General features: G+C 40.3%; 1 protein-coding gene across 2 annotated transcripts; it reads right to left on the bottom strand.

Moving 5' to 3' along the window:
• Positions 1 to 3,187: 3,187 nt before the first annotated feature.
• Positions 3,188 to 34,225, bottom strand: SGK3 (serum/glucocorticoid regulated kinase family member 3). 2 transcript variants are annotated; one of them, XM_086465029.1, is made up of 17 exons: positions 34,135 to 34,225; positions 29,197 to 29,280; positions 27,138 to 27,210; positions 24,253 to 24,328; positions 18,402 to 18,489; positions 16,504 to 16,506; positions 16,333 to 16,382; positions 14,980 to 15,037; positions 13,663 to 13,746; positions 13,434 to 13,565; positions 11,281 to 11,393; positions 11,022 to 11,058; positions 10,822 to 10,908; positions 8,584 to 8,679; positions 7,595 to 7,750; positions 6,387 to 6,476; positions 3,188 to 4,191 (listed from the first exon to the last, which is right to left on the bottom strand). In XM_086465029.1, exons 1-17 carry the CDS (start codon positions 34,210 to 34,212, stop codon positions 4,021 to 4,023), a joined length of 1,476 nt encoding a protein of 491 aa, XP_086321155.1. In that variant the 5' UTR covers positions 34,213 to 34,225; the 3' UTR covers positions 3,188 to 4,020. The 2 variants fall into 2 exon arrangements, with proteins under 2 accessions (XP_086321155.1, XP_009944739.1); XM_009946437.2 differs by lacking the exon at positions 16,504 to 16,506.
• Positions 34,226 to 54,065: the final 19,840 nt, after the last annotated feature.

Raw genomic sequence — 54,065 nt, 5'->3', positions numbered from 1 at the left:
TCCTTTGTCCTCTCTGTAGATGACCAATATGAAACGCCACTTAAATCTTCAAAAATAGATTTAGCTGCCTAGTAAAGGACAAGACACAGAATTATTGGGCTGACGAGGAAGCGAAGCTCACAGCTTATGAAAGAGCCTCTGTAGGAGTTCACAGAACTGGGTTTGGGAGGACAAGCACAGCAACATCTGAGAGAAGAGCAACTGGATACCAGTGCAACACTAGTGTGGCAGCAGTGTAAACCCTGTCGTCAGAGAACTGTATGCTGTGGGCTGGTAGCAGTGTTTAGTGGCCTGAAGTATCACATTTTAAGGACAAGTTGAAAGATAATTTATAGTAGGGATTTTATTTATTTTTTTTTTAAGTTTCTTCAGGATCACTCCTACATGATTACTGCTCCATCCCTTGAAATCTTCAGCAAGAAGGGATGAAAGAAATGCAGACACACACACACACACAGACTCACTGTTATCACCCAGGAGCCTGTGTTCCCCGGACTAGAAGGAAAGGTCACCAAACACCACTAGGAAGGAGTAAGCTATGGCCCAGGTCATTGTGCACTAAACACAGTCATCGCCTAAGCTTCAAAAAATAGTCTGACCAGTCCCACCGCCGGGGTGGCCATGTCCATCAATATCCCCCCCAACCAGCTAACCCCCCTCAGCTGCGCTCCAGTGTGTGACACGGGCACGATGCCCAAAGCCACTCCCCGGCTGCAAGCTCCCGCCATCAGCACCCCTTCCTCACAAAGCCCAGCGGCGCTCTCTCCGAAGTGTTCTCCAGGCTTCCTACGCCCCCGTCCTCAGCACTGCTGTGCCGGCAGCCATGGGCTGTGAGGGCGACCGGTAAGGAGGCGGTAGCTAGGCCTCGGCAGCCGCGGGAGGGGGCTACCGGTGCCGCTCCCTCAGCCGGCACCCGCCACCGCCCGTTGGCGGGCTCGGGGACAGCCGTGAGCCAGCGGCACCGCGGGGCCTCGGCGGGAAAGGCTCTGGCGCCCCAGCGGGCTTAGCTTCTCGGACACGCCACTACCAGGCCCCGAAGGGTAGCACCAGCACTAAACCAACTCATTTTTCCCCCCGAGCCAAGAACAAACCCAACCCCACCCCTTACCCACAGCCACACAAGCACATTAGCCACCACCTCTTACAGATGGCTGCCCTATTAAGCGCACAGCTCCTGCGGCGTGCACTGCCTTCACTTTACTGCAGCCACAGTCCTAGGCAGGTCACTCTAAAAGGGGTCGTGCACTGACAGCATAGTTAAATACTAAAAGACAACATAGTTGTAAAACCATTTTCTCTCTTTCATTAATAACTACTGCATATTTAACTGCTGGCTTTAGCATGCCAGCTGTCTGCAAACTTACCTCCCAGGACTGCACCTCTGAACTCTTTCTGTTGTATTTCAGTTCATGTTTTTACAACTACCACACCTTTCATTCAGTCCACCTTCCTGTTGTCTCTCTCCCCCTCGCTCCTCCCAGGCCAAAAGACCAGAGAGCACAAAGGCAGAACGGTCCCTTTGCTTCCACAGCGCCAGTAGAGATGGTCTGCTCAAGGGGTTCAGATGCACCTCTCTGGGAGGGGAAGATCAATCTCTTTTTGCTATGGACAGGCAAAATCCCCTGCATTAGTCACATTACGTACCTGCCAGAACAGGGAGTACCACAGGTGGTTCCTGCGTAGGTCATTGGACAAGTGATTAACACATTCACACTTCGCCAAAACGGCAGAGCCTGCTGAAGGAAAAAGCTTAATCAATTAGTAAGCTTCATTCTCAGAAATAACTTCAACTATCACTGCCATATTTTTTTTTTTTGGTAAATAAAAAAGGAAACAACCCCCAAATTTGTGACCAAAAAACAACACAACAAAAACCCAAAACTACTCACCCAGTCAGGCAGCTAGGTATAGACATCTTGGAAATACAAGACAAAGAAACTAAAAGGGGTGCTAGCTCCCACAGCAACAACTTCTGAAGCATCCCCCTTTCCTTCCCAACTCTCTATGGTACTGTACTTCCTTGCCATGAAGAGAAGCTACAGTAGCCCACAATAATTTCAGTATACAGAGTAAATATTCAGTGAGAATGGATACTTCCTTTCTTACCACGAATTTCTGCTTTCCAGTCCATCAGAAAGTTTTTTTTAAAAAAAGGTGGGTGTGTGTGGGGAGCAGGGAGTGTAAGGCTGTTGCTTCCAAAGGACTGTAACTGCAAGAACAGGATTCGTGTAGCTGTTGGTTGTCCTGAACAGCTGCATAGCTATAGCCAAGCCTCTCAAAATTTCACAGAGCAGCACTATGGAAAATGAGCGCCAAGGCACCACTCCGCTGCTACAAATGACACAGTTCCTTCCTCCCTTCCGTGCCAATGTCAATTCTTCCTTCACCTAGCCACTCCTCCCAACACCTCAGTAACAACTGCTCAGTGTCACTGAAGTACTATGCAGGAGACAGTGCTAGAGCCTGGAGATAAGCAAGGGATCCTGTTTTACCTTCCGCTTGTCTGATGTTTTGTTGTTGACACAACATGAATTTCAAAAGAATTATGATTTGATACATTCTTTTCCCTAATCTTTTCAACGTTTAACTGATCTTGACGCAATATAGATAGCATTTCTCTTACCCAGTTCTTATTTTGTCAAAAATGAGATGATTTAGGTATTGAAATTTAGCTATCATTTAACTCTGGCTACTTATCAGTGTCTTACCAGACTTTTCTCAAATCAAGGCATTTTACTGAATGTATTTATGAACAATAAATAAATAAATAAATAAAAGCACAAAGCATTTTTGAAGTAACACACAAAAATAAGTTGTTATTTACAAGTAATATATATAATAAAACTACAACCGTGATATGCCTTTAGACACTGTAACTGCAGTCAACTTTTGCATTGTTTAAAAAAATTTCCTTAAACAGAAATTGTTCAGAATTATCAGTTTGTCCATACATATGTATGCTATGAGAAATACAATAGCTTTTCACATTTTTAAAGTTACCAGCGTAATTTACATTCCCCCCCCAATATCAAGTGAAGATTTAAAAATGGTGCAAACAGGAATGCAAAGACAAGTAGCTATGAAAGTTGAAATACAATCAATTTGGAACATGTTAGTGTTTCAAACTACAAATCCGTGAGAAAAATCCCCAATATTTGGCATGACCCCCTCACCACCCACCCCCAAAAGGTCAAAGCTAGATATCCTTTTAAAGGAACAGTGATTATTGCATATTCTATCTTTGGAAAAGCAGAGTTTTAATGAAAATATTTGTATGTACTTGATATATAGACATATTTATGTCAGGGAGGAAAGAAAAGCAGAACTCATGATCAGTAATGTTATCAAATCAATCCAGTTAATTTGTTCCATCCTTGCTTTGAGTAATCCCCCATACCACAGACAATCCAGTTGAGTGAATGGGTACTTTAGCAAGTGCAAGAGCAACAATCCAGTTTTACATGACCAACTTTCCATTCTGTAGAAGTCCTTTAAGAATCTTGGTCTTAACTTATATTAACCTCTCATTTAAGTGCTGACAGGTAAATTAATATATAATTCAAACTGATATAACAGGGAAAACATTTACTTTTTTTAAACCAGGATATACAAAAGACAATTTGCATAGTTACAATTCAAGCACAAAGTCACTGTAAATAGGTACAAAGCATTTATAAATTTACTAAAATTGCTGCTGTCTGTGTCAGCCAAATCTTAGATAGGTATGAATGTAAACTTGAAGGGACTGAGGAGAAGTCAGTGTTTTTGCTTAAAAAATACGTAGAGAATGTTTTTTAAAGGTTTTAAAAAATATTTTCTGCAGCAGGAACAAACAGTTCAAACCTCAAAGCCAGCCATCCAAAATGCCCAAATTCCTCCTATACAGCACAGAAAGTTTGTTCATAGGTTTCAAACCTACATACAAAACGAGGCACTAGTTTCGCTATTTTGGAATGTGTCCATAACCCTAACATTTCAGTTCACCGCAAGACTTCCAAAGCACTGTTGGCTTCTAGCTACCTAGGAAAACATATCTTCAGAAGGTGGTGCGTAAGAAAATCCAACGAATGCATCATCTGCTTCTAGGACACTGGCATTAACAATGTTGTAATCAGAAGAAACACAAATGGAGTATGGAACCATTTCTTCTGTAAACACCGCATCGAAATTCCCAATATCATCTGGTCCAACCTAGAAAACAGAAAGATCTATCAGTTGTCGTATTAATACTGTGTTTTAAAAACTTGTGCTTGTCTTCTAGATTTCGAATTTAACTCTTGAGGCTACTTTGTTGTTCTTTCCTATTTAAGTACAGGAAATTTAAGGAAGCACACCACAGCATCCCTGAAAAAGGCTATTAGAAGTTTGCTTGTTTCTTCTAGGCTGGAGTTCAGGCCAAAGCCAACACACCTTTATGATCTTATAAACCTAAGAAATATGAAGAACTGTCTCCTTCTTAAATGACTGTTAGGGAGATGCAAAAACTAACACCATCCCCCCAAACCAACCAAACAAAAACCAACCCCAAAAACCAAAAGCCACCAAAATGCACCCCACCCCCCCACAACCAACCTAATCCCAAACCACACCAAATTATCTTTCTCCCTTTTCAATCAATAGTACTTTACGTGTTAAATACTAGCAACAGTACTGCTGTTATGATAGATCAGCTTCCCAGTAACACCTAAGAACTAAAGCATAGTAGTATTTAGTCACAGAGAGAAAAGACAGTTAAGGCTTCTTCACCAAACAGACACAGACTCAACAGAAGGTGATGTTCTGATGTTACTTTAGGAAGGACTTCCTCCCACTGTCCTTCCTGCTTACTCCTGAGTTTTTGGACAAGCAGTCACAGATTGACACAGTTTTAATCTGACGGAGGATAAAGAAAGGCTGCAAATAAGGCTTAATAACTAAAAAAAAAAAAAAAAAAAAGAGGAAATTAGTCCTTTGGAAAGTCTTCAAATTAATAGGTTATCCGTATTTTCTCCTTTGGTCTTCAGACCCCCCAAAATTAATAGTGTGTGGTGGGCTGACCCTGGCTAGGTGTCAGGTGCCCACCAAGGCTGCTCTATCACTCTCCTCCTCCTCAACTGGACAGGGGAGAGAAAAATATAACAGCAGGCTTGTGGGTCGAGATAAGGACAGGGAGATCACTCAGCATTTACCATCACAGGCAAAACAGACTCAACGTCAGAGGAAAAATGTAATTTATTACCAATTAACTGAGAGAGGAGTAACGAGAAATAAAACCAAATCTTAGATCACCTTCCCCCCACCCCTCCTTTCTTTCCTGGGTTTAGCTTTGTTGCCAATTTCTCTCCCTCCTCCCCCTGAGCGGCGCAGGGGGACAGGGAATGGGGGTTGGGGTCAGTTCACCACACTGTTGTTTTCCGCTGCTCCTTCCTCCTCAGAGGAAGGACTCCTCACATGTTTCCCCTGCTCCAATGTGGGGTCCCCCACACGGGAGAAAGTCCTCCATGACTTCTCCAGCGTGAGTCCTTCCCACGGGCTACAGTTCTTCATGAACTGCTCTAGCGTGGGTCTCCTTCATGGTGTGCAGTCCTTCAGGAACCGACTGCTCCAGCATGGGCCCCCCTCACGGGGTCTCTGGCAGCAAACCTGCTCCAGCGTGGGCTTCTCTCTCTCCACGGGCCACAGGTCCTGCCCGGAGCCTGCTCCGGTGCAGGCTTCCCACAGGGTCACAGCTTCCTTCAGGCATCTACCTACTCTGACATGGGGCCCTCCACAGGGTGCAGGCAGTCATCTGCTCCACCGCCCATGGGCTGCAGGGGGACAGCCTGCCTCACCATGGTCTTCACCACAGGCCGCAGGGGAATCACTGCTCTGGTGCCTGAAGCATCTTCCCCCCCCTTCTTCACTGACCTTGGTGTCTGCAGAAACATTTCTCTCATGTTCTCACTCCTCTCTCTCGCTGCAATTACTGGTGTGCATTAACTTTTTTTCCTCTCTTAAATACATTTTTCCCGAGGCTCAACCACCGTCACTGATGGGCTCAGCCTTGGCCAGCGGCGGGTCCATCTTAAAGCCAGCTGTTATTGGCAGTATCTCACATAGGGGAAACTTCTAGCAGCTTCTCACAGAAGCCACCCCTGTAACCCCCTCCGCTACCAAAACCTTGCCATGCAAACCCATTACACAGTGCTTGGACAGAAATGAGCAGAGGAAACAATGGTATGTCAAACTGGGTTTTAAGTAAAAAAAGACTGTTATCATTGCTCAAAAGCATGACTGCTCAAAAGGCCAGTCAGCACTGGGGGGGTTACCATTCTTCACCATTCTGAAACAAACATTCTTTGCAAATAGATGAGCCCTTCAAGGCAGAAATTTGGCAGGTATGAACTAAAACAGCAGCAGGCACCTACCACATTAGGATTAAATGGTGGCGGAATCTTCTTCTGAAGAAGGTCAGTCCAGCTGAGAGATTCAAAAAATGGGTGCTTTTGAATTTCAAGCTGCAGTAAGAAATAAAGATTTTGGCCATTTCAGAAATCCATCCTGTGCCTCATTGTAAATGCTACTTCAGACTGCATGCACATAAAGAAGTCAAGTCCTTCATCAGTTTATTTATTCACACTTTGCTTTGCAATAAAAGCTGTAGCAAAACTTGTTAGCCTGCCTCTACAAACTGGTTTCTTTTGAAGATCATATTTTCTGCTTTTAAGCCTTAAAAATCAACCACAGAGAATGCTTTTTGTTAGTACTTCTGCTCCTGCCTTAAAGTTCTGTTAGTTTTGTGTAAAGTAGGTCATTGTCTGAGAAGCAGCTGCTTCAACAACTCTGCACGATGCTTACCAGTTATGAAGCAGCAAACAGCTATGTTAAACGCTACCATCCTTTCATCTTGCTCCACATTGTGAGAATGATGTTGAAATCAGAAGAAACACAAACTAAGTATGGGACCATTTCTTCCATGACTCTGAGAAAGTATGATGTCATAGCCTAAATGCTCCGTTACAAGGTCAACAGACTACCTAACGTAAAGGCTGCAAACAGAAGACTATGAAGACCTCACAATTCATGGATGGAAGAAGCCCTTTTAGATCATTCCTCATTGCAGAGTTCTGAAGACACCTACACTTTCTCACATCACCTTCTTGTGAACAAAGTTTTTGTTGTTACATTGAGAAAACATTTGCCATGATTTTAAGGCTAAAAGCAAAAAGCTGCTGTTTGCATGGTATCAGCAATCCTCTTTATCTGAAGACTGTTTTTCATGTATGTAGTTAAACTGACATTACCAGAAAACAGCCTTTTCTCTTGATTGTTTCCCAGTTTCACTACAGTGAAATCTACCTTCATACACCTTAGTGACTACTACACCAGGAATTGCTGGCAGGTGAAGCAGCAACCAAGCTCAAAATATTTGTATCCCATGACAATTCTCTCTCCTATCCCGAACAACTTCCAGGGATTGACCACAATGGTGTCTTTAATAAAGAAACAGAAAGGAGGGAAACAGACATAATAGAGCAATTTCTATCTCCAACTATTACAACCTATGCTGTGCACATAAATTTGGTGAATATCCCTTTAAATGAAGTAGGGCTTGTTAAATTAGGACATTACATACAAAATCTTCCCTTGCTCCAAGTCTGCTTTGCCGATCTTTCTCCAAAAGTTCTTCCAGAATAGACCAGGCTGTAAGACTGATTCCTGGGCGCAAAACTAGCGGTTTATGAAGAATATTCTCATACATCTCAGCAACATCACGGCAGTAAAAAGGAGGCTAAAAAATAAAAGTTATACATTAGTTTGAAGCCACACACAACATTTTTGCATGTGTATAATCTGTAAGTTATTTTAAAGAAATACGAACTGCTAGCAGTGAAAAAGAAATCTCTCTTCTTATGCACTGCTAACTTCTAATTCAGTCATCACCATTGCCAGATCTTTACACTTGATAGCCTCCCCACACACCTCCTCTCCTCCTAACATGTTCTCACACTCCTAAGTAGCCACAGATGCCATCCAGCTTCAAAGCTCCCATTGAAGCCTGAAAAGAACATGAGAATGGGAGAACAGATCTATCTCCCATATTTAAGGTCCTACAGGAGGAAATAAAACTCAAGAAAAGTAACAGAACAGATTGTTACACATGACTAGAAGAAGCATAATAAGATTTTTTTGTTCTAATGCTGCATCAAGAAGTAGAAAAGCTAGGAGAAAACCTGGGAGACCTAAGTAAAAAAAAAAAAAAGTCTTACTTATGCTAGTATTTGTCAAAGTTTTACTTATGAGTTGTGGTTTTTTAATTATTATTATCACTGTTGATTCAGTTTACTCTCACATTCCCTCATTCCCCCACATGAATACTTGTCTTCATTGGAGCTGATGTCCAGCAGTTCACTGGAAAGCAAAATTTTAGACATCAAGAGGCAATGTAAAATCCAAAAGAGAAAAACAGGTGCTATGTTAAGTACAAGACACACTGTTCATCCACTTAAAGTGGAGTATTTCAATATTTTACAAAAGTTAGCATCTTTGACCACACTCCAAGGTTACTTCACATCAAGGGGAGGGAAGCAACACCTGCCCTCCCCCCCCCCATTAAGTACATACCAGCCCATAAAGCATTTCATAAAGAACTGCACCAAGGCACCACCAGTCTACTGTGTTGTCGTAGGGCTGCTTTTTAATGACTTCTGGTGCAAGATACTAAAATAAAAAAAATAAGTAAAAATGTATTTTAGAGCATTAGGCTAGCAAGAATAAACCCTAGGTTTTAGTCACATCACAGTAAACACCTTCAGGAGAAGTTGCTTCATAGTAATTGTGAGACTGCTAAGTACTTCTCTGGCTTTCCACAAACCTGGCAATACTTCGCCACCATCTGGTCATTTACCAAGTAGGACAGCTGTTTTCCCAACTGAAACAATACCTCCCATACACTATCGTTTTGCCAAACCACTTTGCCACCTCTATTATGAAACTTATTTTACATTTCAGATAGGTTGCCGCACTGTTGTGGAGGCAAGATCTCTTGGCAAGCTGGCTACTAGAGATGCTTAGTCAACCACTCTAAGTCTGTAGGCTCCCCATCCAGTACATAGAAATGAAAGGAGAAGATATTAATTCTGCCCCAGATCTATCATTATTGAGAAATTGTATGACCTATATTAAGTGTCACTGTAAATCTCGATGAGAGCATGAGTTGTGAGTTGCTAAATCAGAGATTCTTGTCAAGTAGGTATCACTTGTTGTATGATAAACATCCAATACCATCAAACACTGAATGACAACGCTAACTGGTTTCCATCTGCCTTGCAAGAAATCTACTCCACACCTCAGAGCTTACTAACACCACAGCACAAAGTCAGCCACTTCATAACACGAGACTATTCTTTGTGACTATATAACATAAAATTACTATAGCTGGATTGTCATCAACTCAGTCCTCATCTATAGCACACAGAGTTTCTAACCTCTCAAAACAAGAGGATGCTCACTTCTATCATTCTAGTATCCAAATTCTGAAATTTAATTTACAAATAGATGATAGCATTGTCAGACAAGGCACAGGCTGAAACTCACAGTTTAATTAGATCAGTATTTCTCAGACTTTCTGTATGCATGAGTGCCCTATAGTTCATTTGTCTATAGATCACCCTGCAAAAGCATGAAAAGCAGCTGACGTATTTTGAACTCAACTACTTAAGCTTTTTCTAGTCTTTCACAGTCTCCTTTGAGCTTTCTAGGTGCTGGAACTCACCAAGTCATTCAACTAAACATTTAGAAACACTGAGAAGATCATTACACTTTTAGCAGGATCATGAAAGATTTGAACTAAACCTTGGATTATAAAGGCTAATACACAACGACTATCTTTAGTCTTGATATTTTTAAGAACTCATACGAAGCAATAGCATTACCATCCTCTTATGTTGCAATTCACACAGGTCCGAGGTAAGTGCGAAGACTAAGCTTCTGAACATGAGAAAAAATCCCCAGATTTTCTCAAACAGATCCACAGTTACCAGTGCTCTAGACACTGTCCTTTGAACTTTCCAGAATATTCAACAAATATTGTTTCAGCTCACATTTACCACTCAGTTTTATAGGTTCCTACTCTGATCATAACTAAGGTAAGTTGTCACATGTTGCCACCTGACTTTTTTTTTTTTTCCAAAAGTTCAAATGTTTCAGCTGAATACTGTTCCTCACTTATCCTCCACTGCCTCCAAAGGCCTCTTCTGTAATTTAAATCATGTTGTTCAAATTACCAAAGCCACTAATCCTGACATTTCAGTGAATCCCTCGTACGTGTACAAGACTTCCAGATTCTAAGTTTTCCAGTGTAGTTTTTTTTCAGTTAAAAGACAACAGAGTTCAATAAACTCAGTCAGCAAGTTCAAAGTTTCATGCGCACGCAAAATTTGCTCAAGATTCAGATATTAAGTCCCTGTAAACGTACTAAAAATCAGCGGCAGGATATGTTAAATAGATTCATATTGGGAAATCCGTTGCAGCTGTTACACAAGCTAACTGTCCTGTGTCTAGCCAGCGGTTAGAAGACATGGGAGGAAACAATGTTTGAAAGGGTTGGAAAAAGGGAGGAAGGAAGAGATGAGTTATGGGGACGTGGGTAGGAAGTAGGAGACACTGCCTATTAGTAAAAACGTCAAGGAACAGATTTGCAGGAAGCTTGTCTTTGGTTCGGTTTCATGAAAGAGCTTGTTAAAAGAACAGAAATCTCCAACAGTATAAAATGCAATATTTGATCTTCCAGTTCCACAAATATTAGTAATAGTCAACAGTCACTAACTGCTAGCCAAAAAACTATGAAAGTTGTCAACATACTTCTGGTGTCCCACAAAAAGTTGCGGTGGTATCAGAACTTGCAATCCCTTCTTTACAAAGTCCAAAGTCTGTCAACACGACGTGACCCTGTTTAAGAAAGAATGGTATCTTAAAAACAGAACATGCTCAACATGTGGATACACCTAATTGTCAATTTTGCGAGAGAACACACAAAAGCAAAAGTAACATTGCATACTTACTAGTGAATCTAGGAGAATGTTTTCTGGCTTTAAATCCCTATTTAAAAAAAATATTCGTATTAGTTCAAAATACTAACTAACATGGTCACTAACATAAGAGCTTCAGAGGCAAGGACTTTTATTCATCTGAAAGATTCAAGTTTTGGTGAAACTGTTATGTTCAAGTTTCCCCATAAGGTGATTTCACGTAGTGTTTTTTATTTAGTAATTTGTCCCATTTTGAACTTCTGCAGGACAAGGATACATTTCAGGAACTTACCTGTACACAATATTTATGGAGTGTAAGTAGCCCAGTGCACTGGCTATTTCAGCAGCATAAAATCTGGCTCTGTGCTCAGGAAAGGAACGTTCTCTTTGTAAGTGAAAGAACAGCTGTAAATTTGCAAACAGTAAATAAGAACATTAGATACAAAAAAATCAGGTTAATAATGTGTAATTTTAATAATAAAATGTAATTTTATTTAGCTGTCCACCTTTTTTTTTTTAAAAAAAATGTAAAATGAAATAAAATTTGTTTTGCTGCATGACTTTGCTTTCTTCCCTTCTTCTCTTTTGTAGCTCAGAAATGGATAGGTAACTCAAACAGATAAGGACATTCCCCTAAAACCAACACTAGTCAAAAGGAACTAGAGTAAACCACTAAGCTGTGAAGAGAAGTTGGCAAGATTCCATCACACAAGGTCGACTCCTAATAGAATATAACCTGGAGTCAAATAAGTAATCTTCCATTTCTGCATATGCTCGTATTCAAAGTCTTACATGTAATTATTTATAGAATCGTATGCTAAAATCACCTAGATGTAGATCACTTTGGGAGATGTATATTCCAAGCTGATCCACAAATTCTCTCAGCTACAGAGAACTGTCTGGCTTCAAATAGGCAGATATGGAAGTCTAGCCAAAGATTACATCATAAAGATATAGATTAAACTATACTACCCATTCAACTGCTAAAGATCTTAAGAAAACACAGATTTTTTGCTTTCCACCTACCAAGTCTGAGAAAAAATAAAAAGCCATCAGAGTTTTCCAAGCACTTCATTCAAATATGAAAGCTGTTTTGAACTGTATTTTAGTTTGCCTGGAAGAATGCCAAACTAAGTTGTGGCCAGGAATTCCGAGTAGAGCAAACCAGGAGCTTGCTAATACAGTTTAAGTAAGATGACAGTACCTAAGACAAGAGAAAGGCACATCTTGTCCCAACTCTTGACACTTAAAGGGATCAGAACACTACCTCTACGAGCACCATAAATACTGTCAGTAGGCCACATAAATATGAATTAGTGCATACCCCAGTTCATATCTCATCCTGGTTTATTCAGCATACTTTGTACTCAACTGTGTATATCCAGCTGCAGCAATGTAACAGGAAACCTTGAGATATGCCAAAACAAACAATTTGAACTCTATCCCTTCTCCTGTGTTCTTTCAGCTACCAGTTTTATCATCTACAACACTATCCTGCCTCATCCTTCTTTCCTGTTCTGCTTTAAGCACCTGTAAGGCCTTTTGAAATGTGTACATTTTACATCAATAAATTACCAAACTGAAAACACAGAAAGTGACAAGACATACAGCTCTTCAAAGCATGTATGTTGGATAGTTCCGTTCATATGGTAATTTTTCAATACACTGTTTTCTTCAGTCACAAACGATTTCCCAGATAGGTCCAGGTATTATTAGCCTACAAGACCCTTGATTGTCCACAAAACCTTTTGAAGGAATGGAAGCAACGTTTTATATACCCGTCTCGTGTCGGCTATTGAACCAGTTTACACATGACTTTCTTGAGCACTCCTGGAAGTACTGGGTACTTTTGAAAAGCAACGGGTCCCAAGCTGAAGAGAAACCGCTCCAGAACATCTTATCTGAACATTACATACTTTCTTCACTTCTTTCACAAGTTTTCCCCTAAATTCAGATTCAACAGCACCACTTCAGGAAAAAGAATCCTGAGGACAAGCCTATTTGGCAATAAGTAAGTAGACCATGCAAAGCTACAGAATAATCCCAAGGTTCCCAATAATACCAGTGTAGTAAATTCAGTTGCCAGTTTCCTTCCCTCTGCTTTCGAAATACTAGCATCCCAGTTAACACAGATTCAAGAGGAAAAGACAGTTTTACATGATGAAAAATATCAATATAAAATTAATGTGTAATAAAGGTAAATTTATGTAACTGTAAAATACAGTACTTGTATCCAACGACCATGAATAAATTTGGGATTAAAGCTGTTGATAAGAAGAGGAACAGGGTCTGTACAGTTACAGAAGTCTGTAGTACAGCAGATAGTAACAGGATTTTAAAAATTGGGAGAGTGCTGATCACAGCCCATTGCAAAGGATAATTTTGTTCCTCCCACCTAGAATCAGCAGAATAGAGAAATCAAATCCAAACATGACCACCGCATACCTCTCCTCCATTAACAAAATCGAGGACAAAGTAAAGCTTTTCCGTTGTTTGGAATGAGTAATGTAATCCAACCAAAAATGGATGTTTCACATTTTTCAAAAGCACATTACGTTCAGCCATAATATGTTTTTGCTGTAAGGAAGTAAAAGATCAACAAGTAAACAGGCATGATTTTGTAATTAAGGGAAAAAGGAAGGGAGGTGGGTGGAGAAAGAGTATTTCTCTTCACCTCTTTCCTATTAAGAACAATTTTTTTCTGCAGCACTTTGACAGCATAGTATTTCCCATCCAGTTTTCGTTTTGCAAGAAGAACCTGTGAAATACAAAACAAATGAAGAAACGTGATTGTTGCAGTTCACATTTATTAGTGATAATAATTCAGCATAACTGGAAAGTATAAATGCTATTTCTTCACAATACAGTCTCCTTGCTTCTAATATAGTCAATCAGCAGTATAATCACACATCAGAGTGAGCCTACAGTTCAGTAAAAATCTGTCATGACAGTGATATCATGAAAGACTGAATTGCAACATTTCTTTTCCATGACCGGCTGAATCTCTAGCAAGATCAATTTCAGCTGGTTTTAAAGATAATCTAATGAAAAAATTTCAACACAGCTGGTGAAGGGCCTGGAGAACAGGTCTTATGAGGAGCGGCTGAGGGAACTGGGACTGTCTAGCCTGGAGAAGCAGAGGCTGAGGAGAGACCTTATCACTCTCTACAACTACCTGAGAGGAGGTTGTAGTGAGGTGGGGGTCGGTCTCTTCTCCCAAGTAACAAGCAATAGGACAAGAGGAAATGGCCTCAAGCTGTGCCAGGGGAGGTTTAGAGTGGACATTAGGAAAAATTTCTTCACCGAAAGGGTTGTCAAGCACTGGAACAGGCTGCCCAGGGGAGCGGTGGGAGTCACTGTCCCTGGAGGTGTTCAAAAAATGTGTTGATGTAGTGCTCCTAGACATGGTTTAGCAGATATGGTGATATTAAGTAGACATTTGGACTTGATAAATCTTACAGGTCTACTCCAACCTAATGATTCTATGAAAAACAACAACTTAAAAAATAACCCCAAAACAAAGATTTCAAGAGGGACTCTCTGTTGCATCTTTGTAGAATATCAATATTTAAGTCACTTTTCAATGGGCTGTTGCTAACGCTGCTGCATAGCATTAGGGGTTTGACAAAACAGACCCTCTACGTCAAAGGGAAATGCACGATTCATACTCCAGCTGCCACATAAGCACAGAGGTACCTCCCTTCCTCTCCGGGGGAAACCGAGGATCCCCATTGCTCTTAATGAGAAAGGGAAACCCTCCCTTTTGTTACTCTCAACAAGTGACTGAGGCAGCCAACAACTGCCACACCAGGGAAAAAATGGCAGGGCTATAAAGAGGCAGCAACAGGGATCCAATATGACAGTTTATACGCCATCCTAGACTGATACCACTTCCAAAACCTCTGGCCCAGTCTCCAGCCAACAGTCACTATGCAAAGACACCTGCAAGCATCCCTGCACCAGGATAAGACACAGTAATAAGAAAACTCACCTTGCCAAAGCTGCCTTTCCCAATAACTTTCAGGAAATCAAAGTCTGTTGGTTTAGCGCTGAAAAATATTTAGGAAGGAGACAGGTCATCTGGCTATAAATTACAAGCTTTATAGCTGAACAGCAGTCTAGTGTAGCACTTGAGTTGTAATGTGAGAACAACAGTCTGTTAGCATCCTCCTTTATTCTTCATTCCACCCAACTTAGACTTCTGCAGACCATCCCTTGGAGACAACTCTTCTTTTTGCAATTCCATTTTCCTCCAGGGAAAACACTCAAATTGCATCCTTTGAGTTTATTTTATTTTTTAAGTTTAGGGTTAAGATGTACAGGAGGAACAAGACTGTTCTTCTATTCTCAACAGTCTAGTTGCTTGTAATTTTTAAGTCTCCATTTCCCCATGACTTTTCCTGGAGTTTATTTCTCATTTCCAGAGGGCCAAATGGATTCTCAAACTTATGTGAGGGAGGGAAGGAAGGACCAAGTTTGTTATCTATTCTCTCCGCTTATCCCATCTATTCCTCCCTCATTTTAAATTACAGCGAGGGAGGCCCTAACACCTTCCTCTTCTGTGTGTGTACGTATGAATTCACTCTCAGTTTTTCCACTTCCCACATCACCACTCCTTTCAGTTTTTCCCAGGATTCCTTTACTTTTTCCTAAATACAATTCAGAGATATTTTTGTCAGCAAAAGAATTATCCGTGTTTTCAAATTTCAAAACAACAGTTACATCACCATACACATCTCCATTTATTGTCCCTGAAGGGAAGTACTCTTAAATTTCATTTCTTACTGCAATCTATTAAGCATTTCCTCCTGTTAGCCCAGAACAGATCTGTGAGGAAAGCAAAACCAAAATAGCAGTCATCTCCCAGATGAGAAAAGCACAGATTCACACAGAACTGAGAACAGAAACTCTACAGAAGACACCAAACAGAGAAGTTATGACTGCAGCAACTAGGTCTGTAGTGTCAACAAGGCAAGCCACTCCTTTGCCATGCATTGAAACAAAACTTGTTTTCAGAAACTGTTTACATTCTTAACAGTTGTGGGACCGCTCCCAAGACAAGAGAGGTCATCTTTGCTATAGCAGACTAACAAAATCTGAAAGTGAAAAGGAAAAAACATTTTTAAGATGGTTGTTTACTTAGCACAGGGTTCAATGTTTTGCTTCCTCCTGAGCAGTGCAAATCAACAAATAAAGGCATATATCCAAAGAACTGTTCCTACTATTAACAATTATACTCAGCCTAACTTTTCAGGTTTTAAATGGAATTTTAATAAAATTTCATTAAAATAAAAATGTTACAGTAAACTGAAATACATTTTAATTTAATTTAATTGAAACCTACTGAGGATTTCCAGATGGTCCCAAGTTGATATTCTGTGAGGTAGAATTTAACTGTTGGGAGAGACAAAGAAGTTTTTTGTTTTGGTTTGTTTTTTTTTAATTCTCTCTTATATTTCAACCAATAGTAATTTCAAAATACTCTACAAATTTGCTCAATTCCATACCTTTACACTTGCTACATTAGATTTTTAAAGAGATCTAACATCCAGATTGGGAACTATGTAAGTTGAAAAATCGGGCTGTTAACACCTCATCACACATTATTTCTATGCACATCACATTCAATGATGCAGGTAATAAAGTAATTGTGTCCATACACAGAGAACAAGATTAGGAACAAAAATTTAAGAGTGTTCCAACAAACAACTTGTTCCTCATCTGGAGCTCAAGCCTTTCTGTATTTGCTCTAGGAATGTATTTTCTACCTTTTATTCTAAATTTTCTGAGATCTTACCAATAAAATAATTTTAAACCCACATTGTTTATGCAACAATAATTAATGAAAGATGTGGTGCTTTTTAAAAAAAGAAAAAAAAAAACCCAAACCACAAAAGCAAACATTCCCCCTGCCCCAAGAAAAACATTACCAACCTTTTCTATCTGACATTAAAGATGTCACAGAATTCCAGGAATGACATGAATCTAACCAGTACACACCCAGACAGAATTTGTAAGTTACAGGGAGAGGAGGAAGCCACTGTCATTTAGGTAATTTTCTCCATAAAAGCAGTATTTGTACCCTCATTGTGGTGTTGGACTTCATCAGAGAAGGATAAACTGCATTTAAATACAAGTTACCTCGGGACAGGCTAGCAGACATCACAAAAACAGTACTCCTACAGAAGCAGAGAATGCCCCGACAGCAGCACTGGGTGCTACTATTCACTAGGAAGAGCCAATCACACAATGGTACTGCACATTTTTAAAGAAGCTACTATAGAAAAGGGGTGGTTTTTTGAAGGCTTGTTTTTGTTCTTTATTCTTCAGCTTCATCATTTACAGTAACTATGAGAATGTGAATTTTCTATCAAAAAGTATGGTCCAGGCCACCATGCATTAGCTCTCTTCTTATTTTGGAATTCATTGTGGCATGATACATCATTAAATTTTCACAAAAGGTTTAGTTCATTCCACATTACTTAAAATACCTTTCAAAGGAGAAGGAAACTGGTACTTTAAATTAAAATTTTGGTGCATGCTCACAGTGTTGTCAAGAACTTAAAAAAAAAAAAAAAGGGGGGGGCAGCAAAGACTGGCATCTTTGGAAGTGAAACTTTCAGAAAATACTAAATCTGCTGTGGGTCACACAAACCAAAACGACAACTCTCACATCTTTAACACGGGCTGAATAAGAAGAGAAGTACTAAGTTCACATATGTATGCCAAGAAGTAAGCCACAGAGAAAACAAGCTTAAATATGGCATTTCTGCCTTTCCTAGAAATACTCCTTTATTCAAACAGCACTCTTTCTTTCTAGAGGCTGTAAACTAATTTTCAGAGAATCCATCCAGCCATGTAGTGGCTTTTGTAACAAAACAGGCTTCGGACCTCACACAGTGTTATATACGAAATGAAATCAAATCCATCCTTGCTCCTGAGTGGCTTTTAGAAAGACTGCATTTTTTTTCCCTGGAGAGAATTATATTTCTCCTCCTCTTTTAAAAAAAAAAAAACAAACCAAAACACAAACAAAAACCCCCACAAAACCAAAAGCACAACCAAATAATAACACAATTAAACATTCAATCTCCTCTGCTCCTTATCAGATGCGCTTAGCAAGAGTCTTTGAAGGGATTGCAAGAACTCTGACAGGTAAGCTATGACTACAGCTCTGTTTCTTTAACCCATATAGCAAGTGGAGAAGCAAGACAAAGCTAGCCATCACTTTTACCGCTCTTTGCAATTTACATCTGACAGAAAAATAACTTGCATCCCACAGTGGAACAGATTTGTTTAAAAGAGCATGGAGGGGATTTACTGTGAAATGAACCAGTAATTTTCAGTAAATAATATACCTAAGATTGCCCTCAAATAGCTAAAATCTAGAAGACTGCTCTCCTGCTTTATTACCTTCCGACTGCTCCTTTCATCTTCATCTTCAGATGGATCCGACTGGTGTTTTGGGTTATCCATCTGAAGAAAGGCTCTAACATCTGGGCTAGAAATACAGTTAACTTCATTAGCACACTGATAACCTGCATGATTTTCAGCCACAACCACAGGAACCATAGGATTAAACAGTAGCGTACAGAGGAGTTACTCATCACTAAGTTTTATATTTAAATTCTGGTAATTAAGACTGTGCACAAGGAATGCTTTTACAGCAACATAATTCAGCTGCTGAATGTGTTACATACAGTACATAGAATTTTCCACTTGCAAAAAACTGACATGTTAAAGTGTATGTATGTGAAGACTTCATAAGGAAATACTATGCAGAACTGCATTACAAGGTAATTATTAGAAGAAAGCAGAAGTTCTAACTGACTAGCAACCACCAGGAAACCAACTTTCAAAAAACTGAAGAGTTTAAAGCCATTTTCAGTTTTCCAAAACTAATTAAATAGTCCAACACAATACAGAACGAAATACATAGTCTGTTTCCCAAAGAAATACGCACGTCCCAGGAGATACATAGCAATAACATTCCTGTCCCCATTCACTTTAAAGCAGAAGGTGATTTTGCATTCAGTATGCATTCTGGCTAGGCACTGACAAGACATTAAGAAATCATTCCAGTCAGCTGCAGGACACAAATGCTATCCTTCAGGAACTGGCAAGAGAGACTACAGGCTTCCCACGGTACCTAAGGAGATGCATTTTAACGTCAGCATTGGTTTCCAGCTTCTGTCTTGATGGGGTTTGGGGGAGGAGGACTGGGAGAAAGGAGGGAAAGCAAGGCTTACCCGACAGTAAGTTCAGAGGAATGCAACATCTTTCTTAACCACAGCACAGTGAGGGAGTAAAGAATAATGTAATATAAATGAGGCAAAATTAATTCCTAAACAAATGAGTATCACTTATAGCCTATATACCACTTGAAGAGATGACCTGAATCTTTCAAGTTCCTTCAGTTCATTAAAAGGCAGCCTGCTTATCAAGGAAGAAATCTTATCTAAATTTTAGACACAAAGGTCTTTGAGAAGGTCTCGGGGCAGCCACTGATAGGAAACTATGCATGCGCTGTTCAGTACAAAAAAAGCACTAACTTTACCACAGAGCTGCTCTTTTATCTTATCCCTAGTATATATAAAATAGCGTAGTTTTATAAAAGAAGCAGATATACTTGCTTCGCTATTTTCAATCCATTTCACCCTCCACACTTTGTAACATGAGGACGTTTCTCCTATTTAAGATCAGCATTACTGAACCTAACTCATGTCCTATGCTATCTGAGGCTCCCAATCTCCATCACTTACATTCTGTATTCCCAAACTCTCTTTGAAATCTGTTTCAGTTACCTGCAGCCTTTCAGGTTTAAAGTACAGCAACAAGACTGTTCACACAATTTCTCACTATCATTTCAGCTTAATTCTTCCCATCTTCTGATCTATTTCAGGGTCTGTCTTGTATCCTGAGTCCCAGGAAGATAAAAATCACTGTGGTTTGATTGTAGTAATATTGGCTCAAAATGCAGCAATTTAAGTTTCAGAATCTTTGGGTATCATAAAATCAAGAATAAAAAGTTATGGTTAATGCTTTTCACTAGACAGAACAACAGAAGCAGATCTCAATTACCTTTCAGCATTTATTATTCCGGACAACTGGCTCATTAAGTAGAGCATGTTGTGATATATCTCAAATAGTTACTATAGTAACTTTGTCCATGACTGAATTCACAGCAGTAAAAAGTAAAAATAAAAAAATAAAATCACAGTAAAAGGCTGCTGTATAGTTGCAGGGTATTCAACAATCTCCACGTACGTGGCAGCCAGAAGCATAACTGACCAATGTCACATTGTGCACATTTGTAATTTTAAATGCACTCCAAAGAAATAGTGATTAAAAATCAAAAGTTTAACGTACCAATTTCTTAGCCAAGACTGCAGCATGTTATGCAAAATGCTATATAGATTGGTAGGACTTTGATGCTGTATTAGTTTACATGTATTAACTCAATATATCTTAAAATACGCTGAAAATATTCCTAAAATAATCTCACATATGCACTTAAAAGGATCAAGAAAACTGTTTAAAAAGGGATGCTTGATATACATTGTACATACACTACCAGCAAAAGTTGGTTTTATGTGGATTTTTAGGATTGACTGGAAAAATTTAGTTTATGTATTATCTCTGAAATCCATGAAGGGGTGTCAAGCTCCGCCTAAATAGAGTTCCTTCTGTGATATTCATTCTGCACTAGCCTTCCTGCAAAAACATATGAAGCGGCACAAAAATTTTGGACACACCCAGAAATACAAACAAGCCCAAAAAGTCACACAAATTTTGAAGCAAAATGGTACAACTAATTGCCAGAGACAGAACCTCAACATTTAAGACACACTTTATTTAAATAATGGTGCCCAGAACCCCCCTCTTCTCCACACACTCAAAAAAAAAAAAACAAAAAACACCCAACCAAAAAAACGCCCAAACCAAAAAACCAAACAACACTGCTACCTTTCTTGCAGAAAGCAAAGGCTAAAAAAGCCATAACATACAGTAACATTTTAAAAGAGCACAATTAATGTAATACAAGGTTTCCTTTCCCCAACATGGACTGCAGGAACTTAGAATCCAGGGGTTTCACATTCATTTTATATTCATCAGGTTTTGAAGCCAGAAAAAGATCAATTCACTCTGATTTTCCTCTAGGGAACAAATGCAGATCCCCACTTTTCACTTAAAGAACTACTAACTCATTTCCCCACAGAGGCTGCAAGGTATTGTCATTCAAGTTCTTCAAGTGTTACGCAATTGTTCTCATTTTCATTAAGGTGATACTTTGGACTATTTAAAAATAACTATGTTATATCTTTAATGCATCCTCTATTATACATTTGGATTAAAAGAGATTTTCTCTGGACATGTTCTGATAAGACAATTAAATGCATTAATTTTTCACTGAATACCTACATTTGAGGAGGTGAGCAGCCCAATTTGAATAGTTGCTCAGTGATTTAGGGGGCCTCACAGTGCTCACAAATAACAAATGCCCAGCTCCTGTTCAGGACATCAGTCAGCAAGGGGGAGGCATTACCAGATCTCTATCGCTTCTGACATTTTTTTTTGCAACATCTGCATTCTATCCATGAGAGCAAGTTCTCTGCAAATACAGTTAGCTGAGTAAATGCAGCTTGAAGCTAGTCCACTTAATTACCAATTCGGTCTAAGCCAACGATCCATCTCGCCCCATATTCCACCTGACAGTGACTGCAGGAAAATCCTTATCAACCATTACAGGGCTAATCACTCTAGCATACTTTAGGTTTTTGTTGGGTTTATTATTGAGCAGGAAGGTTTGGCTTTGCTACAATATTCAACAAACATGTCAGACTCAAGAATAAAGTCCACCGAAGGGGGTGTGGGTGTGGGGCAGGGAAGAGAAAAAGAAAAAAAAAAAAAAAACAAAAAACCAGTGCCACATGTTTCAGAGAATAATGTAAGTATTACCATCTTGGACACATTGAATCTGACATTTGTGCTTTTCAACTCAGCTGTTCAGGTGCCTTCCCATCCAGAAATGAGGGCATCATCATGAACCATCCTTAAGCTTTTAGTGAAACAGTTTTCCTAGGCAGGACTTACAAATACGACATCCTGATACTGGTTTTAATGCTTAAAAGATGCAGTGGAAGGTGGACATCCTTAAAGTTCTGTGAGAACACATAACCCTCTAACCCTTCCTTGTATGTTGTTAACTTTGCATAAGTTATTTTACCTAATATCAAATTTAATTATCACATTAAAGCAAAACAGTCTGAGAAAGCAAGGATGTGGACTATCTGTGAAGACTCAGTCACCACATATTCCTTGATAGTTTCTAGCAGATTTAAAAAAAAAAAAAACCACAAACAACCAAGGTCATAAAGTTTTGGTACTTCTTCACTAATAACATTCATCGGCACATAGAAAAGGTGACAGATTACGTAATTATCAATATGATTCGTTGCAATGGAACACTGCAAAAAGTAAAAGCTCACTCCAGAAAAACCAAGTATGCTGCAGTTATTAACATAAAAACAAAACAGAAATTAATATAAAATTAAATGCTTTTGCACTGAATTGTGAATTAAAGGCTTGCTTTTTCTCCCACATAAATCACTCTTACTTTAAGGGTGGGAAGGAGGAGAACAGCACAAGACAAACTTCAGTCTCTGTTTTGTTTTTATTGTAGAACTATGCCTCAAGCTTTTTATTTAACATACTTTCAACAGCACCAAAACACTTTATAATACCTATTTTTTAATATTGGTTTAAGCTAGTTTTATTGGATCAGACAGGCTAAAGGTGCCACGTTAAAGAATATAGATTCAGCTACAGATGCGTATGAACATACACCAATTTTAAAAGATCACAACATTTAAGAAGGCAAGTGGATTTGAGGTTGGGCTTTTTTTTTTTTTTTTTTAAGCACACAATTTTATGATGTGGATAGAAAAAGGAAAGTACCATTTTACCTTTGGAGAACAAATACAGTACATTTTGAGACAAAATACCTGGTACTTGGACATACTGACAACCGAACAGGGGAGGGAGACTGTGCTAAATAAACCCAGTGTCCTTTCCTAATGTAATAAAATAGATTAGCTTTCAATAATTAGTTACTTTGAAGTGCCTTCTGTTCTTTCCCAGAGAAGAACACTACTACAACCACAAACCTCACAATATTTGTTCTAGGGGAAAACTATTCCACTGTAAAGACTTTGTTTTGAAATTTTTTCCACTTATCACAAGGAAGTATATATAAATGCTCTTTTTTTCAAAAAAAAAAAAAAAAGAAAAAGAAAAAAGAAAGGAAGTACATATTTCAGGTTAATAGGGCATTAAAAAGTTCCTTTGTTGGAAAAAAAAAAATTTGACTGCAAACTGCAGCATTATTCTGTTATTTTTCCTGTGGGAAGCTGTTAGTTTTACAGGTTGTACAGATAGGCTAATTAAACAAAGCCGATGTATTAAAGACATTCACTCAACACTAAAGCCAAACATAGAGCTTAAACATTTTACTAGTTCAAGCAACACAGAAAGCTGCATGGATTTAGTTTAAACTGATTAGGTATAGATTTAAACTGAAAGAAAAATGCAGTTGACCCCCCAAATCAGTTCACACACGGAAGTGTTATCCTCCAGATTTAATTGGAGCTGGCTCCAGCATACCACTGTCTCTCATTCATCACTGTCCCATTCACGGAAGCTAACATGCCTGCAGTTCTTCTGATGGAACAGTTTATGTGCAAGCTTATTCATTTGCTTTAGGCAAGTCAGCTTGGTTATCCCAAACCCAAAACCATAAGCAAGCTCATTAAGCTACGTGGTTAACATGCTTAAAACAAGTTCTGGAGGCGTACTGTAGAGCACGAACCGCTCTAACAAAAGGGTGCAGGCAGTGACTTACTCCCAGCAACGCAGCAGCAAGTGACAGCAGAGTTCTCAAACGGTACAGCCATTGGCAAAACAAATATCTGCCCTACAGCGACCAAGTTTACACTGCAATCTGCATCCCTTGAATTCAGATCAGTTAATTGCCTGCAAGTTTATTTATAGATCAGTTTTCAGAAAACAGAAACCTTTTTATACCATTCAGTCTATAGATTTTTCCTGAAGGTATGAATGGCCATATTATAGTTTATTTATTATGCTTATAAGCACTGAACAGGTAAAATACATTTTCTGGTTAAAAGCACTTAACTTGCAATTTTATATTTGACATCTCATGTCTTTTAAACAGTCCTTTCAAAATAGAAATGAAACTACTTACTGGTTGCATAGCTCTGGCTGTCTAACTAAATTTTGAATGAATTCATTCAGTCCTGCTCTTCTCTGTTTAATAAAATCTGGAAAAAAATAGATAGATTTATTAGAATAATCAGTCACCTTGCAAAAAAGACTTCTTTTCAAATTTACTTTTTTTAAGACTTAAACAGCAGTTAAAAAGAGATTGTTTCGCAACTGGTTCAGAACAGGGTTGGTTCTACATATGAAAATCACTAGCTTAAAACATTCAAGTGAGGTGAGAGAACAAATATGTTTCTCCGCAGCACTAGAAAATGTAGAAAGCCGGGTAGGTTAGAAGTGCACTGAAGTGCTTCAAGAACAGCATGTAACCACCATGGGCTAACTTGGGCAGTCTTCATTGCACAGGGGAGCCCTTCAGGACCTGATTCCGCTCTAAAAAAAAACACAATACGCAAAACTTATCCATTGCACAAGTCAAGTTTTTACATAAGCAGTCCCACCAAACAGCGTATTTCCATAATGTATGTGTGGCAGCGGGAAAGTTGCACAATTCATCCTGCTAGCAAGCACTGAGATGTAACCGTTAAAGATAACTAAATAAAATGCTTTTGTTTCCATTTTGGACATCATCTCTAATATTAAAAAAAAATCCTCAGAATCTCCACCCTCCTCCAAAGCTTAAGACACATTAACTTTTCTTTAGCACTATGGAAAGATATACACATGAAATAAAGTGTAAACCAGAGTAATCTTATCTTTCATTACTCATATCAACAATAATTTGTATGGAAAAAGAATATTCAACTTGTGTACTAACTTTTAAGGTATTCCAATTACCCTGTGACATATAGACTACTGACAACTATTAAAATTTAAAAGTTAAAGCTGTATTTAAAATATTAAGAAAAATGTTCATATTGTTTCAGGGACATAATCCCTAAACACTTGTTAGGATATTTATTAATCCCAAACTACTGACATCAAAACAAGAAGGTAAATTTGCATAAAGATGTTACAGGAGTCACCAACATCAGCAGTTTCTGTCTGGTGGCTGTACAATGCCTCAGCCAGCCACTCTAAGCCTACAGAGCTATCCATGCTGTTGAAGACAAAACACCTGCATCATGATAGTTCAAATATATTCTGTAACTTCCTAGTTCTGTATTCTGATTGGTTTCTATGATTTCCCTCTGCCCCATTTCTGAAGTTAAAACAAGATTAATTTGGAAATAACTTAAGTGACAATAAAAAATGGAGCATTTAGTTTACAATGTAAGTTACGACAGTATTTTTAGTAGATTTTGGAAAAAGGGATATACAAGTTTCACCCTACTGCACTCCAATGCTGCATACCCAAGCATGGATTGGTAGAAGTAAAATACCTTTCCAACATTTGTAAAATATGCAAGTTACTCCAGAAGCCAGCAGAAACATTACATCAAAGCTTCAATAAATCAGTGTTAAGATAAAGAATTATTTAAATGAGCATCATGGCTCCATCTCCACCCTGCCCCCCAGCAAGAAACATCATGAGAACTATGTAGTTTCTCATGCTTCAAGGATTTCAGCATAGTTCATGTAAATGTAAAAGAAGTCTGAGGACTTTGTTTTACATATATAGGTTTCCTAAAGTTGTAGGCTCCCCCCCCCTCCCCCCCCTTTAAACTCCAATTTCCTAAATTTGACTCAAAGAAATCCACCTATACATTTGGCTGTACAGCAGACCAGACTACATTACCAGGTCTTCAGCCCACTCTGAAAACCCCAAGGTCAGAGAAAAGGAAAGAAACCAAACCAAAACAAGAAGTCCCTGTAGACACAACACATGTAGAACTTCTGGCAATCATCTACATCTTCCTGAGAAGTAGACATCAGAGCTTGACACTTGCATTTGATTAATAAAAAAAAAATAGAAGTGTGTTTCATGTCAGGATCCAGCTGATTAACTGGAACTGCCAAAATTTAATTTGTTTGAACCAACTCTTAAAAAACCCAAAAGACCACATCCCAAGAGTTCAAAACCTTTGGATCTATTTGTTCTTCAGCAAAGGACAAAATGAAATGCTTGAAAGAGGTGCAGGAGGAGGTGAAACTACAAACACAGTCTGATCACATCAGCAAGCCAGGGGAGGGTAGGAGGCTCCCAATGACCATCAGGAAAGTCCTTAAGTAAAAATGGCCTAAATGAAGTGTATAAACACACAGAGCAAAGGCCTGGCCTTCCCTTTTTGTCTTTTTATTTATTTATCAGTGGTGCCACCTAGGTTAATTCAATGAACTTTACAAGTGATTTTTCATTAGAATTTTGATGTGGACAGAGCAAGATTAACTGGGATCTATCGCTGCTAACTGGATCACACCATGTTCACATCAGGCAGGCTTCTGTAAGTGGAACAACATAAACAAGCAGTTCATTTACATCTAAACTGTATAAAGAAGCACATTTAGATACATAGAGTTCAAAAGCCTTCAAAGATATACCCTTCAGTTATTCTGTTTTTCAGAAGGGGAAAAGAAAAAAAAAAAAAGTCATACAAAGGAACTTTAAAATTCACTAGGCACATGTTTAGGAGAGGCTGGGTTTGGGGTTTTGCTTTTACGGAAGAGAGATTACACCTGACAGTTCAGAATCTCTCACAATCCTAAACATGGGAGGATTGAGAGGAGCTATAGCCTTCAGCACAAGAGAGGCACTGGGCCACCAAGCAAGACTTTGTTCACGATCACAAGGTAGAATACCTACCTACGCAAGTTCCTGTTCTTGACTGAAGCATGACTAAACTTTGGCTTAGTCACTGTTTTGAGGACTGATGTAAAACTCATCTAAGATAGCTTCTTGTAGGCTGGAATAGATCAATTTGCATATAAAAAAAACCTGACAAAATGAGTAACAAGGTGATAACTTACCAGGATCAAAATTATCTCCAAATATTCTTTTAGCTGGAATCTTCAGGTTCATGGTGGGAAATTGCTTCTTTAGCTGAAAACAAAACACATACAACTGGATTGTGCTTAGACATCTAAGTACCTAGAAATAATTGCATTTTGTTTGTCTTCTGATTAACAGTTTGAACATCTGATCATTAGTAATTCTGCTCCTCTCTGCCACCTTCTCTACTCAAACACTTGGGGAAAAAACTCAAATACTTGGGGGAAAAACCCAAACCCAAAACAAGCTGTACTTGGCTTGTTCGCGCCAGTCACAGCCTTTTAAATTCAAAGGCCATCTCACTTTAGAAAGCTATGGATTATTGCAGCTATCTTCTGGAATATTGCCAAAATAATTTTCCACTTGCCCCAGAAGACAAAAATATAAGCTAGAATTTCAATGTTGGTTTTACTCTCCTCTTTACTTCCTTCCTCCACCAATTCTCTATCTCCCTTGGGTTCATTTTTTTCTTGATTGCTTGCACAGGGGTGTATGCATGAGGTTTAACACAGGCTGGGGATACCGGCCTCTGGGTTTTGCCCAAACAACATTCTTAAAGCTTTGGAAACCACAGGTGGTCTACCCCCAAGTCAAAACCATAAATAGATGAACAGCCTGTTTTTCATGCTGCTGCATTTGATAATTTGATTATATTCTACACTTGATAAACTGATCAGAAGATTGCATAAAACAGCACTGAATTTATTAAAAAAAAACCAAAACCTGACATGAGACAAGCCTTGATTACATTTGCTTCCTCTTCAAGTGCTCTGCTCCAGAAGAGAAATCTTACTCTCGTCCTCTTTAAGAGAGTAGTTTTCTAATAAAGTAGCTGGCAATTGTTCTTTCCTTAGAAACCTCAGTATCTCCTCCTGTTAGCAGCGCAAGGTTTTTGGTGTGCTATACTATATCAATTATACTGAACAGAAACAGGCCTAAATGTCCTCCTGGTTATGCTTCCCCAGCACCCACTTCTACATACACTAGAAAGACCAGTGCTGAACAAGTTTCAGCAGAGCAATGCTCATCTGAATGTCAAGAGAATGTGGCAAAGGGAACAGCACCACCAACACTCATTCTGCAGGTATGGAAAAGGGGATGTTTTGTTTTCAGATCACTTGCAAGTCTATCCCAAGATGCAGGCAAAGTATGGCATGGTGTATCCAGGCTGACTTCAGCTAAGACCCTGTAAGACCGTTCCAAGTTCCCTGCCTCCATTTGTATACCACTGCCACATATAAATCCACGTACGGTGAGGCAGAAGGGGGAAAGCCTGACTGCTACCCACAGGGGCAATGAAGGGGAAATGGAGGCACAGATAAGCAGCTGGTAATCTTTTCTTATGGGGATCACAGAGGAATTATTTCTTCTTTTGTTAAAGCAAAAATTGTGGGCTCTAAACATGAAGAACTGGAGAAAAGTATGGACACAGGACAGATAACAGACTGCACATCTGAGCAAGTATTTGCCCCACTTGCCCACTATGTAAAGGGGGCAAAATCCTCTCCTAGTAACAAACCCAAGTAATCCATACAAGGCTGCTGAAGAGGCCTATTTTATTTGGACCACTGCCACAAAATTTGGCTATGAAACCGCAGGTAGGCATCACCATGGCTGACTTACCAGAAAGTTAAATTAAGAAACAAGGGTTTGTTCATTGCTTTCAGTACTTCAAGGCAAAACACTTGTTTTAAGAGAAATTTATCTATCTAGATCTTTTAAGTTTTGCAGTGATTTTTACCATCACAAACAAATGCATGTCAGATGTTTTGACAAGCAGTAAATTGGAAGGTTCTCTCATTATACTATGATTCCAAGCAACAACAAAAAAAGTGGCAAGTAAGTGAATTTTGAGTTTGAAATTCAAACAAACTGAAGTTTAAAAACCCCACCCTGTCGTTTTCTTTGAACAGGCTCCTATGCTTATTGAACGTTGACTCAAATTCCTCAAGAGGGAATTAACTTAAACCATAACACTGCGAACAAGTGTTACTCTGTGCTATTCCGGCCTGATTTCGTAAATTGCCTTTTGCTTACCGTATTGTAGAGTTTATCAAACTCTGCATACCGTCGGAAGACAAACCATTCATTTCTGCCAACCGAGACCAACACTTTGTAAACCTGTAGTAACAAAGATAAAGTTATTGCAAACAGTCAAGTGTAATAAAACATTCCAGATTTAATCCTGTGATGGAAATAAGGGTAGGTTGTTATATGTACTGTGTAAATATACTTGTTGAGCTACGTATTTCTTACAGCTAACTCACATAGACATCCACACAGATCATTAAAAGAAGAAAAACAGAACAATGAGTCTGGTATTTTACAGAATTTTTTTAAAACACTAGCTAAGCAAAAACTAACACCAAAGCTGATTCAATGGAGCTTCCTAAGTTCATATCCAACAAGAATACCCGGCCATCAGATAGCAGTCCATAAAATTTGCTATGAGATTTGTCAACAACTTGATAACCCATCATAAAGACTAATATTAAACAAGTAAAGCATTTGAACATAGAAGATTGCCTTCACCAAAACCTAAAGAGAAAGCACATATGGAAGGCAGTTATAAAGATAACTGTTCCTTGCAACATCTTGAATACATGTTATAGTTAGTCCTGGCAGATGATGCCATTGTTCAGGGGGGAAAAAAAGCGCTGCTGTGGCCAAAACATAGCACAGGTTACACATAGGCAGCATTGGGAGGCATAGCTGGAACCTGCTGCGCAGTTCTGGCCATTCAAATCCCATGGCAGCAGAGGCCTCCGGTAACTAGACAGACTGTCAGTCCCTGGCTTCATAAATCTGGTTGACCGCTGAGTGTCCAGAAGGCTTCTCCTGTCTCTCATGAAACTAGTTGACCTCCCTTCTCCACCTTCTCGTAGTTTCAGAAGGAGCCTGGCTATTCCTTCAGGGGAGAGGATTAGGCACAGTAAGGAAATGAGCGCAGAAGGCTGCTAATTCCTGATGCAGAAAACTGGACCAATGTCCCAGTCTCCCTTCTGTCCTGCAACAGCAACTTACCTCTCTCTTTAACTCCCTCAGTGGAAGTGGCAGCCACCACCATTGGTTCCTTAGCCCAAGATTCATATTCATGCTATGTTAACTGCTCAACTACACTGCTGTCAGTCTTCCCTGGGGAACACAGGAGGCTGGACAGAAGCACCCAGGAGGACACTGGTAAGACTGATTCTTTAGAAAACCAGCTTTCCCTTACACTGATAAACAAGCGTTAGCATAAAACCTCGCTACACACCTTCTAAAGCCTACCTAGACTGTAAACAGCAAAAGCCTCAGCTGCAAAGACTTAGGTACTGTCCTCCTGAACTAGGTATCTTACACAGCAGTCAAGTCATGCAAATAATGTTCAAACACACGTTGAACGTTCATGTTCACGAACATTCCCCATGTTCACTCCCCATGAATGCATGGCAGATCAATGCCAACAAGCTCAAGACACAGGCCATGGACAACTTCTTGAATTAGCAGGGTAAAATGCATAGACTGCAAAGTGCGAGCAAACATAACTTAGGATACAAGATAATATCCACCTCCTTGGCAACCTCAAAATTAAAACAGTTTTGTTCTCAGTAGCTAGCTGTAGAACAATGACACAGTCAACATTTTTTACACGAGAGCATAAAAAAAACCCGTACGAGGTCATCCAGTTCATAGCATCATCAAAGCTCCGGCATACCCAACAAAGAAGAAACAGCAAGTTCAACAACTATGGAAGTACTGAATGGTTAAGAACACATATGATATCCGCAAAGAGTTTGGTAAAACCCCAAAACATGTCTTTGGTCTGTGTTATGACTCTCAGCTACACCTATGTAATGATTTAGAGAGATGTGCAATACCTGTTTCTAGAAAGGCAGGGAGCAGGAACCCAGCCTTACTTAGATAATAACCTTTTCAAATCAAATTACACAAAGCAAAAACTAGTCTCAAAAAATCCCTATAACATAGATAAGGTGCATCCACACCTTGTAATAACCTTGGATAAATAATGCAAAACTTTGACAAAGGAAAAAGGAAGAAAAAGAAACAGAATTCCTGAAAACATCACCATCACAATCATTACTGTAAATTATATTCCCAGAAGAAGACAGGATAGGGTCCAGCTGTTTCTGAATGTGATACATTTCTTCACAAAAGAAGTAACTGAAATTAAAATGCTTCAAGTCTGTTTTGGTAGTTCATGCTCCTGGATTAAATATTCAGTTTGTACTAAACAAAGATAGGTAAAAAGGTAGGCTGTTTTCCAATTTCAAGAGAGCAAGCACTGAGAAAGCAAGGAAACTATTAAGTGCCAACAAAAAAAAACAACTCCACAATTTCCACAGGGCTGGAGGTTAGTATTACATATCACAGGTCTGAGACAAAGTTTCCAGATCTAATCAAACAGCATCCTTGAAAGAAATTTCTTAATAAGTCTGTGTATGACGGGGGTGTGAAGGGAGATGAGAACTGGTCACAAAAGAAAATTAAGCCTCAGACATCAAACAGCCTAAGGATAAAAGTGAGAAATCCAAACCAAAGCTATCTGGCAAAAGAATGGCCCACTATGCAGCAAGGACAGAATAGCAATTAATATAGCCTAGATATGGTCCAAAACAAGCACACATTTTGCTCTTTTTATGAACAAAGTGAATGCTGAATCTTTGGAAAAAGGCAGGACAGTGAACTAGAATTAGATATAGATAGAAGCTGGTTAGCACAAATCAAGTGGGAGCAAAAATGCTTCCCTCCCAGAATGCCTGAAAAACTGAAACATGAAATTATTTGTCAAGAAAAAATACTGGTAGTAAATATATCACATGTATGCAGTATTTAACAAAACCAAATCAAATATTCAATACAAGGTTAAGAAAATGCTCAGGAGGAATGAAGAGTTCACTTCCAAAGACAAAACTTCCAAAGACAAAACTGGAAAGCTTGACTTCCTTATCAGAATGAGGACTGCACAGAAACACGACTTTTTAAAAATGCTTCATCAGGACAAGTGCGAGGGGAAAGAGAGCTAGTAAAAGCTCAGTTGCACATACTCGTCTTGTTTCCGTGCCAGCATTAAGTGAGCCACTGTAAGGTTTGAGCAAGAATTCAGAGCATTAAGACTCCAGAATAGTCTCAGAAGCAGCAGCGATACATATTGTACGCGACAGTAAGGTGAAGATTATACAAAATGGTCACCTGAAGTCTTCCCTAGCCTTTATCACCTTAACCTCTCCTTTCACCCTAAGGTCCTTAATGCTCCTTATGGAAATGGCACTAACACTGCCACCAGAAACAGACAGCTACACCTACCACAGGTTTGTGAAGAACTGCTTCCCCCTGCTCCCCTCTCTCACTCCCTGCCAAATCCAGTACTGACAGACTCCAGTCGTAATAACACAGCTACAAAAGAGAAGACATGGTAAAAGCACTGACAGACACATGCTGGAATCCACAGTTCCTACCATGAAGTTTAATATGACCCTCACTTCTGGTATGAAATCCTAAAATATATGCGGGAATACCCAAAAGCTTGGTTTTGAAAAGCAGTTCTTGTCGAGCTGCTAATTATTCCCTGATGCAGAAAGCAGAAGCCATCAAGACAAAGTCCACCTCCACACAGCCAAGTTGGGTTGGATGCCTTTTTCGTCCCCTCAACCCTCAATTTCTGAAGTTTCCTACTCTTACTTGTACACCTTTCTAAAGGGCACACCCAAAGCAAGTGCCTTTATGTTGCTACGGCTGTCACACAGATCTTTGGGTAAAATGACCTGGAAACCACAACACTAGTATGTACACACAGAGGGAGGCAAATGTACCACACTGGCACATTTTAACAGCAGGGCTGCCAGCACTGAGGCAATAAAACAAACCTGTTTTGCTCAAGCATAGACTTCCATGAAGTTTTTCCTGCTCATTTGAGTTTCACATGTATGCAGCAGTTTTAGAAAAGCTCTCTTTTGCTTGTTCCCTTTACCAGCACACTCCCTCCCCAAATTATATCTTCATACACTTGTAGAGTCAAACAGCATTATTCTTCTCCAATGAAGGGAGGTGAAGAGGAAAAGCAGACACATAACTCAAAGTAAATGTTTGTTTTGTTGTATTCTTCAGAGAACAACTCAGTCTAAGGCTGTTTGCCTTCCACATCTGAAGAGTGACTAATTCACTCGGGGGGGGTGTGGGAGGAAGCTTAGAAGTTGTTGCAGAAGAGCAATGAAATAATTTGAGCTTTTCAGAGGAAGTATTATGATGCTGTCCTTATATCCTAGCAAAACAAAAATCCATGTCACACTACTATATTTTTCAGTATGCAATGCAAACAGTTTCCCCACAGAACAGAAAGACTTTACTTCCAGAAAGCAAGTCAAATTGGGAGGCCAAAAAAGGAAGAGGGAGAGGAATGACAAGGAGCGGAAATAGACACAGGATAGTGAAAAACTCATAGGCATTAGAATCAGAAAACAGGAAGGAAGACAGAAAAAAGTTCTGTCAAAAATGTGACAGTTTATATAAAATTTATGAAAGTATAATAGGATATATATTTAAAAAATGGCCACTTAGGGAAAATCAAACAAACAAAAAACCTAACCAAACCCTCACTTTACTCCTTTACAAAATAAATGTTTTCATGAAAAATCATGGACGCCAAATCTTAATCTGATTTGGTACCAAAATACTATCCCTGCATTTGGACACTTAGCATTTTATATGAGAAAATGCTGCTATTTGGGAGTAAAAACACCAGAAATTTGTAAAGCCAAATTCTTTTTGCATACCACAACACAGTTAAACAGTGTAAAACATTCACAACTGCTCACACTGGACTATGGCCAGTACTCAGAAGAGCAAGCGAACAGATTTCCATAAACCTGTTGAAAATAATACCAAGCTTACTAGGGAAAAAAAAAAAGAAAGTAGCACTTTAGGCACTAATAGCCTAAGCATTTGCCTACAGTGCTTACACTCTCACATACTTACAGTAAATCTTTTTCTTTTCTCTCGGTGTTCATCAGAGCTGGGAATGCTAACACTTGGGCAGCTTTCTTTGAGATCCATTGTATGTGTTCTTTCAACAAATTTGTTACAGGACCCTGCTTCAGTCGTTGCAATCGTAAGATATCTTCAACGGTATTGATCCGAGATATGCAGCTTTTCTTCAGAAAATGTGAATTCCATCATGTAATCTTAAAGTGAACAGAAAAGGAAAATTAATTACAGGAACACTAAACTCACAGTGCTAAAACCTGTGTGAGAAGACATTTTCCTGGCAGAAAATGCACTTTAATGTTCACATATACAGCCATAATCATCAGGATTTTGCAAACTGCTTCATGCTTGTGGTCCTTTTTTATTTCACTGCAATCACGTTCTCCAAGGACACAAGTGCACCCAAAAAAATCACTGACTTGTGCAGACATACTGGAAACAGATTTGGGCCCCCTACAGACAATACTGTGAAGGAACAAAGACAGAGGACGGAGACATAATTAAAGATGACAACCTGGTATCAGACATCTGAGAAAAGCTACTAACATGTACATTCAGAACAGTTTATGTCAAAAACAAAGGTTTTCAGCTGCATGAATCTGTGCCAGAGGGCATTTCAGATTTGTCAGAACATGCTGAGTGTATTTAATTATCACATCAGAGATTAAAGACAACACGAGAGAAAAAAAAAAGTTTTTCATGTGAATTTGAGAGGGACATAGGTAGCATCATGTGTCTGTCTGCATATTTACCTTCTTTGCCCCCTCTCCCCCCCACACTTGACATACTTTGTGTTTAGCAGAACAGTAAGGTTGTCCATTCCCTTCAGTAGAACAGTTAGCTTCCTTGCAGAACTTGAGAAGGGCACAAGACAAGAGAGAGGAGAAAGCCATCAAAAAGGCAGAGAGCTTAGTATTAACCGGACGCCTCTTCACTCACTGAGGGACAGTATTCTCCACACCTGCCTTGAGCACAAGCAAATTGTTTACGGGACCCCACTGCAAACAACAAGAATAAGAGCAGCCAAAATTAACGCTGCGTAGCTACAACCCTCTGCTCAGGCCTTCACAGCCATCTGAAGTGTTTTAGTGAATGCAGTTCAGCTTTTAGAACACTGTGTGTCTGACCAACTCACAAACATGAGAAACATTTTTTCAAGAGACCTCAGTTCTCTTCAGAACACCCAGAGGAAAAAGGGAGCGCCCAGTTCAACATTTAACTCCCTATTTTCTTAAAACAGGGAAGTATAAAAGCGAACTGTGTATTTTGTATCATAAATTTCCAAAACACACAAAGTAATCCAACACAATTCTGCTATTAGAGAGACACCCATATTTATGCTGGCACCAAGGCCAAAGCCCCTGGAATCCAGCGAGAAGATTTGTTCTTGATACCCCACTAGTCTCAGTCAGTCAGTTGACTATTTTTTCTTGTTCTCAAAAGCCAGATCAACATCAAGTTTGAACCAGAGAGATATTATTCCTCCTGTAGCCATTTAAAATTAAGTAATTTTCAAAGATCTAGCTGGTGACTTTAAACAAAAAGGAGTTTTTGAAACCACTGTAATCATAGCTAAGCGATAGATCAACCATACTGCAATATATTCAGAAAATTATTTTTAGTTTACCTTAATTTGATTGTTCCCCACTTCACTGATTAGGTACAGTGTTGAGCAGGGTTAAGGGGGGGGTGTGTGTCCTGCCTGCCCGCCCCCCTTATTTGACTATTACACAGCTCATCCAAGCCACTTAGAGCGAGTTTCAAATTGGCTTCTCTTTTCCTTTGGCAAGCCACTGTTAAAACGTTTATTACAATAAGGCACGGTTCCCATTTTCCACAATTTTATACTGGTATGGGATTAAGACTGTTCTTCACCCATTGCCACACACTAAAAATAAGATCTAAAGGTTAACTGTGCTCTTCTCCATCATAAGAGGTCCACTACAGTAGTCAATAGCCACCACTTCCAGTACTTGTTTCACTAAGCTTACATTTTACTAAGCACTTAAGTCAATCTTTAGCCACTTCAGGTCCAGTGCCAGGAACTCAGCACAAGTCCCTGTGTTTATCTCTCTTCCGGCTCATCAAAGAAAAACAAGTAAAGGTTTAAAATGGATTAGGTGTTCCCTGACTCGTATCACTCACCGTCTTTCTCCTCTTACAAACTGACATTCATTACACAGGTCCCTAACATGCTCGCACTCATTCTCACAGTACCTATAGGCTGTACTTCTCTCATCCCTTTCATTTTTTATTCTCGGTGTCATAGTTTTAAATACCAGTACAGGAGCAGTATGGATTAAAAGCTGTAGTCCAAAGAATATCACTTGGAAGACTGAGCTTTATTCCAGATCTGAAGTTGAAAGATCTATGGAAAACAAAAGGAGGATGTGTCACCCAGACTAATTCAGGAAGAATTTATTCATCTTACTAGGGAGAAGAAGAATAAATCACCTGAGAAGCTGAAACTGCAGTGTTTGTATTTCTTTCTTCAAGCTGCCTCAAAGATCACTAGCTGTGATTATTTTCGTTCCCTGAGGCATCTCCTCTGAGTTGTGCCTGGGTCACCAACACTAAGCTGAACTGACAAACTTCGAAGAAATGCATTTTCAGTTTGCCACCAAGTTCCAGAGGATCAGAGCTTTCTTTCAATTTCTATTTGCTATGAGCATGTCAGCTCTCAAGAGCTTCTCTTCTTTGAACTGTAGGTCTGACTGTTGAAATAGGGATAGATTTGCCTTAATCTTTGCCATGTTGTAGTTTAGGAACACTGCTGTAGTTTTGGCAGCAGGTAAAACCACCGATGCTGTGGTAACTACATGAAGTAATAACGGAGAGGAAACAGTGGAGACGTTAGTTTTATCCATAGCTTCAAAAGCGCAAACTGCAGTGTCTTGAGGGTTGCCAGGTACGAGCGAATTTAACAGGCAGTGTCACTTGAGAAGGTTCTGCCTCTGGTTATAGCTTTTAGAAGAAGGAACTTTAGAAAACCAGGCAGCAAAATCAATACCCCTTAAATCATACTCGGGCACTAGTGAAAGAGCACGTAGATAACGCAAGACAGGTTAGCCCCGAGACCAGTGTTGTCCAAAAACAGATAAAACTTTTAAATTGGCTATAGTGTCTAGGCCTGGAACATGGGAAGGCACAGGCAAGCGTATCAGAGCAGAAGTCAGACATCCTCCTGGCAAAGCTTCAAGCCTATCAACAGCTATACTGTCCATTCTCTCCATGGTGGCTGTGAATAAGCAAGCAGTAGTTTCTCCGTTTCCTGCAGGAAGACAAACAATGTCAAATTTCAGGTTGACCCTTGCCTCTGGTGAAGTAGAAGCATGGCAATAACAGAACCCTGACACTGTAAGAACATCTATAGATTTACTATACCCACAAACAAGAACTTTCTGAATGCCTTACAATAAAATATTTTGTGCAACCTTGTAACAGCTACATGCAACAGGCAGACATTACATAGTTTAGTGATCCACAGCAACCTCCTTTTACTGCTTTCTAAGCAAGTTAGGCTCAAACTGTACTAGAAAAGGTTTCTGAAGTTTAATCAGATCATTTTATTCTGTACTAACATATTTTCTTTTATTTTTTAAATTACAGTGGCCTGAAGATGACACCATTGTCACAGACCCTTGTTCTGGGTGCTTAAGAGTCAATCTCTGCCAAGAATGTTAAAAACTAGATTAAGGAAGGTGTGTACTCACCCACTGCCTCTCCAGCTGTAGCCAAATTGCCTTAAATGTTTCTAAGGCCAGTGCAAATCAGCTACGGTACTCACTCCAACTCTGAGTAATATAAGGGAAGTGGAGACCAGAACAGTCAAAAAACCCAAGAGACAGTCTTCCTGCAAGCATTCTTGAAGAATCACCAGGATCCATACCCACCCACTGGAACAGAACAGGCATTTCCCTACACACTAATCATCCACCTAGAAAAGCTTACTCTAGGACTGAGTCACCAGTAAAACCAGCTGCTGAAAATTCCACCTGAGTGTGATTCCAGTTACAGAAGGAACCTGCATATGCAGAAACAGAAAGCAAGATACAGCAGACAGTCCTATTATTTGCTATAAACATTACTCTATTTCCTCTTACCTTACAGAAAGTATCATCTTTGGCACACTTTTCATCACTTCCTCAGTCTTCTCCACAAATATCCTGATAATAGCTCAACATATCACTGGACATTACACAATATCTGAGAAAGCCCAGAAAGCAAACTTCTTCTCAACCGCTGTATGATGAAACCGTGTCCCCACTCTCTGGTTACCAGACAAGCAGCTGACACACAGGAAATGGGAGACCAGATATTCAGAATCCAATGCAACAGAAACACAGGATGAGGACAGTCAGAGACTGCAGGAGAAATCATGTGCTTCAGAAAGAGTCAAAAGCAAAAACACAAATCGCTGATTTGTAAAGCTAGATGGATGGCCAGAAGCTGTTGAATACCTATGTTTCATGTAGGCCATCCTTTTAAATACCACATACATATGATTTTTAATACAGGAACACTAAACACCAGCGTAGACCTCTAGAAATACTCCTGCTGAGATAAAACGAGCACTAGCCAACATGTTCTGGCCAATTCTTGGCTTATCTCCACACTCCCTTCTAACCACAATTTGAGAAGAGAATTAAGAATTCAAGCTTTGGTATAAAGGAAAAAGCCTGCTCCCTGTTTACACACCCACCCCACTACCTTACATTTTTAAAAACATCTAGTAGCACCGCTATGGAAAGCAAAGCGTGACTCTGCAGCAATGTGGGCAAAGTCCAATCCAACTGATTCTTTCTGCTTGTAGAAAAGGATAGCAGGTAAAGGGAAAACTCAACCAAGGGAAAGAAATAAGTAACTCCTCTCTTTTTTTGTCTCTATCAAATTTACTTTGGAGAAGTCAGGCGAACATTTCTTTCCCACAATTCTACTGCACCCAAGAACACCCCTTCTGCCCCATCTCTCAAAATAAGACCCAGCAAATTCCTCTAACAGGCTTATAACAAGATTTGTGGCTTGGACTAGATCTATTTGCATTCATGTTTATTACGGGACAGAATGCAGGTTCTTTGCCGTGGTAAGCAAACCCTGAGTAATAAAAAGCGGCTGAAGAACAACTACTGCCAATAAGAGGCAGCTGTTTTTGAATCCTGAACACGGGTTCATACTAATTTCATCTTCAGCCTGGGTCTATAATATCTAGAAAGGTCACCGCGTGCCACAGATGGTATGACTTGCACAAATAGCAGACATAAAAAAGATCAAGTTTGCATTGCACTTGCTACCTGCACGTTTCTTGGCGTGCTTCCTCAGCCTTCCTACGCACCAGGTCCAATTAAAGATAAATGTAGATGCCCAAGGACAGCACAGACCAAAATTTCCAGCAACAGCACCGTGAGCTACTTTCAAGAGGTCTTACAGACAGTCGATGCCAGCCACTTGCAACATAGTCAGTTCTACATAAGAGGGCAGTCAGACTTCAGTAAACACAAACCAAATAATCCCAGCATCATTTTGCCCCTCTTGATGAGGACTGAGTGACAGAACCCCAAATTTCAATTCCAGATATGCTGCCCATTTTTTTAAATGGCCTTCAACAAAAGCCACCAATCGTTCTCCCGCTGTTGCACTACATAAACATAGGAGAATTCTGATCTATTTAAGACTGATGTTATTGCTAACACATTGAACATGGAGAAAGCTACTGGGCTTTATGTGCTATAACTGGCAAAAGAGTAAAATCCATACAACAGAATATATCTGGATTTTAAAATAATGAAACATGTAAATCCAAGCTACAGTTCACAATCCAGAAAACACACTTTTGAAGACTGTGCTCTACAGAATTCACAGCGGCCTAGAACCATCAAGCCGTTGTATAACAAAAAGGCAACAACTTAAATATTAGAATATAAAAGGCCAGTAAGAGAAAGAGCCTTTAGCAATATCCAGATCGCATGCCCAGTTCACCACCACTTGATTCCTTGAGTTACATCAGTACAACTACATCTAGTATTTCTGTCCGTCCTTCAAGGATGGTTTACAAACTCCTGCAGGTACAAGCACATGCTGACCTCCCACATATTTCAGTGCTGCACAGAGAGTAAGGTGTTTCAATTCTGTAAGGATTCAGAGAACAGTTGTTCATGCACGTACAACAGAATTGGTGCAATAATGCCAGGTGTGGTGAGGCTGTAATTTACAATCAAAGGTGGGAATTAAGGTAGGAAAGCAACTTTAATACAATTCATCACCATCCTGTAACCGCTAGTGACCACTTCTTCAGCTTTAAAATTGTCAAGGCTGTTAAAACAAGCAGTACTTCTCACTGACTTATGCAAGTTAAACATGCTGTATTTTGGACCTAAATTAGTATCTCAAAGTATCTTTTAAGAAAACAGGTCAGATTTCTAGCTTTACGTTACCTGAAATACCACGTATGCAGACTACCTTGACAACATTAACAGGAAACTTTCCAAAAGCTAATAACATTTTTTCCTGAAATCTAAAGTATCTTAAAGCCTGCAGGAAAACACTCCTCCATACACATGTTCCTTCTTTATCATTAGTTCATATTACAGTCACTGAGGAGACTGATGTGCAGAAAAAGACTAAAAAAACAGAAAAAAAATCAGAACTACATTTAGACACTCAGACTGAAACAACATTAACATCAAAAGAACCCGAAATGGAGTAACAGTAGCTTTTAAAAATATAGATTTGTGCCTGTCTATAAACACAATATATGTTTGAAAGAAGTTGCAAGGAAATTAAGTTTCAGGAATACTACGGCAAGTGATACTCAGAGGAATCTTCAGCTTCAAGTAACTGGAAGAACCGTAATGGCATTCAAGTGACATTACTGTGTTGAAACGAAATGCAGCACCAGCACAAAAACATGTCTTAAGTTTAAATGGGAGCCAGAAATGAACATTTGACACTGCAAAATTACTGCACCTCTAAAGCAGAACAGTTACACCTTTAACCGCTACTAGAGGAGAAAAATTTACGTAAATATTAGAAACAGACGAGCTGTCAAAACAGCTCTAGCCTTAGTGCTTTACAACAGCCTTTTAATTAACCTCCACAAAGCTGAATCCCTCAGGGGTTCCCGTGCACTGCTCAGGACAGGACCTCAGCCACGCTCCCCCGAATCCCCGCTGCGCGCTGGTGCCCGACCCGTAGATGGCTCCGCGTAGCTCGGGAACCGAACCAAGCTGCTCACCTTCGCCCCAACACTTGTTTTTAGGCTCCCCGATTTCGAGGAAGTTGCAGGTGTCTCACGTTCCCGGCCTGGCGGCGCCCCATCACCCCGCGCCCGCGGCCGGAACCCGCAGGGTAACGCACACGCGGCCTCGGCGGCGAAAGGCGGCTCCGCCCCAGCGAGGAGGCCGCCGCCGCGGGAAGGGCGCCCGGCAAGCCCCCGCCCTGCAGCGCCTGACGGCGGCGCGCGCGGACACCCCGCTCCGCCCGCCCACGTACCCCGCACGTGTGGCCGCCGCTCTGGAGGGGGGCGGGGGAAGGGACCAAAAGGACCGTTAGCTCCCTCCGGGGGAAACCCAGCGCGGGGCCGGGCCCGCCGGCGACGTCCGGAGGCGCACGAACGGCCCGTCCCGCCCACGGGGCCTGCGCCCGGCCGCGGTACCCTCCCGCACCCCTCCTCCCCCACGGCGCCAGGCGGCGGCCCGGGCGGGGCGCGGCCCAGGCCGCCCACACCCGCCTGCCCGCCGGGCGCCGCCTCCCCCGCTGCCCCACTGCCTCCCCGGGCCCTCCGCGGCGCCCGGAGCCCGCCTTGCACCGGGTTGTAGGCCGGGGCCAGGAGACGAGGTCGCCCTCCCTCGCTTTTTTAAAAAAGTTTGCTGGTTGTTTGTTTGTTTGTTTGTTTTTTATTACTAGTTCCCACTTCTTCCCGTCCCCGCCGCCAGGTTTCAGCCCCTCCTCCCCGGGGGCCGCTCCCGTTTCTGCTGGGTAGGTTCCCACAGAAACGCTCGAAACGCTGCAGCTCTGGTAAAAATAAAAACAAACAAACAAATAAATAATTGCGCACAACAGGGGTTTTGGTTTAACTCCTCACCGCATTCAGGGTTGCCCACAATCCACTGGCAAGGCCGTCATTAAGCCAACCAGCTGCTGTAATGAAAGCACTCCCCTTTCTTCTGTACGTACAGAACGAGTAAGACAGAAAAAACAGACAGGTTGTGTAATATCTGGTACTACTGAGGGAACTATTTCTGCACCCTCTGAAATTAGAGGGTAAGTTTCAATATCCCAGATAAAATTCACCTAGACCTCTTGAAGTGTAACTTGCTAAGTTTTTCCTGAGCAGTGCAAGGCCATAAAGCAGTTTAAAAAATACAAATTCCAGAAAAAAAGCCCTTTCAATGGCAGTATCACTTCTGCTTTATTTTGTTAACTAGATCTAAAAGCACAGGACAGCCAGGAGTTGGTGTGGATTCCATTTAACAGTACAGATCACCATCCCCATTAAGTTAAAACCTTGTGTTCATTGAGGATCTGCTATGGTCTCTAAACGCATACATTCATCATTCAGACAAGGCTTAAGAGACAAAGAACATCTAATGTAAACAGTAATACAGGATGAGGTAAAAGTCTGTGCCACTTTAGCTTCCTCCATATATATACCTGAAATGATTCTCAGGATTTCAACCGCTGTGTAAAGAACGAGTAAGTGTGAAAACACCGTAGCCTGTTCCACTGTCTTAACTGATGTAACACACCTAGGTGCCCTCAAAACCCTGCAGGTTTTCATCAAGAAGTTGTTCTATTGATTATGGAGAAGCCCCATGTTCTACAAGCATGTCTTCACAAGACTTGTATTTGGGCCTGACAAGACATGACAATGCTCATTTCCACAGTCGCAGGTATTGGCAAGTATCTGGCAAGTAGCGATTCAGGAGATTCTGTTTCTGAACACTCCTGCTGCATAAGTATTCCTGCATAAGACTACAGTCATGTGTCAGACACTGACAATCATCCAAGCACTCTCCAAAAACAAACCCAAGAAGCAGCCTGGTATTATTTCAAATAGATCAGTGTTTGGATTAGCGTGTTGTAACTGTGTACACACAAGTTACAAGTCAACTGGATCACAAGCTTCCATTTCAGTAGGGTCCACGCAGGAAGAAATGAGGAATTTTCCCATCCTAACCTGCCCTTTTCCAATTTTGGAGTTTCGTATTTTTGGGTAGGTACTGCTAGATCCAGAGACTCTGCATCGTAGCAACAGCCTCCTCTTGCTTGTTCGTATCAGCAAGGTATTTGCCTTACTTTCACAGAGAAGTTTTAAAGAAACTTGTTAGCAAATAATTTAATCAGGTAATCTGTATTCAAGAGTTGTTTTACTTTACAGTTGTTTAGCAGTGTTCATCTGTCTGGCTGAGAGATTTCAGTTAATCATTCACTTGTCAGCAGATCAGTTGAATGGAGCCACTGGACTGATTTACAGTGAGTAGAAGGGCCTCAAGCAGATGACGACCCTGGCGTAGACATAATTTAACTCTGTCTACCTGGCCACACAGTCTAAGCCCTAAACCTTTGACTAAAGAGCAGCTATTTGTCCTTCCTCACAGTTAAAAAATTCCTGAAGACTGGGCTGTAAACCAGTTAATTTTACGCAGTTCCTCTCGCTATTCTGGAGCTCTGCTCAATATTAAGTAAATAGAGAGCAGCAACGTGGTACATATCCTTAAACTGTAACTTCCTGAATGAATTCCACAGCATGTTCATGTTCATCCATCTAGTGCATCATACCACACAAAAGACCATGAGGGTCCTAAAATTTAAATAAATCCTAATTTATACATTTTCTTGATGAGCTTTTAAAGGCTGATATTCTCATGTCAGTGTGGACACCTGGTGGTTAACTGCACAGCACACACAGAAACACATGGAACTCAACTTGCCTTTTAAGTGAAGTGAAAAGTCAACATTCGCTCTGACATTTTTGTTCCCTGGAACTCCCTTGCATTCCTCATTTGTGTTTCCTAGGCAAGTAACACACACAAAGGATCTCACTTCCATTGCTTTGCAGTTCTTTGCTTCTAAAGAATGTTACAAACCCACGTACTGTGCTGTCATCCCAACTATTTAGTCTTTGCTGAAGAATAGCAGTGAGTGAGTGGCAGGGGTGCAAAAGAAGAAAAAAGGGAAGAGAAATGAAGGACCCATCTCAACCCATTACAAATGCAAGAGGCCACAGAAATGCAGGAGGATACCTTTAACATGTTTCTCCAAGCTCAGTATGAGCAGGTAGCAATAATCTGAACTATTAGGTTGTGGTTTTACTGAAAATGTCCTTAAATTAGTATGCAAACATGGTCCCTGACCTAAGGTCTAAAGTCTGATTTTACAAGATCAAGACAAAAATGCAGTATAAAAAACATTAAAGACAAGTACAAGCAGGAATGCAGATGACTTGTTTCATATAGCCAGGAGCTTTGCCAGTGAACACTGTTCCGTATGTATATTCTGTGATATTTCAGTATATATTCAAATATTCACACAACAAGCACAGCCCAAACCACTTGACAAGTGTAGTCCAATATTTTTAGTTACTGCTAAAACATGGTGGGCCAATCAAGTAACACCTCAAAATCATTTCCTCACTAGCAGCTTCAAACACAAACACCACAGCTTTCTGTTTCAGTTCCTGCATCTTCAAAGGAGGACCTTAGCCTATCGTTTTTAACATCAAGCTTTATTTTCCTACTCCTCATGCTCAGGGACAACACAACCTCCTTGCCCCAGAATAGACCATTAATAGAGTCATCAGGTTTGGACACTAAGATGAGATGGTGTTTGGAATCAAAAGCTCTTCTGTGACAGCATCTCGCATACCAGCAACTCCAGTTAAACCAAATGCATGTCTGTTTAAAACCCTCCAAAAGGCATTAACATGACACTGCAATAGATATGAAGTGATCTTTTAAATAATTATTGTTAGCCTTTAGCCTATAAAGCCCTAAACTTAAACTTCAGTCAGGAAACAACCGATGGCAAATATTTTCTAACATCCAGGATCGTGGCAGCCACAAAGATCCCATAAAATGTATGAAGATAGATATGCACCCACCCTTCTGTATCAAATACTCTCACACCACTTCCCAGTCTCCTGTTAGGAGGCTAATTAATCCACCTTCATACCCCACGGCCTGCTTAGGAACAGGACATTGAAGAGGCTTGGGAAAAGGCCAGTTGCGACTAGACATTCAGCACTGCAAAACATGACACCCATGTACAAGAGAGAAGAGTCTTCTGATAGATTCCCTGGACACATGAGATTACCAGAAAACACGAGCTACAGAGGACAAAATCAAATAAGAGAAGACCCGCAGTGGGAAAGTGATCTAGCTGAATCCTGAGAGTTAAAACTGTGGAAGAAATGCCAGCTGGACAAGATTTAAACTGCAGAGCGCACATGCAAGCAACAGCGTCACCAGGTAACTGTTCTTTACCAAAGCTGGCTTTGTTACACTTAATGCATGTATGCATAGTAATAGCTTTCATTTAACTCATTTTCAGTTGCGTGCCTGTGCTTATTACAGAAGTCTGAATAATGGTTCAGTATTATATGAGCTGCACAGGGGAAATTTTTTTCCCCTACTTTTCTTTTTTATACGCTAGATCAGCTACAAAATGTCTTCAGATTATAGAGACAGTCTTTCAATTTGAAGGAATTAAATGAATACTTAGAAGACCGAATCGTGCGAACATATACTTCAACCTGTTCTCCCAAACAAACCAACCAACCCACCCGAAACTACCAGAAGCCACCTAAACAAGTACGACTGAAAGATTCAGTATTATCTCTTGATAAAGCATAAGAACTTGGCAAGTAAAAGGAGGCTTCCCAACTCGGAACAATATTCACAGTGAACTGACAGTTTTCCAGCACTCCAGACACAAAGACAACCCACATATTAGGAGAAGAATGTCCTGAAGCACCGAGGCTGGTGAAGATCAAAACCAGGACCTGCAACAACACTACACCCTTAGCATAGCAAACACCACAAACCAAAATAATGGAAAACTATAGAAAAACTCCAATAAATTGCATCATTTCACAAACATCACAGAGTATGCATAACATGAACCAGAAGAATGACAGCAGCACCACATCAAAGAAATTCTTCACAGAAGCTAAGAAGTAAACTGGTTTAAATCAACTGAAGCATATACTAAAGATGAGCACTAGTACCCAAGGAAGCATTGTGCCAAAAGCAGCAGTGTCACAAGAAATTAGGGAAAAACAGATAAAGCTGAAAGATTAAAAAGGCAAGTTTATCCCTACCTAGGGAAACACGTATGCCAAGTATGTTGTTGCGTACCTTGGAAATGAAGATTCCCCGCCAGTGCTCTTCAGAGCAGTTATGTTTTTTGTTAAAAATACATTAAGCTTTCAGTCTATTCAGCAATGCATTTACACACTGGAATGATGAAGCCAACAGCTGAGAGTTTCTATGGGCAAGAATAACTGTAGTAAACAGCAAACACTCTCAGTCACATGGAAAAGTCCAATTAAGAAGTTCAGTGGCACCTCTGTCTTAAATGCATTGACATTTACATTGGTCAAGGCTACGGCACATATATCTGGCCCTTCCTAGAGGCAGTATCTGCACTCTGAACGTTCAGCAGACCTATATGGGACTTCTTAACATCTATGGTCCAGGCTAAATGGTAACTCTTACTTGTCTGCTGGGTATCCAGAGCTCCAAAACAAATGCAAACAGTTCCAAGGCAGAAGACAGGAGGCATCTCTGGAGAAAATCAGATGTATGGCAGGTTTTACAGATCCCATCTAAGTCCAAGCATAGCCCTTGTTCTTCACACAGCACCAGAAATTCTGCCTAGGGATGCCTCCCTTTCCCCTCACAAAGGCCACTTTCATATCCCAGATATTCATAGAATCACAGAACCATAGACTGGTTTGGGTTGGAAGGGACCTTAAAGACCATCTGGTTCCAACTCCCTTCGCCATGGGCAGGGACACCTTCCACTAGACCAGGTTGCTCAAAGCCCCATCCAACCTGGCCTTGAACACTGCCAGGGAGAGGGCATTCGCAACTCCATTTTACTCCACTTCAAAGAATTTTCATTCCCTAAGATGCAGGGATTGCTATATTCTGAGCTGCTTTCTTACAAGCCAGGGATTTCTGGCTGTACTTCATATACTTCATGTTCGGTTATGTCATAGACGGTCTTTTACGATGAGAAGGAATCTGTTTCAAGCAATAACTATGGACAAACTATGGGCCTGGCAATCACCTCATTGTGGGGAAGTACTTGATAGGCATAAAGAACTGGAGGTAGCAAATGGACCATAATGGGCTGAATGATGGTGGGGAGGAAACCTGTGTGATTAATTCCAGTAGAAAAGGTGTATATACCTCAGACATAGCACAGATGTCCCTGATCAGCTTGATACCAGCATATAACCTATATGATAACCAGTTTCACATTTTAACCAATTACATGGGTATCAGAGAACGCACATACATGCAAAACAGTTTACTGTCACAAGCATTAGACAGGCTTTTAAAAGATGGAAAACAAATTGAAAACATGAAGACAAGTAAGGCCACGAGTCACTCTTTTTTCCTTTAATGCAAGCATTCTGCTTGTTCACATTTCATGATTATTTGAAGCCTCTGTATATTTTCATAAATGTATTTAGGAAAATTAATTCCTTTTGCACAACGCTGTTGTACTAACAACCCCCTGGGTAATTTGATAGAGGCAAGCAATTTTTGGTAGAAACTGCATAAATGCATGTTGGAACTTCAAGATAAAAAAGCAGTATCAGGCAGTGAAAGATCACACCTGCATTTGGAATACACACATCTCTATTTTCCTCACTTCATCGTCCTCAAGTTCTTTATTTCCCTCATGCATACATCAAAATGTATTATTATTGCCAGATCAGTCATTTTGGAGTACATTTTTCAGTCAGGGCAAGTTGAACAACATATTTTGTTATAAAGCAAACAATATAAGATTAGGTTCTTGTAACGGGTCTGCGTGGCAAGGTTTTGGTAGCGGGGGGTTTACAGGGGTGGCTTCTGAACGAAGCTGCTAGAAGTTTCCCCTATGTCAGATATAGCCAATGCCAGCCGGCTTTAAGACGGACCCGCCGCTGGCCGAGGCCGAGCCAATCAGTGACAGCGTTTTTCGCCTCTGTGATAACGTATTTAAGAGAGTGAAAAAGTTGTTGCACAGCGGTAATTGCAGTGAGTGAGAGGAGTGAGAATATGTGAGAGAAACATCCTGCAGACACCAAGGTCAGTGCAGAAGGAGGGGGAGGAGATGCTCCAGGCACTGGAGCAGCGATTCCCCTGCGGCCTGTGGTGAAGACCATGGTGAGGCAGGCTGTCCCCCTGCAGCCCATGGGCGGTGGAGCAGATGACTGCCTACACCCCGTGGAGGGCCCCCACATCGGAGTAGGTGGATACCTGAAGGAAGCTGTGACCCCGTGGGAAGCCTGCACCGGAGCAGGCTCCTGGCAGGACCTGTGGCCCGTGGAGAGAGAGAAGCCCACGCTGGAGCAGGTTTGCTGCTAGAGACCCCGTGAGGGGGGCTCACGCTGGAGCAGTCGGTTCCTGAAGGACTGCACACCATGAAGGAGACCCACGTTGGAGCAGTTCATGAAGAACTGAACCCGTGGGAAGACTCACGTTGGAGAAGTCATGGAGGACTTTCTCCCGTGAGGGGGACCCCACATTGGAGCAGGGGACACGTGTGAGGAGTCCTCCCCCTGAGGAGGAAGAAGCAGCAGAAAACAACAGTGTGATGAACTGACCCCAACCCCCATTCCCTGATTTGCCCCTGTGCCGCTGGGGGGAGGAGGGAGAAAAATCTGGATCAAAGTTATGCCCGGGAAAAGGAGGGAGGGGTGGGGGGAAGGTGTTTTAAGATTTGGTTTTATTTCTCATTACTCCTCTATCAGTTAATTGGCAATAAATTACATTTTTCCTTTAATGGAGTCTGTTTTGCCCATGACGGTAAATGCTGAGTGATCTTCCTGTCCTTATCTCAACCCCACAAGCCTGTTATTTTTTTCCTCTCTTCTCTCCTGTCCAGTTAAGGAGGGGGAGTGATAGAGTGGCTTTGGTGGGCACCTGGCATTTTGGCCAGGGTCAACCCACCACAGTTCTAAAAATTATTTATCATGCAAGGCATTTAAAGTGAACTGCCTGACAAAGCTGCCTTCTGACCCAAACCCTGCTGTTTACATCCTGTTCACTTATCAGTGCAGTAGCTGGCAGGGTTCCACCAGGAACCATCCAGCTATAGCCATGTCAGTGGGAAAAGCACCGCGAACTGAGGGCACATGGATATAGACCAGTGTTCATTGCCCACTGGGCCCTGATCTCTTTCTGCCTTGCACCTACCCTCACTCACTGCAAGTGTGCAGTCTGGAGCAGGTACCCAAGCAATATCTCCACAAACTAGTTCAGCTACCAGAAGCAGAATAATAGCATGAATGCTAAACTCCCAACAGCCCAGTTGACCTTAGTTTTCAGTTACCTTAGAGATGCACAGTGCAGATACTGCCTCAAGACACCTCCACCTTCTTACATGGAACCACAGAAGATGTACATGTGTTCCGAGGATATGAGGAAAAAGAAGTTAGTTGGACCTGACTTATCACCAAGTCCTATGAGGGTGAACACATATATAACAAAAGGACAAAGATAACTGCCTGCTTTATAGATGTGTACCAACGTAGGTGTCCAACATGTCAAATACACAGCTTACTGGTATATGCCAACATGTTCTGGGACTAGTTTCAGCAAACATGTGTACAACACAGTAATAAATTACTGCACTGTTAAACACTGCGAATCTGAAGTTACCCCATACAGCTCATAAAGTATAAATTGCTAAAAAACCTCCCAACTAATAGTACTGCAAGACCTGTGTTTTGCTCTTAACAAAGACTCTTTGGAATTCAGTTTATAAATAGTTCTATAAAACAGTATCCGAGTTTGCAGGAGATCTAAGCAGTTTGTGCAGGAAGGTATACCAAAGCTAAGTATAAAAGCAAAAATGCTCTGTAAGTAGTAATTCTGTATGGATGTTTCTTAATTCATCCTCCTGAATCCCAGCTACAGCAGTTCTACTAGAATTGCAAATACAGGCTGGAGTGAACAAACATGCTTTGGTAAACTAGTGCTCTAGCGCACAATGTTATGTAGGTGGCGTCTACCCAGAATGTCAAGAGCTCTTTCTTAAATTGTAGAGACGAGCAAGCACCACATGTGCATTTTCAAGCTATTTACTGGTATTCTAGTCAAATGAAACTAAACAAGGGCATTGGTTTGGGGTGTGTGTACTCTCACAAAAGGCTCACATCCTTTTTCCCTGAATACCAGCATTTTAAAGGCAGCCTAAGACATACAGAACAGGCCAGAGTTGTGTTTGCTATTCTACTAATAATTCCAACAAACTGTTTATGTCAAAAGACACATGCATTCCACTAGAGTACTGTTACACACCAACTTGGAAGTAGAAAACAGGTAGCAACAATTAAAAAAAACTATTACCAAAGCAGGAAGCGGTATCTCATAATCCAAAAAGGACAGAGATTTAAGCAAAATGTTGTAAGAGTTTTATTATTTGCTGTCCTTACTTTGTTTACTTGTTTATCTATCAGTTTCCTCACATTTGTCAGATGCTCAACCTGTTCCCAACCCACAGAGAAGATGTATTTCCATCTACCAATTACAGAGTCTGGTTTTTGTTCTCCAAGCACCAATACTCTCATTTTCAGTCCTGGGAGCTGTGGGTGTTTTAAGTGTGTATGTGGGGCTGAACTATTCAGTCAGTTTCAGCAACAGATTTATATAAGAGATACATCCTGTCCTCTTCTATCAGGTCAAACTAATGCAACACAGGATGTCCAAGAACAATCAGGGACAGAGGACAGATGATCAACTTTTGGACTCCACTAAATTAAATTTTTCTTAAATATACTTTTCTGTTTATAATACGACAATCTAGCAGAAGCCAGTTAGTGGAATACTGTAGATATGAGCACGAAGCATATGCAACAATTAAATAAATCCCTCTAACATTGATATTAGCTCAAGACCACTGTTCCATTACACAGTTCTAAAAAGGAACACGTCAGTATTTAATCTTTCAGGTCAGTAATTTTTTATGTTAGCTATTATGGTGTTGGGTGTTAAGGACCACAGAGAACAAGGAAAGATATTGTAGGTTACAGCACAGAACATGAATACTAAGTAGGAGAAGTTATCACAAAATTGTATCTGTTGACATTTAGCTTTGATGTACCTACGGCCATTTTAAAGGGACAATAAGAATCAGATTATTTAAAAGACATGGTATTTTCTTGCAGTCATTGTTCAAATTAGTCAAATGTTTCACATGAAAATATTCCTGCACACAAATCCAAGCTACTCTGTTTTCCTTCTGTAAGGCATGAGATCAAGTCTTATTCCAACTATGTTTTCTTCAACAATGCTGTACAAATGAATTTTTGTAGATGACAGTGCCATTTTAAGCTTGCATAAGTACACAAAAGAGCAAAATGCCGAAGTTTTTCAATTACATAGTAATCTTTGTGTCAACCCAATTCATTAAATGTTTTCATAAATCTTCAAATTAAGCAAATAAAAAAATTTGTTCTAGAAAGAAAATAAAGAATTTTGTAAAGCCATGAGAACTCAAGATGTTGTACATCTCATGAACTGAAGCACTTGATAAATATGTTGTTACTGCACTGGTAGTAAAATATGGGAGCTGTGCAGAATCTATACAATGTTCAGGAAACTACCAGTAGTCAACCTCTGTTCAGATGCAATTGCAAAGGTGATGAGTTTACCCAAACTGGAATATGCACCACGCTAACGGATGCTAATAGGAGCAGTATTGGAGGAGGGTGCTGATACCTTCCACTCTTGGATTAACTGATGCAAATTGAACTTCAATCTGAAGCAGATACCATGCAAGCGCTCAGAAATCTCTCCATGCTGCACTGGCTCTGTTTCCCCTCAGGTCTAGGATGAGTCACTAGCAGGTTTCTACATCAAATTGCTTCTGATTCAAATGTACCTTTTGTTTATACAAAAATCGTTGCAGTAATAGCCCTTCGAAATACCCACTTCAGAAATAATGTTTCATCATTTCCCCTTTATATAACTGTGGTTCTCCCAGGCATACACGGCTCTTTTTTTTTTTTTCTTTGTTTGCCACCAATTTACACCGACCCATCGGCAGCTGTTAGCAGGCCAGGACCACAGGGAACTGCTGCTGGCATGGTCACCTCCCCTGGAGAGCCCGGGGAGGCGGGCAGATGTACAGCCAAGGGACCCTCACCACGTACCTCCATTAAAATAAAGTCAGAGTAATTACAGATGTTTTCATCCTTCACCTACCTGCCTGCACTAATTGTTTGAGAAGCATCTTCAAAATCAGAAAATATAAGCACTGTTTATTTCTCACTCTTATGAGAATAATGCCTCATTTTGAGAACTGCGGAAGTACTGAGGACAAAACCATTTTTTTTTACATAATTCTTTTAAAGTCAGAGCAAGCAAGATGCCTGTTTATGCTGCCGACTCCTGACTCCAGTGTTCCTACTTGCAAAATTGCTCAATAAAGATTTCATGTACATTTTATTGCATGCATTGTGAACCCGCACAGTTAAACTAGTACAACACTTTGAAATCTAGCTTATGGGAAGAATGTCTCATCACACAAGCCAGAGCAGCTGAGCACACTTAGGGGATAATGGAGTGACAGTAGAGTTTCTGTCAACTAACAAAAGGACCAATGGTCAAGGGAGACAAAAAGCAAACAAATAAAACATTAAGCTAACACCAAAGAGAAAGACATTTGGGACATTTCACATAAATGCAAACTTGAAAGCATTAATATGCCTAGCAAGGTGGGCGGCCATAGAGTCAAACTATACTTGTATGCATGCTAGAATTGCAGAAGTGTGAAAAGAGGAAAATGGTGGGATTAGTTACTTAATTTACATGGGATTATATGAAGTTTTGTTCTATTGCATGTCCAGGAAAGCTGACAGGAGATCCCATGACTTCCTGTAGTGTCTGGGGGAGTGGAGAGGAAAACATGCAGAACTCCCACTCCTCTATTTTATAACAACAACAACAAAAAATTCTATGGAGATTTTATTTTGTAAGGCAAAAAACCATATGGGGGGGCAAATTTACTATGAAAGAAAGTTAAGTCAGATACTAAGAACGTTATTTTAGAGAATACTTGTCAGTATCTTCTGAACCCATAAATCCTGGAATTTGTCTTGCATTTCAAAAGTTTTCAGATACTGCTAGATAGTCTACCCAGACCTGAAAAGTTAAGCAGTCATTTTCCTCAAGAGCCTTAAAAGGAAAATAGGTCTGACACAGGTCTGTGGTTAATTCTGTAGTACCTTGGCACAGAATGTATCACAAATTTGGAAGGAAGTCAGATTAAAGAAAAACGAAATCCCAGATATCGGCTATGCAGAATAAACAAACAAACCAAGGTCTGAATCCTAATAAATGGATTAAGTAGTATTTTCTTGGCCAGTAGCAGCATTTTCTTGGCCAAGACTATTCAGCTTCCAGTGAACAATAAAATTAAGACCTGTTACATTGCAAAACATGAAAACACCAATAAAAAAGTCCCTGCAACACATACTCAGAGATTCAACCAAGTCATCCAGAAAGTTTTTTCAGTAGAACAAGGAAGAGATCTTGAGTCTTCCAAACTCCCAGCACATCTTACTCATTATCCCACAGTGGAGGAAGATTACTTAAGGACAGCCTTTTTACTCAGCTAGGAAAAATTAGTCTACTTCTTTCTTTCTTCTAAAAGCACCCCAGCCCTAATTCTCTAGTGCCACATAACACTGATTGCTCATC

Source organism: Leptosomus discolor, chromosome 5 (assembly GCF_034619465.1).
Source record: "Leptosomus discolor isolate bLepDis1 chromosome 5, bLepDis1.hap2, whole genome shotgun sequence".
NCBI lineage: Eukaryota > Metazoa > Chordata > Aves > Leptosomiformes > Leptosomidae > Leptosomus > Leptosomus discolor.
Note: the sequence above shows the minus strand (reverse complement) of the source record. Positions and strands in the feature narration are given on the sequence as shown.

What these genes read in the sequence shown, in the direction of transcription:
- SGK3 (XM_086465029.1), bottom strand. Translation starts at nt 34,212, where the DNA reads ATGGATCTCAAAGAAAGCTGCCCAAGTGTTAGCATTCCCAGCTCTGAT. An exon ending in AGAAAAGAAAAAGATTTACT is followed by an intron (nt 29,281 to 34,134) that starts GTAAGTATGTGA and finishes TTGTTACTACAG; the next exon opens with GTTTACAAAGTGTTGGTCTC. An exon ending in TTGGAGCAAGGGAAGATTTT is followed by an intron (nt 6,477 to 7,594) that starts GTATGTAATGTC and finishes TTCTTACTGCAG; the next exon opens with CTTGAAATTCAAAAGCACCC.